This window comes from Chiroxiphia lanceolata, chromosome 15 (genome assembly GCF_009829145.1).
Source record: "Chiroxiphia lanceolata isolate bChiLan1 chromosome 15, bChiLan1.pri, whole genome shotgun sequence".
Lineage (NCBI taxonomy): Eukaryota > Metazoa > Chordata > Aves > Passeriformes > Pipridae > Chiroxiphia > Chiroxiphia lanceolata.
The window spans coordinates 3,879,429-3,949,459 of NC_045651.1; the positions used below are offsets into that span (position 1 = coordinate 3,879,429).

A 70,031-nucleotide genomic window follows, 5' to 3' on the forward strand; every position below is an offset into this window, starting at 1 on the left:
TCCAAGGCCAGGTTGGACGGGGCTTGGAGCCACCTGGGCTAGTGGAAGGTGTCCCTGCCCATGGCAGGGGGTTGGAACAAGATGGTCTATAAGGTCCCTTCCAACCTAAATTATTCTAGGATTTTATTATATGGTTCTGTGAAGCCAGTTCTGGTGATCCATGGCCTTAGCCTGGCCCAGCCACCTACTTCCAGCCTTCAGGAACCCGAATAGCTGCTTGCTGGAGTTCATCATGGGAGAAGGTGGAGCAGTCCTGCAGTGTTGCCATTCCTCTGAGCCCACCCATGTTGACCTCATCATAGTGTGCCAGAATACTTCAGGTCAGAGGGGACCCCAGCAGGCCTCTTGTTCAACCTTCTGCTCAAAGCAAGGTCCACTGTAAGATCTCATTGTCCAGTAGGGGCTTGAAAACCTCAGAGGATGGAAATGGCACAGCTTCTCTGGGCAAGCTGCCCATGCTTGGCTGCCTTCATGGAAAAAAGTGTGTCTTTATCATCAGTCTGAACTTCTCTTTACTTACCTAATACCTGTTGTGTCTCTTCCTCTCACCATACACTGCTCTGAAGAGTCTGGCTGTCTTCTCAATAACCTCCTTGTAGGTACTGCACAGCTGCTGTTGGATCCCCCTGCATCCTCCCCTCCTCAAGGATAAATCTCTCACTGCTGCTGTTCTTGCCACCCTGAAAAGGTGAAGAACTGCCTTCAGAAAGAAGAGAAAAGAAAAAAGAAAGGAAAAAAAAAAAGGATTACAAGGAAATAAAAAAGAGAACTACTTCAAACTCTTGTGATCCTCTTCATTCCAATCCCACTAAAAGCAAAGGCAGCTGAGAAGATCCCATCCCATCATACTCTGGACTGCTCTAAGAATCAGGAATGATAAATCAGCTGACTTACCTCAGTCCAATGTGTTCCCATCCCTCTGCTGACACTGGATAACACAGGACTGTGAATATTCCCATCCTAGAACACCTCTGAAGGAAAAAAAGCCACTGTCTGCCAGAGTTCAACTTTCTCTAGGGAAGCAGAGATATTTAGTAGGTAAAACAAGGGGAAAGGAGTCTTGAGAAGTCTCAGGTAAATCCCTTAATCCCAGCATGCCTTCATTTTCCATTCTGCTCCTGAGGAACCAGTGGCTGAATGCACAAAACACCTGCACAGAAAGGCAAGTGCTGCCTGATCAACCTCTTCCCCTGGGTGAATCATCTGTTCTGTGCTGATTCCACAGTTGCTCACAGCACGAGACAAACCCAAAAACCAGTGCTCACATAGTCAAGGTGAGCTCTCCAAAAGGTGAGCTATGTTTTTTTCCTGGTGGAAGACAGGATTAAGAGGGGCTGGAGATACAGGGTTTAGCTCCATCCATCAGAAGCAGATCTGGATATCACCATCGTCAACAACCATCAACCATCTTCCCTCTGCCTACAACAGTGTCCCTACAATGTCTCCTCAACCAGCACTGACTGAGGCCAGCCCTGGTCACAGAGGCAGCAGTTCTAGACATGTTAGCTGTGGGCAGGCAGGTTGGAGACCACAAGTGAGTGGGGACGTAGAAGGTGTGATGGAAATGTGGTTGAGAGAAGTGTGGAGAGCAGGCACTGTGAGGGGGGACAGGGGATAACCAGATCTGACCAAGCAAGAGCTGACCATGAGCTTTGGATCTGCTGGAGAGAACCAGCTTCCATGACTGAAGGCCATTTGTGAGCCAGCATAAAGGTGAGAGCAATCCAGGAAGCCTTTGGAAGCCACCAGCAAGACTTAAAGAGGGTCAGGAGGTTGTAGGTCTCATCTCAAGCTACTCATTAGCCACAAGGACTCTGGCCTTTCAACCAGACTAATTACTGATTGCTCAAAGGATGGCACTTCCCACAGCTGCCAAACTTGCTGACGCTGGGCCCTGGGTGTCTTCTATTCTGGGAAGGGGGAGTGGAGTCTCCTAGTGTGAACTTGTGGAGCTGGGCAAAGCCACACTGGAGCAGAGATAAAGTCAAGGACAGCTGCAGCTGCTTGGCAATCGTTCAAAATGAGCCACGAGTCAGTGACTTGGCTATTCTGGGACGAGCTGAGGAGCCAGTGCTGGGGAGAGCGGACTCACAGCCTGCTCACACGTACATGGACTGCAGCAAGCCCGGACCTGAGCGACACCCAGCACACAGGCACGTTTGTCAGGGACTGCAAAGCCCTGTCCTGGTCACCAGGGAGGAGCCATGGCTGTGGATCTGCCTTTGGGTTGATCTACCAGACCTCACATGGATACAGCAGGGCAGAGCCACACAGGGTCCCCCAAAGGCACAGAGAGAAACAGCTGCTCCGAGGACTTTTCAACCCTCCAAGTTGCTTGAAATTGGGTCAAAGCCTTCGCCTGAGGCTGGTGTATCCAAGCCCAACTGCTGCTGAAGATTGTAGTGAGCCCAGCGGAGGTTTCCCAAGTCAGAATTTGTTGGGGATGGGGTGGATGAAGCCTGTGATATTCCCTGAATTCGAAACCAGTGACCAGAGAAATCCTCTCAAATCTTGGCCTGAAGCTGGAGCCTGAGTTGTTTATGTGCTGCATTTGCCAGCTTTTGGGTGGGAGCACTGGGGTGGGATGCTCTGATGTGCCCCAAAAAAGGTCTGTTCCCTGCCTCCATTATTCCCAGCATGGCTGGGACTGACCTGACCCCACCACACACCCCAGTACAGGTCACCTCCAGAGCTGCAAGACTCAGAGAGACAATTAAGCTCGTTGGGAGCTCACCCAAAGGACACCAGGCCTTTTGAGGTCACCCACTGCATATGCTGGAAAGCAGATATGATCTCATTAGGCAAATATTTATGATCAATATTGTCCACTCCCTGGCAATGAACAGCATCACTTGGAGCAAGAAGCTCTCCAGGGATGGATGTGGGTTGACACAAGAGCCTGGGTTGACTCTGAACCTCTGCTCACCTGGCTTGAAAACACCTACAATTATCCTAAATACTTTTTTCACGATTCACCAGGAGATTAATTAACTGCTTGGAAACCCCAGACATTAATTATTGATTATGCAAAAGATTTTGTTCATCACAGTTGCTGAGCTTGTCAGAGTGCTGTGGGACAGAATGGCCGAGGACATCAGGATGGAAGGGGAGTCTGGATGAGCCCTGGAGAGTGGATTTGGCACTTGCTTCCCACAGTGGGGCCTCTCTGCAAGGTACAACAGCTCAGAAACAGGGGCTGAGCGTGGCAGCCCAACTCAAACACAGCCTGCCCTGAGGGGCAGGGAACTGAGGCAGAGGACGGCGTGACCCGTCCAGGGAGCAGATCCAGGACTCCCTGCACCCTGGGGCTGATGGATGGGGCTGCCTCCGGGGCGTGCGGAGGGGAGATAACCCAGCATCGCCTCCCCCTCGCCGGCTCCACCGCGGCACCCGAGGCTCTCCGGGAGGAGAGGGGTCCCAGCGGCCCCTCCTCGCCCCGGCTCCCCGGGCAGAGCGAGCCGGCAGCCGCGGGTGGCAGTGATAAACCTCCTGCAACGCCCGGCAATTAATCTTGTGCAGCGGTGAGTCAGAGTCACCCGGAGCTTCCTCCCCTCACCCAGAACCAGCCACGGCCGTCTCCAGAAGCTCTCGGCTCCGGGGAACCTGCAGATGCCACTGGGCTCAGAGAGAGGGAATTTTTTTTTTTGTGCTGTGCCATCACTGAGAGGTACCAATCCCCCTCTGGATCTCTCAGCTGTGCCTGAGGGAGATGAGACCCACCGATATCCACATGCGCTGGTGTATCTCCGCAGAGGAGTGGGGTGCTTTAGCCTCAGCCATCGAGATAGCGAGAGGGAAATGCCATCCTCATGATAAAGCTTCAAATAAAGAGGTGTCAAAAGCCAGAGGGGGTGGAGGTGGCAGGAAGGACCTAAATAAAGCCCCCGAGAAGGACTCGGCATGTTTAATTCCCACCAGGAAAATGCCCCCGCACATTTCCCTCCGCCCCGTTCTGCCCCCCCCCCCCCCCCCCCGATCCGCGGTGCTCCCCAAAGTTTGCCGAGCTTTCCCGGGGAAAAAGCCTCTTCCCGCCTTGCCCTAGGCATGAATGCAGTTTGCAGTTTTTAACAGCAGATGTCTCTCCTATTATGATTTATAAAAATGCTTAAAATAAATAATGCAAACATATTTACAGGAATGAATTCCTGCTCCCGAGCGCGTTTGTCACTCGGAGGCTCCCGAGCAGGAGCGACTCGCCGCCTGAGCGCCTCCCGCACAGCCTCCCCGCTCCCCCCCGCCGGCGCTGCGGCGGCTGCCAGGAGCCCAGGGCAGGGTGGCCAAATCCCAAATCCCAAATCCACCCCCCCCGACTCACACACACCCTTCCCCGAACGCCGGGTCCGGGCCCACACCAGCGCTCCCATACAAACACGTTGTATAATCAACGCGTTAAATATTTAAAATGGTCGTGCAGGAGAGCTGGCCCGGCGGTGCCTGATTTCACACATCCTGACAATTTCACGGACCTCTGGGCTTACGTTTCTTGGCAAATAATGAAAGGCGGTGGGAGCCCCCTTCCGCGCGAAGGGCACGTTGGGGAGGTTTTGCCCTGGCCGCAACTCCTTCAAACGCGATGCGACTTGTGCAGCGCCTCTCCCACCTCCGCGCCCAGCCATGTCCAATGCTTTTAAGCGTGACCTTCGCGCGGGGCGGATGCAGCCGTCACGCCGCCGAGGTGACTCAAAGGCAGAGCGGGGGGCCGGGGAAGGGGGGGGGGGGGTGTGTGGGAGGGGTGGGCACGGCCGGGGGGCAGCTGCTGCTTCCAGCGGAGCAACTTTTCCATGGCCGTTTTCCCGCAGCCCCGCTCTTTTCCGGCGTGGCGCACACAAAGAGCCGGGCGTACCTGCGGTGATGCGAGTGGCCCAATTACCGCTCCCGCACCCAGCCTGGCCGTTTCCATAGCTTCGCAGCACAGCGCCTTCCTCTCTCCCGAGGCCACCGGAGCAGGACCCGGCGTCTTATCAGCGATCATCCTGCCACGCAGCGCTCCTCCGGGCCCTACCTGCCGACGGCCAGTCTCGCTGGCAACGCAGGATAATATCTTTTTCCCACCAGAGCCGTGCAACGATTTCTTCCCGCTGTAATTTTGTCTGGCTTCCAAAGCCGCTTGCATAACCGGGGCCGAGGGAGCAGAGCACAAAGCAGGGCAGCTGCGGGAGCTCCCCGGAGCAGGGGTTGGGGTGAGAGGCTGTCCCAGCCACGAGGGGCTCTGGTGCTCTGGTCCTGCCTAAAGAAGGGCAAGAGGAGACATATAAAAGGGCTGTTGGGTCTCCCTGGCCAAACCTCACCTGCTACCTGTGAAGCTGAGCAGGGAGTACAAGGAGATGGAAGGCAGGATTTCCTCCCCCACGATGGGCCAGATCCTGCCTGGGTGAGAGCTCTATGGGAGCCCAGAACCACACCCTCTCGAAATTGGCACAGATTTTGGGCTAAAAAGCCTGCTTCAGAAGGAGAAGGGGTGTTTGTGGCCTCCTGAAGGGGTGACATGCTCAGTGTTCTGTCTTCTCTGAGGTTGCCTTGGCAAGGAGCAGGAGCACTGGGCATGCAAAGGCATGGGGTGCCTCTACTGGGACCTGTGTCATGGTGGAGGGACCCATTCCAGCTGGGGCAAGCAGGAAAATCAAGAACTGAATACCCTGACATTTTCCCAGTGAGGTTCCTGCATCCTTCCCCACCTCAACCAGAGCCACGGCCAGTGCTGCACATCCCATCCACCCTGCCTCCACTTCTCAGCTCCAGAGCTGGATCCATGGGCAAAGCCAGCAGGGACAATTACCTGGCACAAGCAGGTTGAGCCCATATCCTGGCCAGAGGACCACGGCTGCACTGCCAGCCATCCCCCCCAGCACAGCCCAGCAGGGTGGTGGCAGCACACACAGAAAAGGTTGCTCAGCACTCGGCAACCTCTGGGTGATGACGTAGGAAGGGCAGACCCCATCATGGATCCATCCACAACTTCCCAGCCAGGCTGGAATTGTTCACACTAATAGTTTATCCACCAAAATCTCTATTTTCAGAGAGACTCTAATTATTTCTCTCTGGTGACCAGCAGTGGGACCCAAGGGAACAGCGTGAAGCTGTGTCAAGGGAGGTTTAGTTTAGATGTGAGGAAAAGGTTCTTCCCTCAGAGGATAGTCAGGCACTGAACAGGCTCCCCAGGGAAGTGGTTGTGGTCCCAAGCCTGGCAGATCTCAAAATGTGATTAGACAACACTCTCAGGCACAGAGTGGGATTGTTGGGGTGTCCTGTGCAGGGCCAGGAGTTGGACTCGATGATCCTTGTAGATCCCTTCCAACTCAGGATACTCTGTGATTCCATGATTCTCTGATTTGCAAATTTGGGCTCTATCTGAAAGGACAAGGAACATCTGTTATCTTGGGATAGGCAAAGTGTTTATTTTTTACTTCTGTGGTATTAGAGGAACTTTGCAACTTTTCACTTGCCATCTAGAAAAGTCATTTATATCAACAGTGGGTAAAACCAAGGGTCTCCTGCTGTTGAAGCAACACTTTTTTTTTTTGTTTCAGAAAGAATATCTAGAACAGTTCATTTTGGGTCGACCCAAAGTGATTTCTTTCCCCTGGGTTTTTGATTTAACAGCCCAAACAATACAACCCCACTCATTCTCCCAGTCCAAGGATACTTTTTGCCACAGATCAGCTGCCTGCTTGAAATTTTCCACGCTTTGTGGCTGAGTCAGACTACATTTTTCTCTCCAAAATTTAAGCAAAAACTCATTTCTGAGAAGACAGTTTTGCCCACCAAACAGGACCACGAAGCTTTCCCATTGCCTTGCCTGGAATCAAGAATGAGGTGGTTGTGCTGGGCCCTGCTCCGTTTCCCAAGGAGCTGCACACACACTTGGGGGAATTACCAGCCTCTGGAAATGGTGGTTTGCAGAGTAGTTTGCACACTGGCAGTGCCACAGAATATGCTCAACTTTTGGAAAACAGGGATCTCCCAAGGAGCAGAGGGCAGCCCAGCAGCTGATGCCCAGGGAAGGGACTCAGGCAGGGTCTGTAGGGGTGAGATGCTCCAAGTCCTGGTGCTGTGGCTCAAGGGCTTTGTAAGATGGGGGTGGGATATTTGTGTTTTCTGTTCTTTCTTGGGTTTTTTGCCCTAATCTCCCTGTGCCAGGTTTGAAAGCTGCACCTGCAGGACAGTTCAAACTCTGGTGTGAACTCACCTGCTTCACACCTCGCCACCGGAGCATCCTCCTGGATCCCACCGGGGGGAAATGGAGGTGATGATGGCCCATCATACGTGGAGATTGCAGGCAGAACAGCTTCCTCCAGGACCTTCCACCATCAGAAGGGATTCACTTCCCACCAGAGCTCCAGAGGCAGGTGGAGAGGGAGGCAGGGGCTACCTGTTGAAGCAAGCAATGGCTCACCGAGGCCAAACACATCCATAGGACCCTGAAGGAGGAAGAGGACAAGGCCGACAAACTCAAGAGTGCTCATGTCCCAATACAGCCATGTTTTATAAGCTATATTCCCAAATTGTCCCATGTGCCCATCCCAGGAGCACCTGGGTGCAGGCAGGGCTTGCTGGCTCTGCCAGATGTGCCAGCCCTGTGCCTGCCCTCCAGGAGGGCTGCAGAGGGCAAGCCCCAGGGCAGGTCTGCAGCCTCCTGGGCTGACACCCATCTGTGCTGGGCAGCAAAAGCACATCCACCCCTGCCTCCACCCACAGCAGCTGCCTCACCGAGAAGGGACAGGCTGTGACCTGATTGTGGGAGGAACAAAAAGGCTCCCGGGCAGCAAATGCACCAGCCCAGGTTGTGCTGGGTGTCAGCTCAGCTCTGCTCGGCCCAGACATGACTCAGGACACCCAGCACGCTCCTCGGAGACAGCTGGAGCAGCAGAGACATGGCAACTTAGGTCCATTTCCCTCTTATCCCTGCCCTCCTGGAGCTCTGCCATGGCCAAGAAGGGAAGAGATGCCCCAAAAATGTGACTAGAATACAAATGTGATGTTCAGACTGTGGCAGCGGCTGTAACCCAGTTTGAACTCTCCAGCCACAGAGGTCCATCCTGTGCTGCAGGCAGCAGGGATGAGACCAGCCTGGCTGACAAACCTTCCCTGCAGCCCCAGCTCTCCACCACCAGCCCACTGGGAAGCTCCTACCAGTTGCTGCCTGTACCCTTTTGCTTGCCCACAGAGCTTTCCTGCCTGTGCCACAGCCCGCAGCCCTTGGCATCCCTATGGCACGGCAGAGGTTGCTGGCAGTGCCTGTCTGAGCAGATGCTGAAGGAGAGGGAGTAGCCCACATGTGGTCATGCCTGGGAGAGATCCAGGCCACTGGGTTTGGTCACGTTGAAGAGCAGAGTCAGGGATGTGGATGTGAGAAATCCAACGGCTCTGAGGACAGGGTGGCTGCATCCCCAGGCAGTGAGAGGGTGCCAGGGCTGGACACCCCTGCCCTTGAGGGGGCTGTGTCTTGGGATGTCCCCACCTGCCTCCAGCACTTTGGCTCTGAAAAGGGCCAGAAACCCCAGGAAAGGCTTCTGTGTATCCCGTGGAGCAGGGCCACCTGGCCCTCTTCACCCTTGGCCCCCTTTCCATAGAAATTACCACCCTGCACTCACTCAGCTCCAGCACCACAGAGCTCAGCTGGAGAGTTTCCTCTGGTTTTCCAAACTCAACACACCTGAGCAGTGATTTGGGATGAGGCAGAAGAGCTGCACATGGACTGTTGGTATCCATGGGGCAGGACTGAGGTCCCTGGGATGCAGCATCCACGTGCCAGCACCCACATGTGAGCCAGACCTTTCTCACAGGAGTTGTATCTATTCCAGTCATGGTTTTGGGGGCATCTTGTCCTGCTTCAGAGGTGGGACTTGTCCATGGCTAGAAGGATGCTCCATGGTGCTGTGGGCAGCAGAGGCTTTGCCCAGGTCTATAAGGTGCCTATTCCTGGGCTGGGAGAGGGGCCTGAGCAGGGCTTTGCTCTCCAGCCTGGGCAACCCATTGAGAGGGAAAGGGGAAGAGGAGAAAACTGGTTGTAAAGAGAGGCTGCTGCAGATCTGCTCGACCAGGGCTGTGCTAGCACTGGGGTGTGTGTTAAGAACTGGCTTCCCCAAGTTTAGGAGGCTGAGAGATGCGTGGAATAAATTACTTGTGACACCGACTCCTACACTTCCAGACTCACGCGGGATTTAGCCACCAGACTCCCAGTTAAGTCAGCACCAGTTATTAAGGTCAGGAGAAGTCGGGTGGCTAAATCCTATCTGGGGCTGCGGCACAGGGCTGTGCCAGTCTGAGGAGGCATTCTGGGGATGTGCCCCCCAGCACCACTCCCCAGCACCCAGAGCAGCCTGAGAGTGCTCCCATCGCAGGCTGGCAGTCAAATAAACAAATTGTCCATTATTGCATCCAGTTCCTTCGTGGGGATATTTGGGAGAGGAGAGAGAAGGGAGGAGAGAGGAAAGAGAGGAGAAAGCAAAGAGGAGAGAGAAGAGAGAGGAAAGGCAGATCTTGCCCTGATCCAGGAACAGCCTGGTTTGTTTTGCTGCTGGTTTCTGAGTGGTTTCACTTATTCCTTTCCTCCTCTGCTACCTGAGGTTTCAAATGCTCCAGGGAGATGTCTCCATTAACCACAGTTTTCTTTGGCAGTTATATTTCATTATAGTCTCTCTTCCCGCTAATCTTTCCCAGCTTTTGTTGTTGTTGTTTTTATTGTGATGATTTTTTCACAACCCCCTTTGTTTCCAGCTGTACTTAACCTGGCCATGTCCCTTTAAATACCACAGCCTGGGCAGAATAGGGGATCAGTCCTTTGACAGGAGCTAAAGTCCTGTTTGATCTGGATTAGATGCTGATTTTGCTTACCAGACTAAAGACCGAGGGGGACCACGCAGTGCCTGTGTTTGCACAAACCTGCCTGGTCGCATTCCTCTTCCTCCCCGTGTCCAGCCGAAGGGGTGAGCGCGGGGCTGTGCACACAGCTTGAAATCCAAGCGGATAAACGGTCACTTTGTCTGGAGACGTAAGAAAATGGAGGTGGGAGGACGGAGGCGGCAGCGCTGTGCTGTGCTGGAGAGGTGGCTCGGGGTGCAGAGCCTGCCCAGGGTGGGAGCAGCTCAGCACCCATCGCTGGGATGCCCCTGGGCATCCCACAGCCCTCAGCACTGCTCACCCTGGAGGGCCAAACTCTGTCTTACTGCCCATCTTTGCCACTTGAGGCTTAAATGTGGGTGCCTAATGGCCCATCTCATGGTGGGACTGGCAGGATGTGAGGGCACCAAGACCTCAGCTGCTCCCCCCACCCAACAGATTGTGTTTTCTTCAAGGACTCCCATTCCTGCTCTGCCCTTTCCCACTCTCATCTCCTGCCTCTTCTCCTGCCCTTTTGTCTCATTCTTCCACCCTAAGGACAAGTGTTCTCCCTTTCCCCCTGCACTCCTCATCCCCTCATGTCTAGCCCTGCCCTGACCCCTTCCCCCAGCTCGGTGTCCCCCAAGCCCCCAGAGGCACCACTGCCCCTGCAGCATCGTCCCCTGCCACGCTCCTGCTTCTTCTGGAAGGGACCACAGCCAAGCCCTGCTCCAGGAGAGGTGACGGGGCACCAGGCAGCTCAGGCGCTCCCCAGGCCGGAGCCGGGGGGGCCGGGAGCCCCCTTCACGCGCACGTACTTGCAGCAAAGCCAATTCCTACCTCCCCCTGCGGCTGTCTCGGTGGAGAAATGTCAGGACTCACGGCAGGGCAGTGAACCGTGCTGCCGGTGGGAGCCCTCCCAGCCCACACAGAGGCAGGAGCTGGGGCTCAGGGCAAGGCCAGTGCCTGCACCCCATCCCTCGCTGCATAGAGTGGGGAGCACACAGGCCAGATCTGTGTTTCACCCCGCCTGCCCCAGTTAAAAGCACCGGGAAAAACCTGGAGCAAAGCCCCTGCGTGGCAACAAGGAGAAGGGTGTCTCTTGCTTAGGGAGGCAGAGTCTTGCTGGAGGAGCATCTCCCACGGGGCTGGTGCCCTGGTTGCCTGGCAGTGGGAGATGTGTGCCCGTGATGGCAAGGCAGAGGGTTGCTCCCACGTGAGTGGGAGCTTCCAGAGGGTGACAGGGCACAGCTGAGAGGTGCTGAGCTGTGCTGAGCACTCCTGCTCACTGTCCAGCATGGTCCAGCTCTGCCAGAGGGAGGTGCAGGACCTGTGAGGCCTTCACAGGCATCACTCTCCTTCCTGGTCCACTCCCAGGGCTGGAAAACTAATTCTGCTAGAGGTGGGGAGGGTCATGGCCGTGCCACTGCTGGAGGTATCACTGCCCACAGCAGATGGAGCTTTAAAAAGCACAGGGCCAGCACGTCAGGTAAAATGCAGAAATTAATGACTGTAAAGGTCAAGTGGGATGTGCTGACGGAGGCGTCGGCCCTCGGCTCCCAGGGGTGGGCTTGGCTGGCTCTCACTGCTGCTGTCTCAGCCTGCAAGGACAGAAGGCAGGTGGGCACCTGCCCCCACCCAAACCCCCCAAGACACCTCAGTGGCAAGGGCAGGTGAGGAGATGCAGAAACCCAGGGTCACCCAGGGCTCTGCCAGGGCAAAACAGTGCTGTAATGTGGCACGTGCAGGGATGAGAGGGGAAGATTGTCCTGCTGTGTCTTTTTGTCCACAAGGAACCTTCATGGCAGGAGGTGAGCTTGTGGAACACTCTGGTCATGATTTCCCTTCAATCAAGAGAAAGAGAACAGGCAAAGCCAGAAAGCAGGTGGGACCAGATGGACCATCAAGGAACTTAATGAACTGGGAGGTCTCATCCATGCTTGCCCTGTTCCTACACCCTTCCTGGGTTTAGTATAACCTGCTCTAAGCACTTGTTGGCTCATGGGTTTGCCTACAACACAAAGAAACAGCTCCTTCACTCCTGGTAGGCCTGCCCCAGGCCCCCTTGGGCTCAGGGAGAGGGGCTGTGTGATGGGGCAGGCTTAGGGTAGAGTGTCCAGCCAGCCCAGCTGCAGGATAATCCAGCCTAAGGTTCTCAGAGGCAAGGCAGGAGAGGGCAGGGCATCCTTCCTGCCCCATGGCATCTCATCCTCCAGCCCTCGCTCGGAGCTACAAGGGAGACTGCAGGACTGGCTGAGGGGACAAGGATAGGGCATCCTGGTCCTGTGTTCCCACTACCCATAAAACCATCTGGACACCTCCACGAGCCCCACATCCACTTGCAGCACTTTGTGGGGGGGGAGACACCACTCCCCTGACTGATGCTTCTCCAGGGCTGTCGGCTCCAAAGCCTGGCTGAGGGCGAGGCAGGCTGCAGGCTACAAACCCCCAGCTCAGCCTGGTGGTACCTGTCAGCTCTGCTAAGCCCCTGCTCAGCCGCTGTCGTCCACCCACCGCCAGCCGAGGGCTGAAGGCTCGCGCCGCGCCAGCCGCTGCCTCCCCGCCCGGTAACGCCGCGTCTTGCACCGAGTAGCCTCCTTCTGCTGTCACAGGCCGACCTATTTCTCACAAATCCTGACTGCTCTGGCCTTAAAACATCTTGACGCAGTGCTGAAACCGGCCTTGGCACAGCAGCCAGTCCCTGATTAGGCGGGAGCCGCCGTGGCTTGGCGTGGGCTGTGAGAGCAGCACGGACAGGGGAGCACCTGCGTGATCACCAGGAACAATCAGGCATTGATCGTGGTTGAAAAGAGGGATACTGTGGCTCAACCAGGCCAAACGGCTCTTGCTGCTCACAGCTGTGGGGTGCTGGAGGTTGGGGTTCTCTGCTGGGGCTGAAGGAGCTGGGAGTGGAAGGGCTGTCCTCCTTCGTGCAAGCACAGCCAGCACATCCCAAGCAGTCATTCCCTCTGCGGGCTGCAGGGGTGGGAGTTGACTCCAGACCAAGACAGCTTCTCCATGGACACAGCACAGGCAGGATTCCAGCTCTGGTGCACTCTGGTCCCCCGGGCAGGAGGACCTTGGGCAGTTTCTGTGCAGAAACCACCCTGTGACAGCTGCAGTGACATCCCCAGCCTCCTGCAGCACCACAGCAGGGCAGCCAGCCAAGGCACTTGGCCAGCTGGAGCCACAGCTCTGCCTTGCCTGGGACACCTTGGTTGGTGGGATGCAGGAATGGGTGTCAGCTCCCACCTACAGGGTCCTTTCAAAGGATGCTGTTGGATAAACATCCTTCTGCCCCAGCTCAGGCACAGGGAGATCTCAGTGTGATGTTAGGTCGGGAATTCTAGAAGCCTCAGAGGTGATGTGGATGTCAAGCCTTCATGGATAAAGTATCTCACACGGTTCCTTTTCCATGAGAAAAGCCCTTTTCAGGCTTTGGTACAGAGACAACGACAAGCACAGCATCCCAGAGACCTGGTAGGACCCTGCTCTCCTGCCTCACACCTCGGCATGGGCACTTTTGGGGGGAAGAAGCCAACACCCATTCCCAGTGGAGAATCTGCAAAGAGATGAGGGATCCTTAGCCTGAATTTGAAAACTCTACAACTTTTCAGAAGAACTTTAACCAAGGCTGGAAACTGGCCCGGAAAGCTCCCATGATGTGTGTGACACAGGGAAGGTCACCTGGCCAGCTGTGGGGAGCAGAACTTGGTTTATTTAGATTAATATTCCCAACTGAGTTGTCCCAGCAGCTCCAGGCTCAAGCCTTGGAGATATTCAGACAACCTGACCCAAGCCAGGTGTGCAGTAGGGAGCATCCCCCTTGGCTGGCCATGCCTGGGGACCCCCAGCAGACCTCTGTGGGTCCTGTCTGGCTGCTGTGGGGCTGCCAAAACCCCCAACCAAGCTGGTGTCAGCTTAGCCCAGGGAGCCCTCACTGATGGCCCAGCTGTGCAGGAGATGCTGGATGGCTCTGACACCTCCTGTGGGTCTGGCTTGTCCTTGCAGCCCGCTGGGATGTGCAGTGTCCCTGCCAAGGAAGCCTGAGCAGATCCCACCACCCCAACCCACTCTTGGGGTGAACAGGAATGTGCTGGGTCCCCTCTCATCAACCAGCATTCGACGCTCATGGACATTCCCATCCCACCAGCAAGGTCCTCGCAGCCTCCCTTGCCCAGCCCTCGGCCCCTGGCTGCCCCAGCAGCCCCCGAGCCCCGGCAGTGGGATCAGGCAGTGGGATCAGGCAGCCGGGAGGTCACGGCTGGCCGGCGGCGCTCGCGGCGAGCCCGCCATCCGGCTCAGCTGAAGCACATTTTGTTCGGCGCTTCCTGCATCCTGCCCCATCCCCACGCCGGGGGGGCGGGTCAGCCCGAGGTCAGGCTGCTAATTGCAGCCCGGGGGATGGAGGGGCGAGGCGGCCGCCAGCCCACGGCATCAGGCTGAGACCCAGCGTGGGGGACTCGGGGTGGGTGACACCCCACAGCCAGGCCCGGCACCCCACGAAGCGCTGGGGTGCCCCCGTGACAGAACGGGGTGTGTTTCTGGCACCAGCGTGCACGTTCCAGCTCCTGCTGCAGCTCACCCCGGAATCCATCCTCGCCAAGCCAGGCCTCCCCACGTGGAAACCACCACTGGACCAGCCCCACACCAGAGTCCGGCCTCACCTGGCGTCACTCACTGGCACCTTCCCACGCCACCAAGGCCAAGTGGGGATTGGGACACGGCTGTGCCCTCTGTGACAGCACGCCCGAGGGCCACAGGCAGGTTTGGTTGCCCTTCTGCTAACTCTGTTTAATGAGGATGTTAATTAAGAGCGACTCGAGGCCAGCCCTTGTGATAGCGCCCAGGGTTGTCCCTCAGTGCCGTGCCGAGCTCGTTATCATCGTCCCAGGCACCCTGTGTCACCTGGCTGCCAGCAGGCACCCTGGGGACAGCAGCCCTGGGTGGGGACAGCTGGGCACAGGGCTGTGCCTGGCAGTGGCTGAGCATGGAGGAGAGGATGGGTTCACCCTCAGGGGATGCCTGAGGTCCTGCCTGGACAGGAGCTCGTTAGGCAGGGCTCCAGGCCATCCAGCACAGGGCCATCCACCTACACACACACCTGGGAGGCAAAGGGGTGTAGCCCAGCACAGGGGTGAGCTGGAAGTGGGGTGGAGGGCACCCAGCACCTCATCTCCCAACTTCCTCATATCTCACCTTCCCATTTCCCACCTCCCCACCATCCCATCCAACTACCAGGAAGAGCTTGAATCCCACCCTATCTCCACCTCCTTCCTTTCTCCCAGACCTGTTTTCCCACGTGGGGAAGCCTCTGCTCTCTTTGTCCTCTGCTAATGTCCACATCCTCCCTGCCAGCACCACATGCCTGCTATGGCTGCCCTCCCCAGCCAGTGCTCATCTCCCCTCCTAATACCCATGGTCCCTGCCATGCACTTCCCCATCCACTGCTCCGTGCCAATGACAGCCCCAGGCACAGCCCTGTTGGGGGTGACACAGCCAGGCCAGGGTGACATTCCCAGCAGTCCCCAGCCCCAGCTGTGGGTGGGATGAAGCAGCACTCCCCATGCAGCCCCCCAGGGGATTGGGGCTGGGGGGGGGGGCTCTCCGTGCTGCTCCCCAGGACACTCTCCCAGCACGGGGTAGGGGCTGGCTCCTCCCCGGTGCCAGGGCTGTGCCTTCACACAGCCCCAACCCTTAGCCACAGTCGTAAAAGGAACAGCCAGACTCCTTTTTCCCATAACACCCCCCACCACATTCCTGCTAAGTGATTTCGGCTGTTGACCAAGCAGCACGAACTGGGAACCAGCTCACAGCAGCCCCTTGCCAGTGCCACCCTGGTCGGAGCCGAGCTGGGAATGCCACTGCTGGGGCACAGGCAGGCTCAGTCTGTCCCCGCAGGCCTGGAGCTTTGTCCCTCCCCACGCTGGCCCAGCAACATCGCTGTCACCACGTGCTCCAGTTGTTCCCACAGGCACCCCTGGGCTCAGGCACTGGTGTGACTGGGGTGCCTGGGTCTGGGCTTCAAACCATCTGGGTGGAATGCTGCTGGAGGGGGCTTTTGGGGCAGTTTTCCCCAAGAACTTTCTGCTCCATCCCGGCAGGTCTCTGCCAGGCAGGGACAGAGTTTATGCACCGCTGTCACCCCCCTCTGCCGAGTGCACATCTGGCCAACAGATGCCGGTCCAAACGCTGGCTGGAGCTGGGGACAAAGGCTCTTGCTACCTCCTCCCGGCAAGGCAGAGCTGGGTCCAGCCGGATCTACCTCCTGCCAGGCTGGGATGACCCTGGAGAACCTCCTGGGGGTTGAAAGGAGGCACCCAGCCCACCTCCACAGCACCCAAAGCACCAACAGTGAGCATGATGGATTGTCCGTGGTCGAGCCCGTCTGGTTGTCCCAGACAGTTCCTGCTGACCCAGTGCCAGCACAAGGCCAAGTCTGGAAAACCACCCAGAGCCCACTCACCTTTGGCAGCTCGTTTTAGACTTGTCCCAACAAAACGAGCCTCGCCGAGGTTCTCTGTGACCCACTAATAACATTATTTCACCAAAACAAATGGCATTGGCGCTGCTGGGTAAAACTCTGGGCAGGTCAAGCTGGGAAATATCCCCGGGAGGAGCCAGGCTGGCTTAGCCCAGCCACTGCTGGGATTAACTGTGGGGATTTAGCAGCCGGGGCGACTCCAGCTCGGCTCATCACACCGTCCCACCGCGCTCCGGCAGGACCGCGGCGCGTGGGCAGGTGGGGGCACAGGGCCCTCGGCTGGACAGAGGGGTGGGAGAGAAATAACCAAGCTGGAAATCATGACACAAAACATGCATTCATTTTATTCACAAAAACAGCCTGGATCGCTAAAACATTACAAACAGCATTTCAATTTAATGATGGAGAGAGAGCTGGAGAGACGGGGGGGGGGTGAACAGAAGAGAAATATCACTTTGCGTAACTGCTTCAGCACAGGTCCTGCAATATTCTGGTTTATTTTGATTTGAACTTCCGTAAGTTTACAAAAATTACTTCTAGGAGTAAACCGTTGCAATTAGGAGGATTTTCTGTACGCAGCATTTCTGGTTCTATATTAATAAACTAACAATGACTTTTTTTTTTGACTTTTTTTTACTCTTTTTTTTTTTCCTTTTTTTTTTTTTTTGAATTCCGCCGGTTGTGTAGCAATTGTTTTCTTCAACCTTTTATACCAACCCTCTTGTGGGTTAAACTTTCCAGAGGTGAATGGCGAGGAGAAGGGATACTACATCGCTTTAAACATATTCTCATTTATAAACATGAAGTTGAGGCATTCTAGAAACTATCCACTCTATTGTATGATGGGAAAGAATCAAATAAAAAGTATAAATGAGGGTGCAATTAAACAACTGTGCTAAATTACAGTAGTGCTTATTAGTAACTAGATTTTAAAAGGTTACTGTAAATTTACATTCCCTACACAAGTACTGCATCTTTCACACATAAACAACATCAACACCAAAACACAGAAAGAAACTGATTGTCCATACTCTGTCTATTAAGTCTTGGTACTTTACAGATCCATTGTTTTTTTCTTTTAATTATTTTTTTTTTGTTTTTTATTTGAAAAGCAGTTAAATGTCTGACTAGGACTCGAAGATGTTAAAACGAACGCAAAAAAAAAAAAAAGAAAAAAAAAGAAGAAAAAAAAATTATAAAAACAGGAATGAGATTTGCGAGAAAATATTTTTGGTTCTAAAGAGACACAGGTGCATCCATTCATTTCAGCCAAAAATCCCTTGCCTGAGACAACACAAGCAAGCAGTGACATTGCACTTGGATGACAGAGCTTTGGGATTCCCGTTCCTACTGGAACCATCTGAACGCGGCTCCTGTAGGAAGCATCACCTTCTGGAAAGGAAGAGAGACAGGGAGGGGGGACAGAAGAAGAAGGGACAAGGCGTTAGGTCGGGTCCAGCAGGGCTGGGCAACCACCCCTCACCCCCCAGCCCAGCACCCTGGCCAGCTGCCTCGGGACAGATTCACCCCGGGCTCAGCACCTCCCAGTGCAGCTGTGTATCCCAAGATTTCCAACCCAGGATGTCAGCTGGAGGGAATCTTGAGGTCCCCCGACTGCCAGCCTCCCACCCTGGCAGGGCACAGGCACAGCAGCTTGGCCAATGTTCCCACACTCCCATGGTCCCAGGAGAGTGGCACAGCCCCCAACTTCCCCTCCCGTGAGCACAGTGGTCAGGCCGTGGGGAGCTGGCACAACAGCCCCCTTGGTGCCAGCCCCCACTGTCCCTGCTATGGATGGACAGACAGACACCCACAGGACGGGACCCAAGCCAACAGATGAGTTTAGGAGTGCATTTAGGTGCAAACTGAGGCAGGGAGTGAGCTGGACAGGCTTGGGGACACCAGGCAGGGAGCTGCTCGGGACACAGGGAACATCACCCCCGGCCCCAGTGAAGAACCCTGACCCCAACACAGTAGCCCCGGGCACCAGCAGGGAACTCTCAGCATCTCACAGGGAAGAGGGATGAGTCCCACCAGGCTCAACTTCACACCCAACAACGTGCCCAACAACGGATGAGACCTCTCTGAAGCCACCTCCAGGCAATGCCCCAATGCACTGTGGTCCTCTGGAAGGAGAACCAGGGATGTTTCCCAGCTGCACGGGGTGGAAAACCTGCTCAATGTTCATGGGAACATGGGTGGAGTATGCAAGGACCACAACATCTCTCAGTGCCAACAGCCTCCAAGCGAGGCCAAGCCCTGCTAGACAGACACACAGTCCCCTCAGAGGGCCCTGCATTCAGCTCCTGCATCTCCAAACAAGCAAGGGACACCAACGGGAAGCAGGACACAGGCTGTGGTGATGGGCTAGGGACAGCACGCTGGGCTGCCATGGGGTGGGGGGGACACGGCCCCAGCTCCTGGCATTGAACCCATGTGCAGGCCTAGGACACCTCATGCAGCATCCCAAGAGTCAAACCCATGCCACATTCCGGTCTCCAACCCCACACAGGAGTCAGACTGAGCTCACTGGGTTCTCCTCTTGGATCAAGACACCCACCAAGCCTCAGTGAGTAACCAGGGCAGCATCCCTGGGGGACCTGACATGCTCACTTCCATGGGCACCACAACCCACACGAGGGGCTTGGGCAAGGGGAGGGGGGCGAAGGGTTGGAATGGGCAAGAGTTGGTGGTGCCACCAGGCTGCTGACAGACCACTCCTGCTCCTGCTCCCAGCCCCTGTCAGGTGCTCTGGGCAAACTGAGCTGGGGCAGCCACAAGTTGCAGGAATCACTCCTTCCCCAAAAGTCTCTGTGACACAAAATCAGGCATCTGGGGAAGGCCCAAGTGCCTCTGCCTGGCCCTGGCACAGGGCTGTGGCACAGCACACCACCCACACTGGATCCCACCCAAGGCACTGGGTGCAGAGCAGGCAGGGCACAGCATGGTGGACTATCCAGCAAAGGCCACCAGCCCAGATCCATCATCCCAGGAGAAAGGAACAAGGGGTGAGGGGGCTCCTTATGGGTCTGAAAGGAGATGTCTGATAAACACCTCTGCTCCTTCATTATTAAAGGAAGCTGGACAACCAGCTCTAATGTGGATGCCCAGGATTGATCCCCCTCATCATCACAATCACAGGCTCACAGAATGGTTCAGGTTAGAGGAGACCTTGAAGATCATCTCATTCCACTCCATGCCTTGGGCAGGGACACCTTCCACAAGACCAGGTTGCTCCAAGCCCTGTCCAGCCTTGCCTTTAACACTTCCAGGGATCCAGGGGCAGCCACAGCTTCTCTGGGCAACCCGTGCCAGGGCCTTACCACCCTCAGCACATTTCTACCTAAATCTAAACCTAAATCTACCTTTAGTCCAACCTAAATCTACCTTCTTTCAGTTTAAAACCCTCACCCCTTGCCCTCTGTGGTGAGGGTCTCTCTGTGAGGCCGATGTGAGGGTGGCAATGACCCTCACCAGCGCTATCTGGGGCCTCAAGGCACTTCATCACAGTTTCTCTGGATGGAGAATAGCTCTGTTGAGCCAAATCCCAACTATTCGTGGCCTTTGTGCGACCTACAGCTGTGCAGACAAGCCCAGGGTGACCCGGCCAGCAGTCCCCACGGCATTAGCTGGGGTTGCTGGGGCTGGAAGAGCCCAGAGGAGCCTGGTCAGTGCAGGGACGTGCTGCTGCCTGCTCTGAGTACCCAACCTGCCTCACTGGTCTCAGAGCCCCAGGCAGCCACCACCAGAGTGGGACACCAGCAGTAACTGGTTATTCAGGCTCTGTAGATGTGCAGATAAAGCTTAACGGCGGCTGAGGGATTTAGCCCGTTTTTTTATGCCACCATAAAGGTTTAATTCTATTTTTTTTTTTACTGCTTGATTTTAGATCAATGCTTAATCACAGCTGCAGCCCCCGTCGGCTCTCCGAGGACGTTCCTCTGGATGCACAGGGCTGGCAGGACAGAGTCACTGTCCTTCTCCCAGGCAATGCTACCACTCCCCACAGAGGGGGATGATGCTTCACAAAGGCCTGTGAATGTTTCAGCTCCATATAAAGGGCCACTGAGTGGCCCCTTCTGTCCCAGTATCAAGTACAACGGTGTGATAGCACCCCACCAGGACCAGTAGTCCATGGACATCTGCATCCTGGCCTTCTCCAGACTGGTCTCCACCACAAGGCAGGTGCTGGTGGTTGCCCTGCACTGGCCCAACACAACATATGACCAAGGCTGGTTGACATAGGGTTAGGTTTAACAACCGAGCCATTGACCCAGGTGACCCTGGGACATAAGCTGGGGTCACGGTGTCCCTGACCCAGCCACAGTCTTGCTCAACTCTATCAAGGTCAACACATGGTACCAGTGGATATTGTGAGAGAGGGAAGGATCTGTCCTGAAAAAGGGTTGGTGATGCCCTGGAGTGACCCACACCTACCCAGGCTTCCACTCCCACCAGCACAACATCTCTCTTCAGCCTCAACACACCAAAGGTGTGCCCAGGAGGGATGGGGACTCATCTCTGGTGAGGCCCAACTCCACCACACGAAGAGCCCTATTTCAGTGGCCCCAGTTTCTCAGCCAGTCGTGAGATGGAGAAGCCAATCACAGGGGTGACTGTTTCACGGGCTCCTGGTGCTATTCATCACCCCTGGACCCAGCACAGCACTGGGAGATGGGAGCGTCTCCTCCGGCTGCTGCGAGCTCCGAGTCTATTGACCCGCTTTAGGACTCTTTGGAAGAAATGAACTTTTTTTTTTTTCCCTTTCTCCCTTTTTCCAGATCACTGACTCAGCAAATTAGAACAAGAATATAATTTAGCAATACAGCGGTTTTTGAAAGACACAGTCCCCCTCTCCTCATCCCCACCGCCCAAATGGATTTTTTTTTTCCCCTTCAGTATTCATTCAGAGCTGATGCTAATTGAAAAACGTAGAACGTGGCTAAGGGAGCGGCGGGTTTTGGTTGCGTTGGGACCACCAGAGGATGGGCAATGCCCTCACGCCAGGATGCACGATCCAGCTCTGATGTCCAGGTGACTTTTTAGCCTCTGCCAGCTCTGGGGATGCGCTCAACAGAAGGACAAAGGACAGCTGACGGTGGGATCGGCTCACAGAAAAACCAAACCTGGCTTAAGCACAACATGTTGGGGACCCTGCAGACAGGCCCGGAGCACCCATGGGTGTGCAGCACCATGGGACATCCCTGCATGGGCACCCAGCCCTCACCCACACCACACCACATCACCAGCAGATGCCCATGGCCCCAAGCTGAATTTCAGACCCACACAATAACTGGACTTTCCCTGTGGTCCCCACATGAATGGCACACGTCCCTGCTGGATTTGGCAATGTGACACCCCAACCCAACAGCTCCTCCAAATCCAAGGGCAACATCCACACTGGGCCATGGTGGGCAGTGACAATCCAAGCACCATCCCAGAACCTCACCCCAGGGCACCTGGGCATCCCCAGCAGGAGCAGGGGTGCTCCCAGCTCTGCTGGGTGCCAAAGCAGGTGCACTGCCAGAGGGGATTGCAGCACTGCTACCACTGGTAAATCCAGCTGGTGCCTTATGGCCTCATCCTGACCACCCCAAATGGATGCTGGCCCATGGATGGGACACCTGGCACAGCCACACCACAGGAGATGCTGCCCAGTGCACACTGTAGCAGTTTACTCCCAAAACCAGGGACCACTGTGCTCCTGCTCAGAGCAGAGTGAGCTGAGGGGCTGGGCTCTGGTTGCACCCCAGCCACGGGTTTCACCATCACCAGTTACTCTGAGCTTTGCCCCAAAAAGCCACCCTCTGCTTCCCCACCCCCTGGGGTTAGACGCTGTTCCCCAGCTCAGGGAGCTGCCATCCGCTCAGGACAAGGGATACCACCACCAAAACCCCAGCAGAGTCCCCACTCCTGCAAAGGGGAGAGTGGAGCTCAGCGTGCCCAGGTGCCCCAGGAAGAGACCCCAGCCCTCCTCCCCACACCAGTCAACCCCAGTATGCAAGGGGGGACAGGGTCTGGGGGCACTGGGCAGAGCACACATCTCACTGCGAGAGCTGTTAATGGAAAAGGGAAAAATAAAAAAAAAGTAAGAAGTACCAGGTATTTTATTATCTAGGGCAAGATCCGAACCCAGGAGCGCAGCCCGAGGAGGGGTTAGGGTGCCTGAGAGGGGCCGGTTACCTCCAGTGCTGCAGAAGGCTTCTTTTTGAGTTCTTCACATTTTCGGAATTTGCAAATCTGGTGGCCAGTTTTGCGATTCCTACAACTGCTGCACTGCTCGCAGTTTATCCGTCTTCGGCAGGGCGGGCACATGCCGCATCTTTTCCGTTTCTTTTTCCCCGAATTGATGGCAGATGCCAACTCATTCTGCATGGGATACTCTGCCAAGCCAGCCATATGGAGCGCGCTCTCTGCCAGAAACACGCCGGCAGGGGTCATAATGAAAAGGCCTGGGTTGATGGGAAAAGCCCCCAGGTAAGGAAAATCAGAGGGGCCGTTCATTGTCTCTGCAGCTGAGACTGCCTCCATGTCAGAGATACCAGTCCCGTGCTCGCCTGCTAGAGGAAGATGCTCCTGTACCACTCTTTTGAGCATTTCTGTCGACTGAGCAAACTGTTGGAGGGCGGTCTGTCCTTCTGAGGAGAGCTCCGACATCCGGTCTAATTTGCTCAGCATACTAGAGATGTTTTTGTGCTTTGAGGTAGAATGACTTTTATCCACAATCGCATCGTTGCCATTAGCTAAGGGGTTGCCTTTCTCTGAATGTTCGCTTACCGAGCTGCTGCTACCAAAGGTGGAATAGTGGGAGAGTGGACGGGACTTCTTAAGACTTTTGTTCAAAGGTTCACTTATTATTCCACTTTTGTTCCTCCTCTCGGAGTTGACGGGGGGTTGAGAGTCATCCTGGTTATTTTTTTCCGTCTCTGGCTTGTTCCCAGTGTCTTGGTGGGAGCCCGAATTTGACATGGTGCTCGGAGCACAACAGCGAAACCAACCCCAAAATTTAAAAAAAAAAAAAAAAAAAAAAAAAAAAAAAAGGATGAAAAAAACCCCAAAAAAACCCCACCCCCAATGCCACAGCAAAAGACCCCCAAAGCCCTTCTGGTAGCACCAGCCCGCCGGGCACCGGGGACGCTCAGACGGGAACGCGCATCAACGGGGCGTCTCCTCCCGCGCCGGCTGCGGAGGACTCAGGGCACTCTCAGTGCACAGACATACTCTGCGGCTCTGGGACACACCACGCGGCTCTGGAAGGAGAAAAGAAAAGAGAGTTAGCGCTGGCAAGAGCCAAGGGGCTTTTCAAAGTGGCTCTTCCTCCCCCTGCCATGAAAGTCTCAGCGCCGCGAACAAAGGAACTCCAGGGAACGGACCTCGGTGGAGATCCGTTCCGCTGCTCTCTAAAAGGGTCGCCATCCAGACAGAAGTGGGGGGTCACAGGGGAAGTCCTGGCCTGGTAGCAGTGGCACCGCGATGCTTAAAGACTCTCTGTGCCTGGCTCTCCTCCCCCAGGGACGGCAGCCCCAGGGAAGTCACGGGGCTCATCTCCTGCTCCGCTCCAGCGGCATGCGGCCCCACAATGGATGGGACCACAGGCGCCGGCGGGATGCTCCTGAGCTGGGAGCTGGAGCTCATGAAAGGGGTGCCTGGTTCCCACCCTGCAGCCGCCAGTGTCCCCCCAGCCGGGTGCCACGGAGGCAGCTCCCAGCTCCCATGGCCTCCAGTGATGCTGCTCACCCAGCTCAGGCTAGGCTGCACCCCTCACCCTCCTCCTGCTCCTCATCCTCCTTCTCCTCCTGGATCATGTCCCTGGGCCAGCACTGGGCTGGGGAAGGAAGCCACATGGAAAGTGACAGAGTCCACCTCCAAGCCCCACAGGGATCCACAACACCCTCCTCCAAACCCCACCACCAAGAGCTGCAGTGTCCACCTCCAAATTCCATTGGGCAGCCACGGTGTCCATCTCCACATTCCATGGGCAGCCATGGTGTCCAGCTCCAAACCCCACCAAGAGCTGCAGTGTCCACCTCCAAACCCCGTGGGCAGCAATGGTATCCACCTCCCAACTCCCCCAAGAGCTGCAATATCCACCTCCAAACCCCATGGGCAGTCATAGTGTCCACCTCCAAACCCCACCAAGACGCTGCAGCCCCAAACCAAACACGGAGCTGCAGCATCCACCTCCAAGCCCCATGAGGAGACACAGCATCCACCTTCAACCCCATAGGGAGCCACAGCATCCACCTCCAAGCCCCATGAAAAGCCACAGCATCCACCTCCAAGCTCCAGTGCTGACCTCCTGCCATGCCCCGGTGTGCCCAGCCCACATGCCCTGGCCACTCCGGAGGCGCCCCGGGCTCTGCGGTGACAGGCAAAGCCTTCCCGGAACGGACGCTATGCCACTGTCCCCGGGGCAACTCCCGGGCAGCTGGGCCCAGTGTGGCTGCAAACACTTGTTGTTGTGAAATTCCTCCTCCTCCTCCCTCCCGAGCACACACGCACGCACAGGCACCGCCAAGTAATCAGGCTTTAGAGGAGAAAAGCTGCAGGGCTTAGTGGAGCAGGAACCCGCGTCCCCACCCCGGCGGCAGCTGGGGGAGGGCAGCACTGGGAGGAGGCCCCTCCGCTACCCCGTCCCTCCATCCTGGCTATCCCGGCAGCCTCCTCTCTGGAGTCCAGGCAGGGATGTGGCCATGTGTGGAGGGCTCTGCTGCGACCCTCGCTCCTGCGCAGGGGTGATGCAGGAGAGCGAGGAGGATCCCTGCGCCCCCTACACCCCACTCCCGCCCATCCATCACCCTTCGGGTCCCCATCTCCAGTACAACCCCAGGAACTCCGTGACAGCCCAGGACCTTTTCCCACGGACCCAGCTCGTTAAAACGCTGATGGGGGCAAGGTCCCTGCGCCAACCACCGCGGTACCGGCTGCGGAAGCAGCCCTGGTGTCTCACTCCGGTGCCAGAGCCGGCTCGCCCACGGAGAAACCCCCCCCGCCCTGGCGCTGAAAACCGCTTGCTTCAGCTGCTGCGGGATTTAAGATGCAGGGCGGATCGATGCAGGGCTTGGGCTCCAGCCGGGAGCTCGCCAGGCCACGTGGGGAGGGAGGGCTGCGGCGGCAGGACGGGCTGCCCTTCCCCAGCCCCACTCCAGGCAGGGCGATGCTGAGTGGCAGCGAGATGGGGTGCGCCCCAAATGGGTGAAGGGGGCTGGGAGCGTGGGCGGGCTCCTGCCGTGCAGCTGAATCACCCGTCCCCTGTGCCAGGGAGGTGGGGGACCCGCCCCTGGAGACCTTAGGACGGGTCACACCTCAGTGCCGAAAGCAAGGGGCGCTGGGGCCGGAGCGGGGAGCGCAGCAGGAAAAGCACCGGACGGGAGGATGTGAGATAAAGCGCCCGGGGGTGTTATCTCACGCCTGCCCGCGGCCGCCTTTCCTGCGGCCCTGCGCCTCTTCCGCCCGGCTCCGCGCCCAGCTGGGAGCCAAGCGCCCGGCAGGACCGGCCCCGGATCTGCCACCCTGCCTGCTCGCCCTGTGGCTGCCGGGGGGCTGCGGGGGGTCTCCAGCCACAACCAGGAGCGCGCTTTGCATCACCCTGGCAAAGAGCCGAGTTGTGCCGATGTAGGGCTCGGTGCCACACCGAGGCGTCCCCACAGCCCCACGGGGTGGGGTCCAGGTGCCAAAGGTGGGGAGGACACCAGCTGAAGCCACGGCATGGTCACCGTCTCCACCAGCTCCCATCTTCCTCTGCAGCCAGCCAGACCTGCCAGCCTTCCCACCGTGCCACTCGGATCGGGTGCCAGCAGCTCTGAGCCCCTCACTCACAGCTCCCCCAGCCGGGGCGATGGACGCAGAGCCTGGCGCAGGGCTCCCCTGAGCACCCACGGCTGCAGTGGGTGGCACTGCGGGACAAAGGGACCCCAGCCTACCTGGTGCAGCCCCCCAGCACTCCCGGAGACGCCGGGCACACAGCGCCGTGGCCCCGCTCAGCCCCAGAGGCGCGAGGCAGTGCCCGCTGTTGGCACGGGGTGCCGCACCGAGCCGTGCCGAGCTGTGCCAGCGGCACCACTGCACAATCCCGCCATTGTCCCGGCCGCCGCTTTGCCTGCGCCAGCTCCCACCATCTGCAACCAGCCGGCGTTGCCCTCCGGCCCCCGGGGCCACCGCGGCGGCAGGCGCCGGACACCGCGGCTGTGCCAGCTGGGATGGGGCTGTCCCCACACTGTCCCCCCCAGGGACCCCAGGACCCGCGCGCTGGGGGGTGCCCGCCTAGTTTGCACAAAAGGGGGGTCCCCCCCCGACTCTGACACCGCGGGACCACCCAGCACAGCAGACATCTCTGCTCCTCGCCAGCCGCTGCCCGGCCCCGTCGTTAATTGCAGCGGGGGGAGGAATTAATGATCTTAATCCCTTCTTTATGATTGACCCGAGTAAAGAGAGCGAGGCCCCCCCCCCCCTTCCCGTTCCTGCCCCTTTTCCGGCCCCCATCCCAGGGGAAGGCGCCGGGCAGCGTCATCTGGGTCCCTGTCAGAAGGTGCTTAGTCCCGGTCGCGGCATTAAAGGGGCACGTGATGGGCTCCCTCGCCCGGGTCTTTGCACGGGGCAGCTTAGCAGCCTGGAGGGACGCCAGGGTTCAAGGGGACACCACCAAGGTCAGGAGGCCCCAACCCACACCCAGGGGGTTCCCAGCCCTTCGCAGGACGCTGCTCCTCCCCTGCAATGAAACACCCTGCCAGGTCCAGGCTGAGCCCACAGGGTCTGAAAGCCAGGTGTCCCGGGGTGAGGGACAGCACCCATGGCACAGGCTGCCCAGAGAAAGCTGTGGCTGCCCCATCCCTGGAAGTGTCAAAGGCCAGGCTGGATGGGGCTTGAAACAACCTGATCTAGTGGAAGGTGTCCCTGCCCATGGCAGGGGGTTGGAACAAGATGGTCTTTAAGGCCCATTCAAACCCAAACCATTCCATGACTCCAAGGGTCACCCCAAAGACCTGCCTTTCACCAGCCTGGGGTGCTTAGATGGGGCAGGGCAGCCATGCTCTCCCATGGTCCTGGGGGGGAAAAATGGGATTCTTCTCTCCCTGGATCTTCCCCCAGCGCTCAGCACCACACCAGCCTGCATCCCCCTTCCTCTGCCGTGGGGCTCCCCTGCACACTGCACACAGGGGACTGTGCTGCAATAGTCCTAACAACTCCAAAACAAATAAAGGTTGCAAAAGGATCATCTCTGGTGGTCCAGCACCCGGAGAAACCCCTGCCAGCCAATGGACTGAGAGTCCCCCCAGATGCAGGCACCATTCACTGTCAGTGGGGAGCAGGAGAGAAGCTTCGCTTCTCCTAAAAAAAATGACAAGCTGCAAATTCCAGCCGGCTCCCCAGTGTTTTCGCTGCATGGCTGGAAAGCCATCAGCTCCCGCCGACCTAAAAAGTCTCATCTTCAAGAGAGAACTTCTGCTTTCCTTTAATTTTGAATAAATCACGCTCCTCCCAGAAAAAACGCCGGTTGGTCAGCCGTGCACAGACACGGCACGGCGTAAAGGGAGAAGAAAGCAGCAAAAGCTGAAGCCGAGCTGCTCCCGGGCTCCGGAAACAAAGGGAGAAAATCAAAATTCGCCTTTTTTCTAATCCCTGGGCGCTGGGTGGGCACCGGGGGCGGTGGCTTTGTCCGCCCTCAGCAGACGGAGGACGAGGACGGAAGGGACCCCAGCGTCTTTTCAGCCTGGAGAAAGGCTGTAATCGTCCCCTCCGCCGGGTTTTTGTCCCCACTTCCTCCCCCTCGCCATGCAGCCGCCAGCCCAGCATGGCCCCCACCTCTCTCCACCATCACCATCGCTCCCTGGTGATGGAGGGATGGACAGATGGATGCACAGACTCAGCCATGCCATGGATAGACTGAAGCAGGGTGCCCACCACCAGCATGTGTCCCTCTCCAAAGCATCCCAAGGGAAGGTCTAGGGAGGCTGCAGTGGGAGGTTCCTTCCCCTCGCAGCGCTGGAGGTGGTTCCTGTGCTCCTCAGCCACCCTGGTCAACACCTGACAGGACCTTGGGATGGCCAGGAGCACGGGACCATGGTGGGAGCAATGCATGGGGAGACAAGACACCCTGGAGGCATCATGGTGTCTGAAACACACCCTGGGATGAGACACCCAGCGAGTAGAGCAGGACCACGGCCCTGTAGCAGCATCACGAGTCAGATGGTCCAGCTGCAACCCAGGTCAAAGGCTCGGGAAAACAAGCACCACCAGAACAAGGTTCAAAGCAGCTCCGACCCCAGCACCACAACACCCGACCCAGCTCCCACGTGCCCCATTTCCACAGCACAGTCAAACCTGCTGCTCCCTCCACCAGGTGACACAGGTCAACTGAAACAGGCCCTGATCGCAGGCTCACCGGCCACATGGTCACCAGCAGCAGCAGAACCAAGTGAGAAATCAATCTGTGATCTCCCAAGGCTGAATATCCCTGTGGGACACCCATCCAGGGAGAACACGGTGCCTGATAACCAGGAACACCCGGAGGCAAAGACAAGGATGTTGTTTGCAAGCCATCACCTCTGTCAACCCAAAAGCCCCCGAGCTCTGCTCTTTGAGTTCATCCTTCTGAAAACTGGTCCAGCTGGATAATCCACTGCTGGATGTGCCATGGAAGTTACCATCACCCACCACCTTTTCTCCAGACATCAAGAGAGGACTCCCAGGCCTGGGGGAGGTTTGGGCAGTGCTGTGAATGCTCAGGCTCACCCTGGACAGCTTAAGGAGTCGGAGGTATGACGGGTCGAGGTATGACAGGTCGCCAGATGGGCAACTCACACGGAGATAGTTCATCTCCCGTGCTCCAGAACATCCTTCGGAGGGCCAGTTGTGGCAGCCGCTCTGCTCGTCTCTGCTGCCGAGGTGGCACTGAGGGACGTTAAGAAGCCAACTCCTGAATTAAAAAGGCTATGGAAGATTAAATCCAGCATCTGGAGTTCGCCCTGGAAGCAGATGGCGAGTCATCATGGTGCACAGAGTGGCTTTCACCCGTCTCCTCCTTGCAGGCAGCCGCTCAGCCCCGGTGATGCCCCGCAGGAGCGGCTCCGGACGCACACACAGCGAGGGCCAGGATGTGTCCTGCCAGGTGCATCCTTAGGGACAGCGTGGTGAGGCCATGCTGCATCCTGCTGAGCAGGCAGGAGGTGATGCCACCTCCCCAGGTAGGCTCCCTACGCCTGGGATCCAGTAAGGGCATATTCTTCCCCGTGGATTTTGGCTTTTCCCATGTAACCCCATGGCTGCAGCGACCTTCTCAATCCACCAGCACGGCAAACACCCCAGAGCCTATCCCCAACGTGCCCTGGACTTCCAAGGAGGTTACCACTGAGGGGAGGACGAGGATGTCCCCAGGGACACCGCTGCCTCCATGCACATCCTTGAACCTCACCCTGTCGCCCTGGCACAGCTGGAGCCACCACTGTGGGGACCAACCTGTGCCTGGGGCTGCCCCGGGCGGGAAACGTGGCTGCGTCCTGCCTCCGCAGGGTGGTGGTTACGGATTAAGGAGTCTTAAATGTCAGACGACCAGGCGCTCCCTGGAAATCCACTTATCTCCGCTGCCACTCGGAGCGGCCAGAGCCGGGCGGTTATGGAGATAACGCGATTTGAAGCGTCCACCCGAGCATTGCAGGGCTGCGGGTGCCCTGCGGACAACGCCAGGCACCTCCTCCCCTCCTCCGCTCGCCCAGCTGCTGCCCAGAGAGCCGGGTGACGGCTCAGCCCGGGGGCTGCGCCCACCTGCGCGACCCCCCCCTTCCCCAATTCCGGGGGATGAGGGAGCCTTGGCAGCCTCGGTGCTCATCCATCCCCCCCTGTGCCAAAGCTGCACCAATTCGCTGCCCAAATCCTAAAACGACTGTAACTAAAACCTACCAGATTGAGCCTGGGGAAGGGCCCCCCCCCACCACCACCACCTCCCCGCCTCTCCCCCCCTCTCCAAATGGGATTGAACAGATCTGCTCTCGCACGAGCCCAGCTCGCAGCCAAGCAGCATCTGACATTCACGCGCCGTGGCACGGCTCTGCCGCTCGCCCACTCCCCCCGGCTTGGCATCGCCCCGGAGATGCGCCATCAGTCCCAGCCCAGCAGAACCCCCCCTGTCCTCTGCAAAGCCCCCCCCCAGACCCTCCTGGAGGGACTCCAGCTCTTTGATCCAAAGAGTTCCCGGTGTTCTCCCCACCACCTTGGTGATTCAGGGCTGTGAGGTTTAGGGGACCAGGTGGGATGACCCCAGGGCTTTGGGGACAGGTGGGTGGGGCAGGCTCTGCCCGGTGGCAGATGCCAGGAACAACGGGCATCCCGGCAGGACCCCCAGGGAGCTGGGGTGGGCCCAGGGATGCCTTTGCCCTGGGGAGACCCACACACAGCCTGCCCAGGCCAAGCTAAGATGTGTGAATTGCTCCTTTAACAGATGGGGCGATTACAGCATCAATTACTGGGGGTCTGACCGACAACCAGGTCATGGAGAGACCCACTGGCAGGTGCAGAGCAACGAGGAGTTAATTAAAAATAAGGAAAAGAGTTGTAGGCACAGTCACATGGCAATACTGGATGGCAAAAAGCCCCAAAGGCATTAGTGCCACCTCCAAGTGCCACCTCCGATGGTGCTCCAATCTATTCCTGCCACCTCCAAGTGCCAGCTCCAATGGTGCCCAAATCTATTTGTGCCACCTCCAATCGTGCCCAAATACATTAGTGCCATCCCCAAGTGCCACCTCCAGCGGTGCTCAAATCTATTCATGCCACCTCCAAGTGTCACCTCTGGTAGTGCCCAAATCCATCAGTGCCACCTCCAAGAACAGATCCAGCCTGGAGCTGTCCCCTTGTGCTCCCAGCTCCCTCAAAACCTCATCCCTCCACATGCCACCAGGCAGCTCCATGGTGGCAGAGCACACACCAAGGGGGCTGCTTCAGATCCCAGGAAAGCCAGCAGTGGGAAGGGCCAGTGCACCCATGGCAGCGCCTGTGTCAGGGTCACCACTTGAGAACACCAGGGCCAGCTCAGTGCATTTGAGCTTGGCCATTAATGGGTGGTGAGGACCTCGTGGTGCTTAGCAGTGAGATCCCGAGCCACCACGATCCCCACTTTGGAAGTCAACCACTTTGGAAGAACCACTTTTCCCACCGGGAAGGCGACGGCCCCGTCGGGAAGCCGCCGGGGTCCACAGCCGGCAGCTATTGACAGATGTCTGAGAGGACGGCGAATAATCCCGTCTTCCTCTGGGAGGATTCGGGTCGCCCTCGCCCTCACCGGGGGTTTATCCATTGTCTGGATCTGCCGGCGGTTGTTATTTTTGGTCAGCTCCACGTTTTGCTTGGCCTCTCTGGCAGGAGGGAAGCGGGAGGAAGAAGAGAAAGGGGAGGAGGAAGGCTGCTTGGCCAGGGCTTGGCAGGGGGAAGAACCAGCTCAGCTCTGGGAGAGGGCAGTCGGGCACCCTGCAGCCCTCAGGGAGCCTGGGTGGGTCTCCTGCCAGCCCCACAGCCTTGCTGAGCACAGCCAAAACTCACCACAGCGATGGGGCTGGCCAGCCCAGGAATCCCATTCCCCCTGATGCCCAGGGGAATCACTTCTAGTGAGCCCAGTGGGCCAGAGAGGCTTGAGAGGTTTTGGGGGGTGGGCTTTGGGGGTCAGGCAGTGATTAGGGTTCTTTCCATCACCAAAATCAAGCACAGGGGAGCTCTGTGAGGGACAGGCAGACCCTGTCTGGGACCAGCACCACGTCAAGCCCTGCCTGCAGACCCACAGGTGTCTCAGGTCCATCCAGACAGGCCAAAAAAAAGCTGGGGAGCCTCAGGAAGGCAGATCCCCATCCTGCCCTCACCCACCCAGGCTGTGGACCCCCCTCCCTCACGCTTCATTGCCAGCACTGCAGAATCCCAGTAGCAGGCCAGCCCTGCCAGCAGGTCCCATCCTCCCCAGTGGTTTGGGCTCACCAACACTGTAGGATGCAGCTCAGTCAGCCACTGGGATCTGCACCTGGATCGCTCTGGAGGCACTGCTGAGGCCCTGGCACAGGTTACCCAGAGAAGCTGTGGCTGCCCCATCCCGGAAGTGTCCAAGGCCAGGCTGGATGGGGCATGGAGCAACCTGGTCTGTTGAAAGGTGTCCCTGCCCATGGCAGAGGGGTGGAACAAGGTCAGCTTTAAGGTCCCTTCCAACCCAAACTATTCCATGATTCCATGATTCTGTCCTTCCGAATTGGGTACGAGGGGAGGCACAGGCAGAGCTGGGTTAAGAGCATCCAAGAGGATGCTCCTGGGGAGAAGACACAAGCCTTGCCTCAAGACTGTGTGCCTCTCCCCATCTCCCTGGCAGCGACACAGGGAGCACCCCCACAAGGCAGGGCTCGCCATCCTTCTCCATGTTGTCTTTCCACCACCCCCCAGTTTGCCTGCGGAGCGGGAAGACAACATAAAGCTGCCTCCCCTGCCTCTGTGGGTTCTCGCTCCTGCAAGAGATGGAGGGCACGAGCACAGAAGTGCCTCTCCCGAGCTTTCCCCGTGCTCGGCACCGCTTGTCATTCAAGCAAACCCCGTGGCCTTTAAGCTGCCAAGGTACCAGAGCTGCTCTGGAATCGGAGTTCGCTCGGCTCCTGCCCTGGAGCAAGGAATCTGAAACGCTGCCACTGGAAACGAAACAGAGCATCCGTCATTTTACTTGCCAGAAATATATCCAGCCCCCAAAAAAAGAAATCCTGCCTGCGAAAGAGCCAGCAACAAAGCCCTCGGTTCCACCGGCGAGGCAGAGCCCGGCGTCGGGCATTTCCACCGGGATCCTGATTCCCTGCCCAGTTCACTGGTCAGATTAGGGCTGGGGAGGCCAGGAGGAGGGTGCCAGGTCAGGATCAGGATGGCTGGTGGGGACCAGCAGCTCTCGCCTAGGATGCTACAAGGAAAACCCGTGGGTTTGGGAAGAAAAGAGGCAGGTGGTAGAAGCAGGGCTGGGGGGGATGAAAGGTGCAAACCAGCGTAGTGAAGCCCAGCCAGCCCTGCCACAGGAGTGTCCAAGGGACCCCACCCTGCCCGCGGCTGCTGCCAGCATCCTGCCTGCAATTCCCCCCCCCCCTTCGGCCATGCAGGTCGTCACCGCCCCCCCCCGCCCCCGGCCATTCCCAGTCGCATCCCCAGGAAAAGCAGCAGCGCGTTCCCAGCCAGCCCAGCCCCCAGCCCAGGCACGCCAACCCAAATATCTGCGAGAGGCGCTCCCCTCCCTGGGAACGGCGACTCGCCGCAGAGTTCACATGCCCCAGCAATGCCTGATTAAACTCCCAAACTCCAAGGGAATACCCCTGAGGCTGTCTGAAGATAAGCTAGGAGCTAGGCTGCTCTCAGGAAATGCAGGAACTGGGAAAGAGCAAACCCTTTTTTTTTTTTTTTCCCTTTTAAATCCAGAATAACACAGAGCAAACCCTGGTGGCTCTCTAGCTCAGACACAAGCATTGCCCAAGCTCACTGCTGTGCACCCCAAGAGCTTCCCCTTTCCCTGAGACATCGCAGGTGACCCCAGCTCCGAGACAGCTCCTGCTGGAGGCAGTGGGGATGGAATCAGAGAGCCCAGGACAACTCCAGGCAGCACAGGAGGGCGGACTGGAAGATGCCAAGCAAGAGGACGGAGCTGGAGCCCTGGGCAGAGGGAAGGGTGCTGCCCAGGCCAGCAGGTGCCAGAGGACAGGGACACTTGCTGCCGACACCTCCAGCACTGGTGACTCTTGGCAGGTGTTCCACTATTTTCCTTCATCCTAGGGAACACTTCAGACACCGATTTCACTGGTCCCTGGGATTCCTGCACTCCTGTCTTTTTCCCCTCCTTGAGCTTTTCCATGAGGGACAGTTATAGCACTTGACCTGGATCTTCCAAACCAAGCTCAGGGGCAAGGCGGTCAAGGAAACCATTTAATGCAGAACCCAAAGCAATGGGCAAACTGGATCATCCCAGGATCAAGAGGAAGACGGTGCTCCTCCCTTCGGATCCTACTGGATCCCAGGGAGCAAACAGCAGCTCATCTTCCAGGAGAGCGGAGCCACAGGGAGGGTTTGCACCACATCTTGGGGATCAGGGAGCCTTGGCACTGCCCCATCCCGGCTGATGGGGTGGGGGGGACACTGTGACATCGGCTTCAGTGGTGACCAACTGTCATAGGGGAGAAGGCCTGCCTTCTACCAGGAGCACAGCTGGGAAGGGACCTGCACCAACACACACCATGCTCTTGGATGGGCCAACGTGCCCGAGGCCTGAGGCCACAGGTGATGGACTGACCCAAGCCAAGCTCTCCTTCGGAGATGTCCTCTTGGATATCTTTCTTGGTTCTTAATGCCTCTTCAGGAATCGGCCCAAGAGGAAGGGCATCTTCCTTTCCTGTACATGGCAGGATGGAAAAACAGCACTCCTGGGCAGTCTTCTCCTGGGAAGAGTCTTTAGGAAAACTGTTCCTGGAAAACTGTTCCCAGAAAACCGATGGGGTGGCAGAGCAAGGAGGTGTTGTACCAACAAGGCCAAGCTTCTCTCTTTGGTCAGATCCCAGTTTGGCTGCAGCAGACATCGGGACTGCTACAGAACACTTGGATTGTCCCTTCCCTGGGGTTCTGACGCAGCCACGAGACCTCAGTGTGGCCTTTCCATGCATGAAGGGGGTGTGGAAGAAAGATGGAGACTTCTCACCACGGTCTGTTGTGACAGGACAAGGGGCGAGGGGTTTAAACTGACACAGGGCAGGGTTAGATGGGGGAAAAAATTCCCCTCTGTGAGGATGGTGGGGCATGGGTTGCCCAGAGAAGCTGTGATTGCCCCATCCCTGGAAGTGCTCAAGCCCATGTTGGATTGGGCTTGGAAACCCTGGTCCAGTGGAAGATGTCCCTGCCCATGGCAGGGGGGTGGAACGAGATGAGCTTCAAGGTCCTTCCAACCCAAAGCGTGATTCTACAACAATTTAACTCCCAGCACTGTGCCTTACCCAAAAAGCACAAGTGACACAGGTGAAGTTGGCAGATCTGAAAGAACCAACCCCAGGACAGCTGGAAAGTAGAGCTGGAGCCCTGGGAAGGAGGAAAGGGTCACCATCACCAGCCACAGCATGAATCAGGATGGGGGGACCCTCAGCTGAGGGAGCTACAGGACTCACAGTAAGAAACACAGGGGTTCACTCTATGACCTCGAGGAGAGGAGCCATGGAAAAACCCGTCTACAAGCTGTCACAACACAGAGGAAGATAGAGAAGAGCCACAGGACTGATCCTGGGGGAGCTGGAGCATGAAGGAAACACCACATGGTGGGGGCTGGAAAGGGCTTATCAAACTGGAGATGTGGTTTGAGGGGGACTGACTGCAGGGTGTCACCATCTGTCTGGGCTTACTGGTCCTTCCTGGCCCCAAGCTTTCAGGGGCTACACTAAAACTGGAGTTACATGTCAATACTTCTGCCTTTCCTCACTTCACAGAAAGCTGAGGAACAAGGTGGTGAGCTGGAATGACAAGGAACAAGCTGGATGTGGTTGGTGCCTGCCACATGTTGGTCCATTCCTTCCCCAGCCAGCCCAGGCTGGGCTCAGATCCTTCGGCCTCCTTCCAGGGACCTTCCTGCTGGATTGGTGCCCCCTGGAAGGGAACCATCTTCCCTCAGCCATGCAGAAGGGGTTGATCCCATCAGGGTTTTCACCCCTCCTGAAAATCAAAACCCACATCCCCATCTCTGGGCAGGTCCTTCCATGGCACTGGCAAGCCCCTGGGATGGGAGGGAAGCTCCAGAGCACAGGGCACCCATCCAAAGGGGTGATATTCCCACTGACTGCTCTCAGCTTTCATGATGGACATTCTTCTCCACCTGCTGCTTCCTCCAACCCATCTTCCTCCCTCTTCCCCATGCCAGGGGGTCCTGCACCTTGCCCTCGGTGACGTGATCTGTGGAAGATGAGCCTGAGCAAGGCAGGGGCTGTGGGACAAGTTGGGCAGGAATCCCTCACAGATTCCATCCCCCATCGAGATGGAACACCAGGGGATGTGGTCTTGTAGGTGGTGGATTGGTCAAAAGGAAGATCATCCTTGTGGCTGGGATGAGCCACTGGAATTTTAGGGACTGTCCACAACGTCTCCCTCAGTGTTCTGACACAGCTGTTTCCATCCCACAGGTTTCACAAAGACCTATCCATGGGGAGTTTTTTCCTCCTTTCAGTTTCTGGCACTTTTGACATAAGGCACGTCCAAGTTAAGGGTAGAAAAATTCCCCAGCTATTCCTGACAAGGTTTCCCTCGACCAGCGTGGCTTCCCCATCCTCGTGCACCCTGGATGGACCCACCTGCCCTCCCTGCACCTTTCTCCTACACACTGTGGCTCTGAACAGCAGCACCCAGAGGGGGAACATCCTCCCCTGAGGATTTTTCAGAGGAAAAATGTACTTTTTCACCCCGATGCTGCATTTTAACAATGCAACAAAGCCAAAGCCCGGTGCCAGGGCTGCAGCCCTCACTATCCCGAGAGAAGCAGCTGGCACCCACAAAGGATTCAGGATGGGTGCCTCCAGAGAAGACCCGCGGGCGTCCTCATGTCCCCACAGCGGGCACCCCCGCTTGGGCTCAAGGGGTTTAAGCCGAAGCAGTGCAAGTCCCTGCTGCAGCCCCCCGAGGTGTAAGGCTCCCTGAGCTCTTAATGGGCTTATTACGGAGCTGCCGGGACCAGAGCAGCGCCCGGGGGGACTTACAGGCATCCCCAGCCCGCAGCCCCCCGCGGCACCGCCCGTCCCTGGCACCGCGGGGGCCGCCCCCGCCCGCCCCTTCCCGGACGGGCCATCGCTGACGGCGCCGAGCGCTCAGCCCGTCCCAAATCCCACACGCCTCCTCCTGCCCGCCTCCAGGACAAAGGTGGATGCGTGTCCCCCCCCCCAGCCCTGCACAGATCTAATCTCTCCACAGGCCGTGGCATCGGTGTGGCACCTGCATCCCCGTGCCTGCACCCCACAGCTGTGCCCTGTGCCTGCAGCCCCACTCTGGCACCCTGCGCCCACCCTCTGCTGCTCACCCCCATCATCACTGTGTACCCCACGTCCTGCCCTACACCTGCACCCCACATCTCACCCCACATCCTCCCCCAGGGCCACGCTGAGCCCACGCAGCAGGATGTGGTGGGGCTGTCGCTGCGGCAAGACCAGATGCAGGTCCCCCCAGCCGGCCTCAAAATCAGGCTGAGGGTGACAGGAGTGTGTGCCACTTGGCCCAGTGAGGCTGGAGGGGCCAGCACACCATCCCACGCCATCCCCGGGAAATCCTGTTTTTTCTGGGCTTGGATCAAGCACAGGGGACTGGGAACAACGGCCATCCAGGGAAAACCCTACTGGAAAGCTGTAAAACCCCACTCAGTAAATCCATGCTCTCAACCAGCACAAGTTTTGGGGAGGCAGCCCCTGGCAGCAATGGCTCTGCCCTCCTTTTCATCCTATTTTGGGGATCTGGACTTTGTGCCTTCGGGTTTTTCCAGAGGGGAAATATATTAAAAAAAAAAAAAAAACAGCAAAAAAACCCCCAAAACCTAAGCACGCCACTGAGCTCCTGTGAATTCCCTATCAGCTGCTGTACACGCACATGGCACAGAAAAATCCTTAGCAAATTCCTGCTGAAAAATAAGAAAAAGACCAGGAAAACCCACCAAAGGCTGAGCTCGCCGGACACAGCGCGCCAGGAGGGGCTGACAGAGCTGTTACGGTCTATTGGGCCAATAATCCACAAACTAAGACAGATTTATTGTACATGGCAGATCCTAACAGCTCCAAAGAAACCATCACTGTCTCCCGGTGCTTAAAATTCACTTTCTTGGGGGGGGGAGAAAAAAAGGGCCAAAATATGGCTTTATGAGATAAGATGCGTGGTTGGACCACTCTGTGACAGGCAGAAGCCTGTGCAAACACATATATGGCTATTTTTTTTTTACCTTGGTATATAAATATATAAAATATCTCGTCTTCCAAGGCGAGTGTGACTGCATTACCCATCGGAGAGCTGTCCTTACCACCGGATTACCCGGCTTGGTTTCACCTCCCTTAGCAAGATGGATTTGCAGGGATGTTGTTTCCGCCTCAGTATTACAGACCAGAAAAAAAAAAAAAGGGGGGGGGGAAGATAAAAAATTAAATTAATTAAAGCCAACTCGAGCCCCTGCATCCATCTGGCTTGCTGGGATGGATGAGTTTGGGAAGGTGCAATGATCTGAGGAGGGAGATGCTGGAGAGGAGAGCAGGCTCTTCCCACCGGCACCACACCGTGATGGCAAGCCCGGGATGGGGGGATATTTCGATGATAATAATAATAAAAATAGTAATATTAAAAAGGGCAGAGCTGGTGCTTTCCCCGTTTCTGGCACACAGGACACCAGGCAGTGCAGAGCAGCGGGACCGGGAGCGGGATCAGCCCAATCCCATCAGTAATTGCGGCGTCTGTTCGAATCTCCCCGACGCTGGAAATCACGCTGGGCCCGGCTCAGAGCTCCCCGGCGGCTGATCGTATCGGACGGGGATCAGAGAGGCTCAGCTAACGGGTTTAGTGCGCGGCTCGTCCCAGCCGGCGCTGCCGCCGAGGGGGGGCCGGGCTCCCGCTCGCCCCGGGGGGCCGCGGGGCCGGGATGCTCCTGGGAAGAGCTCGGAGGGAGCGCATGGGAGCGGAGCATCCCTCAGCAGGGCCATGCCCGGGGGAATGCCCGGTGGGACAGCCAGCCCTGAGCCCCTCTGGCATCGTGTGTGCGTGGTGGGTCGGGTACACCTTGTGTTCGCCCTGCCAGCACCCACCACCCCCTGGCTGCACCCCAAAACCATCCGGGGGGGTGTGAGCAGTGGGAAGCTGGAGCAGGCGACCAGGAGAGAATGACACGGGCAGGGATGGATGCAGGGAGGGGGGGTTGCATGGATGCCCCAGCTCCAGCCCCGCGGATGCACCCTAAAACCATCCCAAGGGGTGCGAGCAGTGGGAAGCTGGACCAGACGACCGGGACAGCCGCTTTCAGCTGAACCCGGAGCCTCGGAGCGATGCTCGTGGGTAGGGATGGGTGCAGGGAGGAGGTTTGCATGGATGCCCCGGCTCCAGCCCCCTGGCTGGCAGTGCAGCAGCGGGAAGGGATGTGCTGGGACTGGCCGGGTGGCTCCAGGGAGGGAGTCGAACGAGTAATTAGAGCAGGAGGCTGTGAGTCAGCAAACGATGCGTAACCTCGGCGAGGCTGACAATGAGGCAAAAGATGGCAGTTTCGACCGAGAGCGCCGGCTGAAAGGGCACATTTAGATATGCAAGAAGCAGCGACTCCTGACAATCCCAGGGCTGGGACCTGCCCAGCAAACCGTGCTGCTCCGGAGCCACCGTCTGCACCAAGCACTCGACTCCTTCCTCCAAGATCATTGTGAATAGAGACATGGGTGGGCAGAGCAAGGCAGCAGGGACCACTCCCAAAAAAACCAGCGTTCAGGGGAAGACGCCAGGCAGCCTCTGCTCCAGCACCCCATGCTGCCTGGGAAGTGGGATACAACCAGAGTGGGCAGCTGACCTTGCTCCGGATGCCCCGGAGAGAAGTGCAGCCACGGTGGGGCCGATCCTCCTGGCACACCCGCTGCACTCCAGGGTGGATATTAAGGTTTGGCTTGGGAGCAAACCCCCAGCTCCAGCCACAGGCTCGTCCCCCCCCCGTTTTGGGGGGGTCCATCAGGGCTGTAGGCAGGTAGGGCCCCGCTGCCCAGCCGCCCTCGGCGAGGAGAGTTTAATTAACCCCGGAAAGCGATCGTTAAACGGCCGGCCCGGGTAATCGATGCGGAAGGGGCAGCTTTGCTGCCGAGGGACCATCTGCTCCGGGGAGCGACGGCGGCTCCTCATCCCCCCCGTCACCCCTCGCCCTGCGCCTGCCGGGAAGCCACGGCCACGGGGCAGCTGGTTTGGGGGCCTGATCCAGAGCTGAACCCCGGCCGAGCCATCCCGGGGGGATGGGAGCTGCCCCTCGCCTCAACCCTCGCTTCCCGTAAAGCCCCAAGTCCCTGAGCCACGTGATTTCCGACACGGCACAGCCCCCCCGGCACAAAGCCCACCGGAGGGTCCCTTCAGAGCAAGGCATTCCCCCCTTCCCCCCAGCCAGGATGTGGCTGAAGTAAAGCTGGGCAGGGATGTGGCCAAGCATCCTCCACGCCCCACAGCTATTTTCACCCATGAGATGAGTTTGGGGCGGTCTCAGCCTCGAGGGCACAGACGGTTTGTGTCTTTTTGGAGTGCCTGGCCCTCCCCCCGCACACACAGATTCCCAGGAGATTACTCAGAGGGATGCTCTCGGCATCGCCCAGGATACCAGCCATCCTACCATGGGGCACTGCGTCCCTGCCCACCTCCCCCAGCACTCACTCACACCCTGAAACTCTGCTGGCAGCTCCCGACCCTTCTCCAACCCTGAATTTCCAAGTTTCTCCTTATTTCCACCCAGTACATGGTGCTGAGTGCTCAGGAACAGAAGGGCTGGATGGGGGGCACCCACTCCCAAGGGACCCAGGAGCTGCTTCCCCCTATGGGGCACTGACTGCAGCTCTGGGATGGGGTTCCTGGACAAGTCTGGGATGGACACAGGGAGACCCCTGGTCCCTCACCCTGTGGTCACCCCCCAGGAGAACTTTGGGGGGCAGCTGGGGGGTAGCACCCCATGGCAAAGCCAGAGAGCAGATGGAAGAGCGGGATTTGGCCTCTCCAGGATGTGATTCAGAGAGGCCAGTCTCCCAAGTGCTGTCCCTCTCCTATGAGGGGACACTCCACTATCATCACACCCTGCCCAGCTCCCAGTGCCAACCCATCCCAGGAAGCCTGTGAGGACATGGCACTGGCATGACCCTGCTGGGGTGATGCAGAACCTCCTGGTCTGGGTCTGACCCCACCCACTGGGAGGAGAGGGGCCTGGGATTCTCCCTGCTCCGATGGCAGCAGCTCAGCTGGCAGGGAAAAGTGGCCCCTGCACCCACCCACACCCACCCTCCCACACTGGCACCACGATGTGGGCACCAGCTTTAGGGCCACCTCTGCCCCGGGAAAAGGTCCTGGTAAATTCGATTCCTGGTTGCCAGGACCACCAGTCAGGCTCTGGCATGGAGTTGGCTGGGCAAGGGTTTGCCAGGACACCCACCACATCTGAGCCCCTGGGGAACACCCAGAGGGATGCCAAGGTACCAGCACCCAACCACTGGGCATGGGGGTGAGGTGACCCTTCCCATCCCTGCATGTCCAGGAAGGGATGCCCACGGCAGTGGAAGAGCAGCTGGAATGCTGTGGGCAGGAGGCAGCAGGGGCAGCTGAAGAGCTTCACTGCAGGAGGGAAACTGAGGCAGGGAAGGGCTGGGATGGGCCCACACACTTGGGTGGAGTGAACAGACCCAGAGCCAGCTTTTCAGCTACTCTCCATCCTGAGGCCACCCTGTGATGAGGACAGGGAGCAAAGACAGAGCAGGAACGACCCCCACACTGGCCCCACTAGCCCCCAGCACGGGATGTGAGACAGGAGCACACCCTCAGTGGGGTGCTTGCCCCTCAGCCCTCTGAGGAAGGATCCAGCCCCTCAAACTGGGGCTCAGCCCCAGAACCAGTGCTTAGCCCCCCCAAACCACTGCTCAACCTGAAATGGTGCTCAGCCACCCAAACTGGTGCTCGGTGCCCAAACTGGTGCTTGCCTTCCCAAAACAGTGCTCAGCCCCCCCAAGCCAGCTCTGAACACCTGAACACCCTGGACTGGTGCTTGACCCCTGAGATGGTACCAGCTCAGCCCCCCAAAATGGTGCTCAACTCCCAGGCTGGTGCTCAGCCCCTGAACCAGCGCTCAGCCCATGAGACAGTGCTCAGCCCCAAACCAGTCTTCAGCCCCCAAACCAGTGCTCAACCCCTGAGGGGGTGCTCAGCCCCCCAAAACAGCAAAACCCCCCAGGTTGGTGCTCAGCGCCCTGAACCAATGCTCGGCCACTGAGCTGCTGCTCAGCCTCCCAGAACGGTGCATGACTCCCAAATCAAAGCTCAGACCCCAAACTGGGGCTCAGGCCCCCAATACAATGCTTGATCCTCAAGCTGGCTCAGTCCCCCAAAATGGTGCTCAACCCTCATGCTAATGCTCAGCCTCCCAAAACAGTGCATGACCCTCAAGTTGGTGCTCAACCCCCCAAAACAGCACTCAACCCCCCAAAACAGCACTTGACCTCCAAGCCAGAATGACGCTTGACCCCCAAGCCGGTTCTCAGCTCCCCAAAATGGTGCTCAGCCCCTCAAGCTCAACACCCCAAAATGACCTCCAAACCGGTGCTCAGCCCCCCAAAACAGTGCTCACCCCCCCCAAAACAGTGTTTTACCCCCAAGCCAGTGCTCAGCCCCCCAGAAAGCCTCATCCCCAATGGCAGGGTCAGCCACTCCATGGTCCACCCCAGGGGTGCCACTCCAGTCTCCTCCCAGCACATACTGGTCCCGTGGTCCTTAGGACAGCCAGACAGCCCAGAGGGGTCTCCCCAGTTTCCTTTGCCCCTGGTCTCAGCATCTCCCCCCTCCCTTACCAAGGGGACACAGGAGCACCATGGCAGGGAAGTCAGTCCCTTCCCACTCCCTTGGCTGTGGGAGTGAACATGTCCCCCACTCCGTGTCCTACAGGGGAGCCCCTTGTCCCCCTTCCCAGCACTTCCCAGGGGAGCGTCACCACCAGGAAAGACAAGATTCTCAGGGCTCTGTTAGAAGCCCCTCGAGCCCCAGGGCTGTGAAGGGTAGAGGGCTCAGAAAAAGGTGAGGTCCCTGTTATCCTTGGAGGTGGCCACGTGCTGGGATGGTTTCTGGGATGCAGACCAGTGACCTCAAATGGGATAAGAGAACATCCCACTTCTAACAGGGGTGGGGGACTTATTCGTGCTGCTGGGGTGTTTTCCAGCCCTATCCATAAACCTATTGGCCTTTGGGATGAGCTGCTGAAGCCGCCCACACACAGCCCAGTGCCAGCTATTTCCAGGATTAGGCTGTCAGTGGTTATGGATATGGTTGTCCCCCCAAAAAATCCCCTCCCCAGCAGCAGCCACAGGCAGCCTGGGAACCCCCAGGGACTGGCCACTGGCCTTCCAGGTCCCCCATTCCCCTACAGCTCCCCTGTTTTTCTCCAGCTCTCCCTTTTTCCCCCAGCTGTGGCATCTCCAGACCCCCAGACACAGCCCCCTTCCCTGCCCCATCCTCACATCCCTCCCTGCCGTCCCCCACCCCCTAATGGAACCGGCTGCCACAGGGATTCATCCCAGTTTAATCTTCACGGTGCATCAGCACGGGGGAGAAAACACAACGTTTTTCCTTTTTTTTTTTTTGGGTCTTAATCTTTACCTGGGGTCAGATTTACCAATCCTCCCACTAATCCCCCCACGCCTTCGCAAAGCAAAGGGCCCCCTCCTCCTCCACCCCGGGGAGCACCCATAGCCCCAGGGTGCCTCGGGATTAACACTCCAGGTGACTCCAATTCTTCCCAGCGAGGTGGCAATGCATGTTTTTAAAGGCTTCTTTTATTTAACTTGAATGTGAGGATGGGGAGGAGGGAGGTGATGCAGCAGCGGGGAGATGGGGGCAAAGCCTGGGGGTCCTGGCACGATGGATGGGCTCAGATATTTGGGAAATATTCAGGGAAAGGATGAGAAACTGCTTCTTAGAAAGGATTCAGTGGCATTCCCTGCCTCAGTTTCCCTGTTTGTAGAGATGACAGGTCACCTTCTCTCCTGGGATTCAGATGGCTGTCCCTGAACAACCTCCAGGTCATCCCTGGTGCTGGGGGGACAGGACTGGGAATCACCCCAGGGCTCTGCAGAGGGAGGCCTGGGAAGGGGGCAAGGGTTCCTGTGGGTTCCAGGGAACAGGGATCCCTGTGGATGGGAGGACACAGAGCTCTGCAGAAGGGGGGACAGGGGATCTGCATAAGGGGGACAGGGGTTCCTGTAGATGGGGAGAGACACAGGGCTCTGAAGATGAAGGGTCAGGGTTCTCAACAGAAGGGGGAAACAGGGATACCTGAAGATGGGGAGAAGCAAGGGGCTTTGAAGATGGGGGGACAGGGGCCCCTACAGAAGATGGAACAGAGGGCTCTGTAGAAGGGGGACAGGGGGCTTTGCAGACAAGGACAGGACAAAGTGGACAGGGTTCCCCGCAGAAGGAGGGGACAAGGGCCTTTGCAGACGGGGGAGGACAGAGGGGAGAGGTCAGAGATCCTTGCAGGAGGGTTTTGCAGACAGGAGGGGGACAGAGGGGACGGGGTCCCTGCATTTGTGGGGACAGGAGCAACAGAGCTCCCTGCAGATGGTGAGATGGGGTCCCTGCAGATGCCGAGGGGGACAGAGGTCCCTACAAACCTGCCCTTCCCGCGCCAACCTCCCGCTGTACCCCCACCATACCCCACCTCTGCTGCAGCGGGGGGGCTGCGCAGACCCCCCCGGCAGGGTGGGAGGCAGGGGCTGCCCGCAGCCCTGCCCTGACCCCCGTCCCCCCGCGGCGGCGGGTGAGATAAGGGAGCTAACCGGGTCTGGCAGCGCGGCCCCCGCCGCGACAGCGCGCACGCTCGGCCGCGGCCGGCACTTCGCCTCGCCAGCCTGGAATTTGCAAGCTGTCCTGATGCATTAAAGCGCAAACGCCTGGCGACCAGCTCCCAGCCCCGTGCCCGGCTGTGCCAGGCCACGGCATCCCCTCCCCGGGGACGCCGACGCGGGGCCAGCTGTCCCCAAGGGCGGTCAGAGCCACCATCATCATCATCATCATCTTCGTCCTCCGCGTTTATTTTTCTGCCCCCAGCCCCAGATTTAAATAGTGGGATGGGGAGGTGGTGCCAGGCTCGCGCTGTCACCGGGACACTGGGGACATCAAGAGCTGGTGCTGGGGTCAGGCAGAAGCACAGCAGTGCTGGTGCAACAGAGCCCCTTCCAGCGGGCAGCCCCCTGTGCCAACCAGGGCATGGAGGGGATGGGGAGACACAGATGGACATGGATGGAGAGATGGATGGGATGCCCCAAGGATAAAGGCATGGGACCCCGAGGTGGGTACCTCAACACCCTCATGGGCACAGCACTGCAAGGACCACCCCAGAGAGCCAGAGAGAGATGGGCTGCAGTCCTCTTGGACAGCACCCATTCCCTGGGGATCTCAGGGTCCCCCTTTCCCTGTGCCCACACTTGCACTGTGCCCCCCAGTTTCACTCCCTACACTGGGTGCTTCCCACAGATGCCAGAGGGGAAGGTGGGGAAGGACAGCCCCTTCACAGTTCAGTGTCCAGCCAGCACCCACCCCACATCCCCCACCCTGATGCCTATCAGATTCCCTGGGAGCCCCAAGGCCACGAATGCCATGGGATCCCCTCCAGGTCCTTCCAGGGGGCTGGGTGTGCTGAGGGGGGGCTGGGCACCCAAGGCTGCAGGCAGAGGGGACACCCTGCTCCCCATCACCAGAGGGGACACCCTGCTCCCCAGCACCAGAGGGGACACCCTGCTCCCTGGCACCAGAGGGGAAACCCTGCTCCCCAGCACCATCGCATGCTCGCTCCTCGCCCACGCGCCCAACAAGGCCCTCAAATCACCCCAGGACCCAACAGCCACCAGGACACATCCAGGACACACAGGGAACGGGCAGGATGGGCTCAACCAGTTGTGCCCATCCCAGCGGTGGCAGCGGGATGCCCGTGGGAGGAGGGAACGGCAACAGCCGGCTGGAATAGGAGTGTGAAGAAACGGCTCTTGCGTGCTCTGTCCGGAGCCAGCTAACGAGGCCATATTTGAAATGCTTCGCATACCTCCGGTCATCAGATTAGTGAGATGCAGAAGGTAAAGCAGAGGGCAGGAGGAGCACTCCCAGCCAGCGATCCCCGGCCAGCGCTCCCACCCGCTGCGGGAACTGGGGGAAAAGTCTCCAGCTGGCAGCAGGGAGCAGGGCAGGGAGCAGCCATGGGGACCCTGGGAGTGATGGGGGCCTGGGATCTACCTCTCCACTGTGATCCCAGTGGTCACAGGGACACCAGGAGCAATGGCTGCCTGGGATCTACTTCCCTGATGTGATCCCAGTGGTCACAGGGACACCAGGAGCAATGGGTGCCTGGGATCTACCTTCCTGCTGTGATCCCAGTGGCCATAGGTAAAACAGGAGCAATGGGTGCCTGGGATCTACCTCCCTGTTGTGATCCCAGTGGGGACACCAGGAGCAATATGTACCTGGGATGTACCTCCCTGCTGTGATCCCAGTGGCCATGGGGACCCTGGGTGCCATGGGTGCCTGGGATGTACCTCTCTGCTGTGATCCCAGCAGGACAGGGCAGGCATGCAGGAGAGGAAAGTGGAGAAGGACAACCCAACCCACTGCCACATCCTAGTCACCAGCCACTGCCACCCCTCACCTCACCAGGGCCCAGGTGAGATTTGGACCTGCTGAAAGACCTCTCAACACATAACAGGGGCTGTTATGTCAGAGAGAGACTTTTCACCAGGGCCTGCTGTGATAGGACAAGGAGCAAGGGTTTTAAACTGACAGAGGGCAGGGTTAGATGGGATATTGGGGGAAGTTCTTCCCTGGGAGGGTGGTGAGACCCCAGAGAAACTGTGGCTGCTCCAGCCCTGGAAGTGTCCAAGGCCAGGTTGGACAGGACTTGGAGCAACCTGGGCTAGTGGGAGGTGTCCCTGTCCATGGCAGGGGGTTGGAATAAGATGACCTTTCAGGTCCCTTCCAACCCAGGCCATTCTGTGAGTCCCACACACCCTCCAAGTATCGTCTGTGGGCACAACTCATTTCCCATCCCCCAGGCATCAACACTCCTTGGGCATGAATGGTCCTCCCTGCTCCTGCTCCAGGTCCAGAAGAGGCTGGAGAGCAGGAATCTGCCTCTGAGCAGAAAGTGGGCACAGAGGAGGAAAAGCAAACACTTGGCACCCTTCAGGGTCGGGATGTTCAAGTGAGAACTCAGTCTTCAGGACATTCAAGCAAGGACAGGACTCAAGACTCAGATGTGGGCCCCAGAATCCAGTCTCTGAAGGCAATAAGGAGGCACAAAGACCACAAGGGCAAGTCCCAGCAAAAAGAAGTGAAAACCAATGACACCAAGACCCTTGGGGACACCAGGAGACAACCTGGGGGTTTAGTGGATGGAGCTGCATTGCTTGTTCGGGCACAGCTGAAGACTCCATAAGGAACACTGTGGGAGACAGATATTGCCCAGATATTCCTATGAAGAGCTGGAGCATGAACTCAAGGCAGGTTTGCAAAGGCGAGGCCAGGGCCACCTCCAACCACGGGCAACCACCCACAAACCAAGAGGTGGCCAGGGACAGCAGCACCAGAGGAAGCCAAAGGGGAACATACCCAATCTCATCACATCAGAGCACAAACCCAACCCTGGCTCCAGCCCAGGCCATCCCCAGGTTGCTCAGCACCTGCTGACCAAACCCATGCCAGGGTCAACTGGGGGTTTCATGGGTGGCAACAGCCACCCAGACCCCACTAGAGTCACTAATGAGGCCAGGACAGCACTGTTCCCAGCCCTGCCACCACCCAGGTGACAATCAGACCCTGGGGATGAAGCCCATCTTAGGAGTGACACAGAAATGACAGGGTAGGTCCCATCACATCAAGCCCTCAGTGAAGTATCACAGGGCTGCCACAGGGCAGAGCCAGTGACCTGAGCCCTTTTCCAGCTCCCACCTCTCTGAGCTGGGAGGGTGGGGATGGAAAAGCACATCCTGCTTGGAAAATCAGAAAACAGCTTTTTTTGTTTTTTGTTCTTAGCCACCAGTTCCAGGGTCACGGCTGACACACACCCTCCCATTCCCAGGCCACCACACTGTCACCATCACTGTGGGGAGGTGACAGGCCTTCATCATCCTCCTGGCACAAAGGATGTCCAAGCTCAGGTGATGGAAGATACTTTGGTACAAGCAATACAAGACAAGGACATCAAGCCAGACCCACACATCCCAAGGCGAGCCCACAGCCTGGGAGCCGTCAGTCCAGTCCCTTTTCCATGCCATAACGATGGATGGTGGAAACCAGGGACACCAAGGCAGCCTCTGGAAAACCTTCTGACCTCAAAAATCCTTTTATCCACATAATCACAGGCTGCCACCCATGTGCAGCAAGGGCTGTCATCTCGGACCATCAGTACACTCCACCTGCCTGAAAGCCAAGGGACAACACAAGCAGGGATGAAATCACTCCAAAGATGTAAGGGATGCACCCCCCAGCTCTCCAGCCCCCCAGAAGGAGAGGCTGTGGGGCAGGGCACACCATCAGCACTGAGATGTTGACAGACACAAAGGCTTTGTGACTGTGGATGTCAGGCACCCGAGGGCCAGTGCCAGGGTAAACGTGCCCTTTGGACTTTCCCAAAGGCAATGGGACCCACGGGTCGCCCTCAGCCACTCACTGGGGTCACACTGTCCTGCTGCCTGGCTTTCCTTGGAGCTCTCCCAGGGCTCCAGCCCCACAGGTGTCCCAAGGGACACAGGACACGGATAGGGATGCAGACTGCTCCTTGCCCACATGCCCTAATGCTGCCCCAATGGGTTCCCTATGAGTCACAGCCTCCCCACCAGGACATGTCCCTCTGCTGAAGGCAAAGGCTGCTGCAGATCTGATCCCCACAGCAGGGCCACTGCTGAGCAGGAGCAAACCCACAGTTTCCTTCCCACTGGACTGGGATTTCCCACTGTCCACCTCTGGAGGTGGTTCTTCCTCCAGTCACCCCTTTGCTCCAACACCCCTTCTGCCCCTCCTACCCCACTGCCCCTGCATCAAGTCACAGAATGGGTTAGGTTGGAAGGGACCTTAAAGTTCATCTCATTCCATGCCCTGCCATGGGCAGGGACACCTTCCAGGGACCAGGTTACTCCAAGCCCCAGCCTTGAATACTTCCAGGGATGGGGCAGCCACAGCTTCTTTGAGCAACCTGTGCCAGGGCCTCACCACCCTCAGCATAAGACATTTTTTTCCTTGCTATGTCCAAGTTAACTCTGACCTGTTGCAGTTTAAAACCCTCACCCCTTGCCCTGTCCCCCCATCCCTTGTCCAAAGTCCCTCTCCAGCTCTCTTGGAGCACCTTAAGGGACTGGAAGGGGCTCTAAGATCTCCCCAGAGCCTTCTCTTCTCCAGGCTGATGACCCCCAGCTCTCTCAGCCTGTCTCCAGAGCAGAGGTGTCCCAGCCCTCAGACCATTCCCAGAAGTCCTCTGGACTCACTCCAACAGGCCCAGGTCTGTCTGTGCTGGGGACCCCAGAGCTGGACGTGGTGCCCCAGGGGGTGTCACCAGAGCAGAGCAGAGGGGCAGCACCCCCTCCTCACCCTGCTGCCCACACTGCCACGGTGCAGCCCGGGATACACTCTGCTCTCTGGGCTGTGAGCACACAGTGCCGGCTGATGTCCCATCTGTCACCCACCAGCATCCCCCAGCCCTTCTCCCCAGGGCAGCTCCCAGCCCACCCACCCCCTGGCTCTGCCAGGACTGGGTGCTGCCCCCACCCAGGTGCAGGTCCTTGCACTTGGCATGGTTGAACCTCCCACCTTCCTCCTGCCCCATCACCTGCCTGGCAGGAAAACAGCCGCTCCCACACACCAGCTGCTGCCAGCATCTCCAGCCCTTCCCAAGCCACCACAGCCCATCCATTCCCATGTCCCCAACTGGGTGGGGGGCCACCCTCTTCCTGGGATGGTGTTTCCCATGCTCCTCCCCAGCCTGGATGAGTTCCAAGAGCACCACTCACTTTGGGGACACCTGGCCCCCCATCTCCATTCCTGGGCTCTGTGCTGAGGGCTCTGGCTGCAAGGGGCAGCTATGGCAACTGGGGGTCCCACAGGACCCCCCATGCTCCCAGGAGTCAAAGTCGAGTCAGGGGAAAAGGAAGGGGAAAGAAAAAAAACTAAGCCTTTTGAGTGCAATATTTTAGTTGAGCACCAGAGCATGAGTAAAGGAGGGAGCTTTTCGTGGTCTGGTGAGTTTAAGCTATGAGCTGAAAGTTTAACTATTAATACACTTAATCAAGAGGTTGTTCCTACGGCTGGGATTTGGGAAAACAAACCAGGGAGGCAGGGGAACGGCGGCACCCACTGTGGCCACCCCAGGGAATGTCCCTGCTGGGGGAGGTGGAGGGTCCAGGACCAGACAGGGCCGGATCCAGCCTCAGCCAAGCCTTGCACGGACACACCAGGTGCCAGGTGCTGGCTGTGAGGGCCAAGCGTCCTGGATCTGGCCCTCCTCCCAGCGCCTCACACAGATGTGTCAGAGGGGGCAGTTTTGGGGAGAGGATGCCTCCCCCAAGCCCTGCAGCATCCCCAGGTCACAGACAAGCAGCACCTGCACTGCTGCCACCTGCCTGGAATAGCCCTGGTGACAACAGGAGATGCCAGTGGGTGAGTGAGCCCCAGGGTGAGAGATCCCCAAAACACCCCCCAAACACACCCACAGCATCTCCCCTCGCACCCACCTCTGCCAAGGAGGAAGAGGCTGAATTCTGGGGTGCAGCACCCAGAGCCACTTTCCCCTTCCCGCCCACCTCGTGTCACGGGCAGGAGGCACAGGCAGGAGTGCAGGCAGGACAGGCAGGGGTGCGGGCAGGGGTGCGGGCAGGAGTGCGGGCAGGCGCCTGGCAGCGCGGCGCCGGCTGCCCGCATCCCCGCCACAAAATCCATGTCAAGGACGCCTCGGCCGTCTCCTGCCTCTTCCCACCGAGCGTGGGGGGGGACACGGGGATATTCGTGGCGCCCGCACAGCAACCCCCCGCCCCCTGCCCGCACATCCCGCCAGGCAAACAGCCCCCCCCGCCCCTGCCCCCGGGGCCACCGAGCCCCGAATGGCGCCGGCACCAACTTCTGAGCGGCACCGGCGGGTCCTTTGTTACTTTGCTTTTGTTGTCACACGCCGGCGCGTCCCCGTCCCCATCGTCCCGTCCCCGTGTCCCCCCACACACCCCTCCCACACCCCCCCTCCCCCGGCGGCGGCCCCGAGGTCAGGGCGCGACATCTGCCAGCGCGACGGGGCGACGCCGGTACCGGCACCGGGGAGGGGGGGGCGCCCCGCCGGGGGCACCTCCGGGGGCACCTGCGGGGGTATCCCGCGCGGGGACACTTTTAGGGTGACACCGCCACCGACGGGGATGCGCTGCGGCGGCCCCGCGGGTGCCGCTGGAGGAGCCGGTTCTCCAAAGCTCTTCCCGGTGGGAATGCGAAGGACGGACGGACAGAGGGAGCGGGGTTTCCATGCCTACAAGCGCTCCCGCTGAGCGGGACCTCGTGGGGGGGGGGGGGTCACCCCCCTCGTTCCCATGCGACCCCCCCCTCGGCTCGGCCCCGCCGGGGGATGCAGCGCAGCCCGAGGGGAGCAGCGGGGGCAGGGGCACAGGGGGGCCGAGGTGCGGGGGGGGGGCGAGGGGGTCCCCGTTCCCCCGCAGCCCCAGGTGCGGCCCCGCCGCCGGGCTGGGGGCCGGGGGGCGCGGACAAAGCGGCACAAAGGGGCCGCTGACACAGCAGGGCCCGTTTCCAGAGAAACAAAACTTCCGCCGGCCACGGCTCCGCGCCCCAGGTAGCCGGGATGGGCATCCCCTCCACCCCTCCCCAAAACCCGGCCTCACCCGCCCTCCCGCAGCACGGCACCCCCCGTCATCCCCCCCGTGCCCCCCCCGGCAGGGAGCGGCGGGGGGTGAAGGTTGCCTGGCCGGGTCAGCGCACACGCGGGGCCGTTACCGCAGGATGTGTGCGCAGCTTTGTTTGTGCGTGGGATGGCCCCCCCCGCAATCCCCATCCCATCTCCCACCCCCCCATTCCACCCCCTATCCTCCTCTCCCCAATCAATCATCCCAGCAAAGAATAACCCGACCCGAAGCAGCCCCGGCCCCGCAGGAAGGACGCTGCCGGCTGCGGGATGCGGTGGAAAAAAAACTAGGAATAATAAAATTAAAATAAAAGGGGAAAAAAACCGCAAAACACCCCACACCCCCACGGGGCGCGTGGGGCCGCGGCTCGGCGGAGTTCGGGGACGTAATTCCCGAATTCGGGCACAATCCACAGCCCCCACGGTGGCTCTGGGGCTGGCGGCACCCACGCCGGTGCGGAAGAGGGATGTTCCACGGCGCGACCGCGGTGGCTCGAGGGGTGTCGGGGTGCGTGGGGGGCGCGGGGTGCCCTCCCCGCCGCGGGTGGGGGGGAGCGGGGTGTTTGGGAATCCCGTTTGACGGCGAAGCGGGGCGGGGTGGGGGGTTAGTTGGGAACGGGAAGGGGGGGGGATGATAAAGTTGGGTGAGTTGTCGCACATGGCTGGGCGATGGCGAGCGGCGCCGCTCCCACGGCCACCCCGCGCCCGGGCACCGGCGGCGGAGCCAAACTGCGGCCGGAGCCCGGCGCACCCCGGGCAGGCGGCAGCGACCCACGCGCGGAGACCGAGCACGGAGGGGCCGCCACCAGCGCCGGGTTGGGGGTCCCCCCCCCGGCGCCCCCCACGCGATCCCCGTCGCGGGTGGCAGTGCCGGCCCCGCTGCCCACCGCCTCCCCCCGCCGCCGCCGCCCCCGCCGCCCCCCGGCCCCGCCGCCACCATTGTCACCCGGGAAACCACCGGGCGCTGCCGCGGCGGCCCCGGGGCGGCGGGGGGGAGACGTGGGGGGCTCACCCCATCCCTCCCCGCGGCTCCCAGCGCATCCCCGCCGGGCTGCGGGTACCGGCAGCGGGGTTCGGCGGCGCCGAGAAAAACTTTGCTCGTTACCCCCGCCGTCCCCCCGCCATCCCTCCCCATCCCCGGGAAGCGGCGGGGCCGCTCGGGCGCCGCGCAGGCAGCACCGGCCGGGCCCGACGCGGGCAGGCGGGCAGGCGGCCAGCTCCGGCCCCGCCGCCGCCGCGGGCAGCCCGGGCACGGCGCCGGGCAGCGGGGCGAGCCGAGAATCCCCCCGCCAAACTTTTTCTTCTCCACCACCCCCGCTTTACCCACCACCCCCTCAACACCCCCCACCCCAACTCCGCCGCCCGGAGCGCCCCGGGGGCCGGCACCGACCGGCGGTCCGGGAGCCACCGCGCTGCGGGCAGCGCTGCCGGGGAGCGGGGGGCGCCGGGGAAAGGGGGGCAGGAGGGGAGGGAAAGGAGGGGGAAAAGGGGGTGGTCAGCACCTGCCCGGGGGCCGGGGCCGGGGCCGGGGGGAGCCGAGGCGGGCTCGGTGCCTCGCCGCCGCCGCACACCCACCTCCACATCGCCGCTCGCTCTGGGAGTGCGCAGCCCCCGCTCCGCGCTGCACGGCGCTGCCGCCGCCGCCGCCGCCGCTGCCCGCGGCTGCCGGCAAAACCCGGACCGGACCGGGCCGAGCGCAGCGCCCCAGCGCCGCCGGACACCGCGACCGCGACACGCCGCGACCGCGACAGCGACACGCCGCGCGCGCCCCCCGCCGCCCCGCGCGCGCGCCGCCCGCCCGGCACACACTCACACACACACACACACACACGGACACACAGACACACACACACACGGACACACAGACACACGGACACACAGACACACAGACACACGGACACACAGACACACACACACGGACACACAGACACACACGGACACACAGACACACACACACGGACACACAGACACACACACACACGGACACACAGACACACACACACACGGACACACAGACACACACGGACACACAGACACACACACACGGACACACAGACACACACACACACGGACACACAGACACACGCACACACACCCGGCACCGACCGACCCCCCTCGCCGTGTGCGCACACACCCACCCCCCCAGGGTCCCCGCAGCCCCCCACGGGTGTCACCCCGCTGCGTTCCAGCTGCCCCCGCGGGTGGCACCGGAGTGTGTCCCTCGTGCCCCATCCAACCCCCCAAAGGGGTTCACCCCGCTGGGACCCCCCCCCCCCTCCTCTCCGGCTTATCTACCCACACAGGCACACGCGGGGGTAGCCACGGTGTGCCCACCCCCTCCCCTGTGTCCCAGCCGCCCCCACGAGTGTCACTGTGCTGTGCCTTCCATGGGTTGTCCACTCACCACGGGTGTTGCTGGGCTGTGTCCCCCTCCATGTCTCAGCCACCTCCCATTGGGTGTCACCGTGGTGTGTCCCCCCGTTTCCCAGCTGCCCCCCCGGGTGTCACCGTGGTGTGTCCCCCCGTTTTCCAGCCACCCCTCTGGGTGTCACCATGGTGTCCCAGCCACCCACACGGATGGGATTGGACTCTGTACCCCATATCCCATCCACCCCCACGGGTGTCACCCTGTTTGTACCCCCTCCATGTCCTACCTGTCCCCTACGGGTTTCATCCCACTGTGCACCCCATCTCCCAGCCACATCCATGGGTGTCACCCCATTGTGCCCCCCCACTCCCCACATGTCCCCTGTGGGGTGTCACCATCCTCCCTGTGGGGTGTCACCCTGTTGTGCCTCCCTCCATCCTTCTGTGTCCTGAGCAGTGACATCCCTGTGTGCACCCCCCTACCCCAGAGTGGTTCCTCTCCTTTTGTCCCACTGCGGGGTGCCCATCCCTCTGTCCATCCCCCCCATGGGGTACCCCCTCAATGTTCTCCATCCCTCTGTCCCCACTGTGGGGTGTCCCCCTGCACGTACCACATCTCTCTATGTCCCTTGTGGGGTGTCAATCCCTCTGTCCCTCCCCTCCATGGGGTGACCCCAGAGTGTTCCCCATCCATCTGGGTGAAGCCCCACTCCTCTGTTCCCCCCGTGGGGTTCAGTTGGCAGCAGGTCCCAAAAGCAAGAGGTAGGCGAGGTGCAGGGGGGGGATTCTGGGATTCACAGCCCCCCCATCCCACCACCACACCTGGGTACACATTGTGTTGGTCCAGGGGTCAGCAACCCCAATTCCAGAGCCCCGGAGCCCTGGGCTTGCCGCTGCCACCAGGAGAGACCTCGTGGTCCCACGGCGGGACATCGCTGAAATCCCCCTGAATAAACAGCAAATAATCGATGGCCCGATAAGTCACCGGGAGGGAGGGGACAAATCCCGAGGTTTGGCCCCGCGGGGGGGTGGGGGGGAACATGCTTGGCCCAGAAGTTTCCTGCTCAACTTTTTTGACAGGATTTTTTGCTGCTGAGGGGGAGAGCTGTTGTTGGCTCTTTTTTTTTTTTTTTCCCCTTTGAGTGGTGGGCACTGAAAAATTGGAAGTTTAAAAAAAAATCGCTTCAATCCCCACTCCTCAGCCGAGAGCAGCTTTCCAGGGACAAACAGCCCAAAAAAAACCCACCACCCCCAATTCCCGCAGCCTTTTCGGTTGCCAGCAAAATACCCAAACCCTCTCAAAAGCAGAAACCCTGACAAAAATGAAACTGGGTTTGTGTTGCCGTTGATTTTTTTTTTTTTTTCACAGGAATGCGAAATCTCTTCCCACCCCGCTCCCGCCTCGAAAGGAAACAAAAAAATCTGCGATGGGGCGGGAGGGGAGGGAGGGGGGGGCCGAGGAGCTCGGATGCGCTGTTTGTATTTGATCCACGTCTCGTTAATTATGTGCCTCTCGCATATTTAGCCACTGGGATTTGCAACCGCGGGTGCTGTGACGATGCTCTGCCTTCCCAAAAAAAAATCTCCCTCCTGGGCGGCAGCGATGGGGGGGCACTGCCCCCTCCTCCTGGGCACCCCTTCAGCTCCTCTGCTCGCCATCCCAGCGCCCTCCCCTCCTGCCTCCCTCCACAATTCAGCCTCTCAGCCCTCCCCAAAAAAAGGAGCAGAGGAGCCTCGTGCCAGGCACGTGGGGTGAGGGTGACACACGGGAGAAGGGACATCATCCCACCAGCACCACAGCTGGTGACAGTGCCCAGCACACAACACCATCTCACCCAGGTGGGCTTCACCAAGGGCGTTTCCTTCGCCTGTTTTTGGCTGGTTTTAAGGACCTGACCCACTCCCCGATGCCACCGGGAGCCACAGGGTGTTGGTGTCGGCTTCGCCAAGGGCACGGCCTGTGGTGGTGGCACCTGGAGTTTGCCACCCTCTGAAGATCTCCAAATGCAGCAGCATTTCACTTCTCAGAGTGTCTGGAAAACTTCCATGAGCACAAATCACCTTTATCGAGGACAAGGATCCCTGAAGAGAGGGGAAACTGAGGCATGGGGCCAAGTGGGGACTTGCAGACAGTGGCAGCAGCAAAGCTGGGGCTCCAACCCAGTGCTCCCCAGCAAACCTCCAGACTGCCCAGCACTCCCACAGCCCAGCCACCGGTGCTCCAGCCCCAGGGAGCCCCCCAGATCCAGAGAAGGGTCCCCCAGTGCCTCCAGACTGGCAGGTCCCCACGGCACAGGGCAGATCCTGCCAGGGATGCAGCCCATGAGCCTCCGTCCTGCTACTGGAGCCTTTTCCCGGGATGTGCTGGGGGCTGTGGGGGACAGGAGGATGAGGATGGAGGGCAAATGGGACAGGAAAGGAGGGTGAGGGAACAGGGATAGAGGATGACAGGGCCAAGGATGGAAGGGAAGGGAGACAAGGTTGAAGAGGGAAATGGGGATAGGGATGAAGGGCAAATGGGACAGGGCTGGAGGGACAGAGAGACAGGACTAGAGAATAACAGTGGTGGAGATGGAGGATCCAGGGTACAGGGATAGAGGGGACAGGGGATGGGGACAGATGGCAAAGGGGACAGGGAGGAAGCATGTCAACAAACAGCAGAGCTGGCCCTGCCCTCTGCCTACCAGAGCCATGAGGTTCCACCAGTGGGGTCTGCACTGCCTCCTCCCCAGTCAGGGAGCAAATCCAGGACCTCTGCCTGCCTCCAGATAGGGAGCCAGGAATAACTGGGGAGGGACATGGGACATGAAGGTGATGCTGGGCAGCCTGACCCTGCAACAGTGAGGGGGGTCACAGAGGTCCATGTCCCCCCCCAGGTGGCAGTGGGACACAGTGGGACAGCAGCTGGAGGGCTGCCAAGGCTGCATGAGCGGGAGACATGTCCCAACAACCTCCAGAGCACAAACACACCTCCAAAATTCTCAACCCCAAGTTCCCCCGGCCTGGTCGCTGCCATCCAAGTGGCTTACACTCTCTTGTCACCTCCTCCAGACAGACTGTAGGGTGCCTCCTGGCAGAGGGGACCCAAATCCAGCCAGATGCTGCGCTGGGAGCCCCAGGCCTTGGTGACATTCCTGATTTTGGGGAGGAGGCTGGATGGGGGAACCTGGTGGGACCCAGCAGTGAGAAGCTGGACAAGGTCCTCCAGATGCTCTGCTGGGAGACACCCCTTCCCTACCCTGGCAAGCTGGGGGCAGACTGGTACAAACCCCTTGGCCCTGATGGTGCTGGAAAGCAGAGCTGGAGCTCACGGCATGTTTTGGGTGCCGACCTCCAAGAGCTCGGGTCGGAGTGACCCACCATCATGCTCTGCTGGCTGCCTCGGCAGCACAGGGCTCTGTCTGTGCCCAGACAAGCCCAGGGGACACAGCAGCCCCTTGTCCCCTGCCTGGGGGGCCATGGGAGTCCCCACCTTCCCGGCTGCACAAGCCTTGAGTCCCAGGACGGGGGTCCCCGGGCAGCACATACCCCTCCGCCGGCCCCCGCTGCCCCTTAATTGAGGTCTGTCTGTGTTAATTTTTAACCCCAGCTGTCTCCCACATGGCGGACGCTGGACGTGCTGGCCCCGCTTCCCGGGGACATGCCACAGCGGCGCAGGGACCGGCCACCCCTTCCTGGAAAGGGCTGGGGGCGGGGGGACAAAAGCCCCTGCTGCCCACGGGGTCACTGGATGGTTCACATCCCTCGTGGGAGCCCAGCGTGGGTTCCTGGGGTGCCTGGGGAGGGGGGTGCGGGTGCGGGGCAGGCGTGTGGCACCGGCCTTTGTGGCCGGGGGTTCGGGCTGTCCCCCTGGCTCCTGTGCAAACGGCAGCGGCTGCTGCCCGGGAATGTCCTGGCAGGAGGGACCCGGGCCTCAAAGCAAACAGACGCCGCGCCGGCGGTTGGGAGAAGGGCAGGAAGCCGGTTTCCCTCTGCCCTCTCCCACCCAGGCACAGCGGAGCGAGGGGGGAGCACGGCGTGGGGAGCCCTGGGGGCTGGCGAGCATCCCCCCAACCTGCAGCAGGGAGGCACAGCCAGACCCTCACCCAAATCAGCCCTGACCTGGGGGCTGAGGAGCTGCTCCCGAGGTGCCCAGGGACACCCCGGCCACCCGCGTGTGGCAGGGGAAGGGCGGGCGGGCACAGGGGGTCTGTGCCGCGGGGCCGGGTGGGCTGGAGCCGCAGTCACGCCTACGTGCCAGGCAGCAGGAGAACCACGAGGACACTCGAGCTGCAGCGTTTCCACCTCCGGGGACCCTGGCAGGCGTTGGGGTGTTTTTTTTTTCTTTTTTTTCTTTTTCTTTTTTTTTTTGAGCCGGGGATTCGCCTGGAATTCAGACGCCCACGTGGTCCAAAATAGCCTGGCTCCAACATCCGGAGCGCCCTGCAAAAGCCATCTGCCTGCGCAGGCAGGGCGGGCAGCCGCGGGGCTGGGGCACGTCGGCACGATCCCATCCCATCCTTTCCCGGTGGATCCTGCTGCCTACGTCTGCTGCTGGGGGTCACGGAAGCAGTACCTGAGCCGTGCCAAGGACAGAGGGACAAGCAAGCGCCGTGGTGCGTGGCCAGGCAGGGGACACCGGTCCTGGGTCACATTAACACCAGAGCTTTCCTAGAGCCTGTGGATTTTTGGCTCACCCCGAGCTGCTGCTCAGCAGCCAGGCCTGGGGAGACACCAGTGGCACGAAAACAGCCGTTCTCAGACCAGGGTGTTGCCCTTTAGATGGGAGCTAAATGCAGAGCAAGCCAGACTCGGGGGGGGGGGGGGGGGGAATTATTCCTGCCCTGCTTGTGTCCTCATACATTTTGTCCCTTGGATAGCCCTGTGTTGTCACCTCAAATCCAGCTCCAGCCCTCTGGTGGGACAGGATCCTTCATCCTCAGCACCTGGGATAGGAGGATACCTGCTCCACGTGTCCCTCCTCGTGAGCCTTCACCAGCAGGGCTGCGGGGCTGGATGGGGCTTTCCAAACCTCTTCTGCCTGTCCACACAAACAAGGAGACGTGGAAAGGTCGAGGCAACCCCGATTTTAAAAACAGACGTGCAAGTTACATGATTTCCACTGGAAATATCAAGGTTACTTACGGCAAGAGCTAATTTGGGCAGGCTTGAGTCAGGAGCTGCAGAGAAAGGACGGTGAAAACTGTGCTGGCCTCCTCCTGGCCAGTGTAGCAGCCAGGTCATTGCCTCCTGCCCAGCACTCCGGGTGATCCTGCACCCAGGTGTTGCACGTACAGCCTCAGGAATGTGAGATCCTGAGGGTGATGGTGCCACCTGAGCACATCAGTGTTTTATGGAAGGCCATGGAAAAGCCTAGGTTGTGTAGCAGAAGGTCTGGCTCGTGGCAGCATCCCTGCGGACACGCTGGTGGAGGTGGCCAGCAGCCAGCAATGCTCAGGGACACAAAAGGAGGAGGTGGTGCCCTGTCACCTCCCAGGGTCACGAGGCCTCTCACAACAGGCACACAGTAGATCCCTCTGCTGTGAGATCCCCTCTGGATGCATTTTCCTCTCTTTCACATCCCCTCTTCCCATCAACACCGCTGCAGCTGGGCCTTGATCAAGACACAGTGGAGGTGAGCCATGCACACCCTTCCTTGCAGAAAGGACTCTGGCACTGGAACAGGCTGCTCGGGGCAGTGGTGGAGTCACCATCCCTGGAAGTGTTCAAAAGATGTGGCACTTGGGGACATGGGTTAGTGGTGAGCACAGTGATGTTGGGTTAACAGTTGGACTTGTTGTTCTTAAAGTGCTTTTCCAACCTTCAGGATTCTATGATTCTGTGATTCTATGACTCTCAAAGGCTGCTTTCTCTGCTCAGGCTGCTCTCCTTTGCCTGGTTCCATCATCTTAGACCTGAGGAGCAATCACCCCCTGGCCCTCACACTGGAGCAGCGCCCCAAACCCACCGTGCTCCCCTCTGCCCATAACAGTGTCAGCAGTGGCACGTGATCCATGGATTGAAAGGAGCTGGCAGAGCTGACTCCATGGGTGCAGGAAGCTGTGATCACCTAAACCCCATCCATCATCCCAGCTCTGCACTGATCCTCAGCCTCTAACGGACCGAGAGACGTCAAAAACACCCCTTATGTCCAGACCGCTCTTCTTCCAGATAGGAAGCTTTGGGGCCGAGCAACAACTGGATATGTCTCTATAACCACCTAAAACCTCCAAGTTCTCTCTCCTCACTTTATCATGAAGGGACCCTTCAGCACCATTGTTCAGTTACAAGAGCAGCACCTGATTCCTGGGCAAGTTGAGGTGTGCAAGGGTGCCCACAAGGTCTTCTGGGAGACACCTTGTGCAGCCACCTGAAGAGAAGGAGCACTGGGGTGCACTCCTGCTGTGGGAGAAGCCACCTTTTCTCCAGGAAGCCCTCTGTGACCTGGCTGGGAACAGGGATCCTTACTGGGGACCAATGAGCAGCCCTTCCCCCTGCCCTGTCCCACCCGGCTGCTCCCTGCTGACAGCTTCCCTGCACTCCCTGGGGGTACCTCCACAGCCCCCCAGGGATGTCTGGCATCAAAAGCCCCGGCGTGTGGAGAAGAGCTAGGCCTGAAGCTCCGACTTGCAGGCTCCATTCCTTCCGGGGCAGACACAACCCAAGAAATCGCGGCAAAGAGCCAGCCTGGAGTTGGATGGGAACAGACCACCATCTCCTTACCTAGGAAGACCAACTGGACTTGTCAAGAGGAAAGAAATTCATCTACATCTCACACATATGGTCTCATCCTAATGGATATGTATGAGCATAAGGGAAGAAGAATAACCTTCTGGTTAGGCTAAGGGCTTGGCAGTTGAGATTTCGCGATGCTATTCTCAGCGCTGTCCACACCTTGCTCCGAAGCCTTAGAAAACTCTTTATCCATCCTCAGGCCTCACGTTCCCATCTGGAAACGTGGCCGGATACCTATTTTGTGCTCGCTCTGAAGGAGAGAGGAGGGATGTTTGGGATGCGTCCCCCTCCTCGAGCTACTCTTGTTTTGAGTTAAAGAGAGCAGGCGGGAGAGAAGGGAAGAATGGAGAGCCACGAGGCATCTCTGGGAAAGCTCCAGCGCTGCTTAAGGCTGCCTGGAAAACTCAAACCTCGGTGGAAAGAGGGAAAATGGTCTTCTCCCAGCAGTCTGGGGCAGCGCAGCTCATCACCTCGGATAACCCAGAGCAAACTGGAGCTAATCAGAGCGGGTTTGCATCCTTGTCACCCAGCCCAGATGCTTCCTGGGGCCGATGTCTTCCAGGAGGGATACACAGATGTGCATTGCCCAAGCTGGGGGGACTGCCTGGGACCCCCTTCCAGGCTGCCAGCCAGGAGGCACCAGGGTGGTGGTGGAAACCTGTCACTTGTCAGCAAACATGTGCCTAAAAGTGAGCTGTTAGCTGCTCCAGGAGGATGGTGCTCACCACTGGGACCCACAGCAGCTGGTGGCCTTGCCAGAGGTGCTCTGGGGGATGAGGTGCTCCAGGAAAGGAGATGCCTCAGGAACCCTGAGATGTTCCAGGGGATGAGGTGCTCCAGGTGCCCCAAGACATCCCAGGGGATGAAGTGCTCCAGGTGTCCTGAGGTGCCCCTGGGGAGGAGGTGCTCCAAGTGCCCCAAGATGCTCCTGGGGCCTGTGGCACCTGGCCAGGCAGGAGCTGGGAGAGGCCACCAGCTTCCCAGATGTGGATGATGTGTCTCTCCACCCTTTCCCCGCTGCTGGAAGTCTCAGTATAGCCATTCTCATGCTGGACTCACCTCCAGCCCAGCATGGGAGACCCCCCCATTACCCTTCCCCAGCTCTCCCAGTCTGCCCCAGCTCTCCCAGTCTGCCCCAGCTCTCCCAGCTCCATGGTCACCATAGATCCTTGGATGAACCAAGGATGCCCCTCTTCATCCCTCTTCCTCCAGCCCCCATGCTCCTCTCATCCAGTGCTGGCTGGGACCCTGTTCCCTGGCCAGATGCCAGCACAGGCTCCCTCCTCCATCTCCTCCTCCTCCTCCCACGGGGTATTTCTGCAGGAGCCCCTGCAAGGAGAACACAGAGCAGCCAGAGCAGCCGTAAATCCTTCCCTGCAGCCCAGGGCTCTGCCAAGCTCTCCCTTCCACCCAAATTTATGGAAAAGCAGGTCCCTGCCAGCGACGCACAGCACAATTGCGAGGTGGAACAGGCAGTGCTCGCCAGCTGCAGCAAGGGCTCCTGCAGCCTTTCTCTTCCTCTTCCTCAGGCTGTCACCCTCAGTGGCCTGAGGATGGGCACATCCCTGCACAGACAAAGCAGCCCTGGCACAGTTTGCCTCCCCTCAGCCCCCTGGGAGCTCCCCAAACCTCAGGTAGGAGCATGAGACCCTCCACGGACAGGCACAGATGAGCCCAAACACCCCCTTGTGCCACCCCCTTCCTCCTTGTTCCTCTCAGTGCTGGTGGGGGGGTGAGCCCAGGCGTAGGTGGGAGAAGAGGAAGGGTTGAAGGGTTCAGGGAGGCAGGCAGAGCCAGCAGCTGAGCATCACCAGGGATTTCATCCCGGTAGCAAAGGTCAGCCACGTGCCAGCCCCTTCCTCCGCTGCCACGGCAGAGGTAGCGCTGACAGTAGACCCGAGTATTTGCATTTCCTGATGGCTGCGTGCTGAAATTTGCAGTCTTAATGGAGCATTAATGCTGGCTCCTGCATTTCATTACTTCTGAGAGCGAGAAAAGGCACAAAGAGAAAATAAAAATTCCCCTCGACTCGTCCGGGCTGGCCTGGCCACCGAGTGCCGGCTCCTGCCAGCCCCCCACTCACATGGCTGCTGAAAACCCAGCAAAAACATCATTTCTTCACTCATCCTTCATCCTGGAATGCCCCTTCCCAGATCCAGAGGTGATCAGAACCCATCCAGCCACCGACCCAGCTAGACACCCCCCAAACTCCGGGTTGCTTTGGGGAGGTGACCCCATGGCTGCTTTCCCGTTTCTTGTCCTGCCTGCACGGGTCAGGGAATTCAATCTACTTTTTTGCCCAAATCAGACTTGGCTTCTGTTTCTTTACTGCAGCCTGGACACGAATTTCTGGGCCTGAGCTTAAGCATAAAGCACTTGGAAACCTGGCCTGGAAGCACAGGGAAGAGGGAAGCCAAGGTTTGCACAGGAGAGCTGGAGGGAGCAGGCGCAGCGTTTGCACCAGGGATGGGGGTGGCTGAAAGGGGAAATCAGGCAGGAGGGAACATCTGGCATGTCCATCATGGGCCAGAGCGAAGCCTGGTGCTGGCCATGCTCTCTGCAGCAGGCTTTTTGGGGTGGCCAGCACACCCATGGCCACCACCCTCCCTGTCCCTCAGGATGTTGTTCAGTTCTGGGCCCCTCATGACAAGAAAGACATCGATGGGCTGGAGCATGTCCAGAGAAGGGAACAGAGCTGGGGAAGGGACTGGAACACCAGGAGAGGCTGAGGGAGCAGGGGGGGCTCAGCCTGGAGAAAAGGAGGCTCAGGGGGGGCCTTCTGGCTCTGCAACTCCCTGACAGGAGGGGGGAGCTGGGGGGAGAGGGGTCAGTCTCTTCTCCCTGGTAGCAAGCAATAGGACAAGAAGTCAAGTTTGTTAGGGGAGGTTTAGATTGGATATAAGGGAAAATTTCTTCACAGAAAGGGTGGTCAGGCACTGGAACATGCTGTCCAGGGAAGTGGTGGAAACACTGTCCCTGGAAGTGTTCAAAAGCCATGTGGATGTGGCACCTGGGGACGTGGGTGAGTGGTGGCCTCGTCAGTGCTGGAGGAATGGTTGGACTTGATAATCTTAAAGGGCTTTTCCAGCTTTAATGATTCCGTGTGTCCAAGCCCCACCCAAGGGCACATGGGTGAAGTCAAGTAGCCCGGGGCATGTGGAGCACTCAGACAGCATCATGGCATCTCCTGTGGCCTTCAGACCTGCAAACCTGCATCTCTACCCACTGTGCCCTTGAGGACCATCCTCAGCCAGGTGAGGTACCTCCCCATCCTCTCCCTTGTTTGAGCCCTACAAAGGTCCCAGCCATCAACACTGGCCAAGGGTGGGGGAATTAGGCTGACTGAATGTGACTCCACAATCCCCAAAACCCAATCCTTCCCACAGAGTCTCCAGACCCCCCATAACCCAAAGTGAAAGTGACCCCATCACTTCTGTCTGAGCAGCCTCACACCGTCCCCCAAGCCAGGGAGGGCTTTCATCACCCCCATGGCATCAGGGGTGCATCAATGGGGGTTCCTTCCTGCATCCATCCCCACCGTTGGGTGACTTTCCCGATGTCCAGCCTGGAATCCCTGCTTGCTTTCCCAAACCTGGTTTCCATCTGCAAGTCCATCCAGCAGCACCCCGCTGCCCAGGCGGGCCTGCCCTGCCTTTCCTGGCCATAAAACCAGTGGGGCAGTGGAAATATTTCGGAAACACCTTTTACAGTTCTCTCAGCAGGGCTGCAGTTAACCCCTGAAGGGGCTGGCTGCCATCAGGAAAAGCAATTTGAAGCCAGCCGAATTATTTCACAGGAAAAAAGCTGGCTTTGGTGCCATTTTTAACACTGATGACTTCAGCATCGTCCCCTCGGACTCTGCCACCTTTTCCTGTTCTCATGTTCTGCAGTGACCCGGAGCTCTGGCATTCTGTGGATCGGAACTTTTCCCTCTCTCCACGTCCAGCAGCTTCAGTTCCTCGGGGTGTCTGTGCCGAACCGCCCTGGTTTGTGGGACTGTGGTGCTGCTCTGTCCCGGCTCAGGTTTGGGAGTGCTGCTAAAACCCAGCCCCTGCGGCCACCCTCGGGCTATTTTCAAAGGCACCTACAGACCATGAGGTCACAGTGACTGAAATAGCAGATTCCGGTCCCAATCGGGGGTGATGAGCACACTTTGTCCAGCGTTTGCCCAGGTCCAAAGCAATTCAAGCTCCCCCCGGCCAGGAGTCCTGTCACAGCTCTCAGTGAGGACCCCGCTCACCCCACGGGTGCCAGTGGGGCAGCTCATGGAACCTCTTGCTTCCAAGACCACGAATTCCCCAGTTCAGACCCACCTGAAAAGGTCCAGCACCCTCCAGCACCCCAGGCCGACTGGGGACCTCCAGTGGTGTCCAGGCACAGCGAGGCCTCCAAAAGAGGGTTGGGGTTCAGGCACCCCTGGGGGGGGTCCTTTTGCTCTGCATGAACCACACAGACAATGTCTGAGAGGGGTGAAGTCAACGAGTTCAGCCCATCACAGCTCCTCGTGCTGAGCTCCAGCACCTCCCGGTGCCCTCGGCCGCCCCTGGAGACGGCAGCGCCAGGACGTGACATTCCCTCCGTTTTATCTTCACACATGGGCAGTTCTCAACAAGCAGCAAAGGCCAAACTCTTCCACCACCTGGCACACAAGCTGGGATAGGGGCAAAGCTGGGCTGAGAGCGGACAAGTCCCACAAGCAGCCAGGAAAAGGGTCGCCTGGTCCCCAGCACCAGGCTTGAGCCCACAGCAAAAGCCCCAGGAAGGGACATTTGCTGCCCAGAGGTGGAAATCAGGTTCCTTCAAGTAATACCCTGGCTGTGGGTCAGATCTGTGGCTCCCAGGGCAGCTGGGTCCTCATCCCAGGAGCGGTGCTTTGGTGCTGCTTTGGCCGCTGCACCTTCCTGGGCCAGTCTGGGAATGGGCACAGAGACTGGCACTACTGGGACCCTGCACATGGCACTGGCAGGTTGTACAGACTGCCCTGAGCTCTCCAGGCATGAATGACCTCCAGGAAGGGGACTGCCATGTGCCCTAGCAGATTCTCCACATGGATCCCACTGATGACACTCTCTCCAGTTCATGGATAATCCCAAATATCCATCCCCAACATGGGCCTGAGGAGGACACCGTAGAACCATAGAATGGTTTGAGGTGGAGGAGACCTTAGAAATCATCCATTTCCAACCTCTCTGCTGTGGACAAGGGCAGCTTCCACTAGACCAGGTTGCTCCAAACCCTGTCCAACCCAGCATGGAGCAATTCAAGGGCTGGGGCAGCCACAGCTTCTCTGGGCAACATGTGCCAGGGCCTCTCCACCCTCATAGGAAAGAATTTCTTCCTAACATTCTAATCTAAATCTCTCCTCTTTTAGTTTAAAAAACTGTTCCCCTTGTCCTTTCATCACCTCTGTCCCCTGCTCCCCCAGCTTGGACCATCTCCCCATTCTCTGGTTGGTGCCCTGGGATCCTTTCCCCTGGCTGCTCCCTCCTTTCCTGAGGGCTCAGCATCCTCAACGGGTGCTTCAGAGGCAATCCAAAATTGCTATTTTTTGCCTCTGGGAAAATTCAGCAGCAATTCAGGAAAGAGCCTGGGATTTGGGCCATCTGCATTCTGTCACACATGGCTTGACTGAGTCCCTAAATCATCCCATGCCTCAGTTTCCCAACTTTATAAAACAGAGAGGCCATTCCTTCAGTTGTCCCACTCTTTATCTTCCCTCTGGAAACCCTCTGGGTCTGAGGCTGCCTCCTGGTGCAGTGACTTGCAGTATCCTGGCTGCAGAAAGGAAACCTGGGGACATCCTGCTTAAGTGGGGTGATCTGTCTGCAGCTGGGAGATGCTTCTACCCTCACCCAGAGTGAGGGCTGGGATCCCCTCATTCAACTCCATGGCACTGCAATTTGCTTTCCACTTGAAAAAATGCACAGACTGTGGGTTTCCAGCAGCTGAGTGGTTGCCTGAATGCCCTGATTTGGGAAGGGGCGCAGTGAGGAGGCCAGGGATGGAGCAGAGGTTCCTCTGGATGTCAGGGGAAAGGAGGAAAAAAAGCTCCACCAGCCAGGCTGGGACCACAGGGATGGCAGGTGCCTGGAGGGACTGCTGGGACTGGTGGCCTTTGGACAGGTGGGGTTATCCCCCAGCATCCCAGTCACCCCTGGAACCAGGAGAGGGTTTGCAGGCACTGAGTGACTCCAGTCCTTAAAGAAAACCCAACAGTATTTCCCTCGGTGCCTGTGAGAAGCCTCTGTGGCTCTTCCAGTTGCATTTCCCTCCCTTTTCTCTCCAGTCTCAGTGAAAGGCATCTCCTTCACCTCCTCCCTGGCCCCTCCCCGTGCCCACCTGGAGCCCAGACCCACGGTCCCTTGGAGAGCCCCTGCATCCAGGGCAGAGCAGGGTGATGGGTGCCCAGGGTTCGTGGGCACTGGCTGAGGGGACTGACACTGCTCAGCTTCCCAAGGGACACCAGACAAGCAAGGACCTCCATGCCCAAGAGAGCAGCTCCTGTCTCTTCCCCTGCACCTCTGCAAGGCAAGGGGGAAATGCCAGGGGTCTGCATGATGGTCAACAACCCCCATCCAGAGAAGGTTCCAGATGAACACCATGGAGTTTGCACCCTGTGCCCAGGCTCATTGCTAGCTTCAGGCTCAGGAACCTCCAATCCCAATCCCATGGGACCTCATGCCACCTCCCCAAAGTTCCTCCCCTCCCCACTTTGGAAAGGGCAAAGGTCTCAACTCCAGCTGAGGCACAGGGAGGTTCAGTGTGTCCTGATGGGATGTACCAGGGAAGAAGGGAAACCACCTGCCTTCTCTGAAACTGGGAGCAAAGAGGAGAACCGCCCCCTAAATTTGGTGAATCCCAGACCTCACCTCCCATCACTGGTGGCCTCAGGCCCCACAGGGAGGGATCAGCAGCTTCCATGGCAAGGGGCTGCCCCGCTGCGAAGCTGCCCTTTCCCAGAGCCCATCTCCCAGGGCACCAGTGGCCTGTCCCCACCATGGGGACATCCCAGCTGCGTGGGGGGAGGCAGAGGCAGAGCGCCCTGTCCCCCATGGAACAGGGATGGAGGAACCGGCAGAGTTGCCATGGAGATTTTCTCCCTAGCAGATGCTCTGGGCAGGTGCAAGAAGAGGCTCTGCCCCCCTCGCTGTGCGGCACAATGCCAGCCGGATCCTGCAGAAACAGGAAGCCTCTGCAACGGCCTGCTGCCAGCCCAACGGCCACCACTGCCACCACTGCCACCACTGCCACCACTGCCACTACTGCCACCACTGCCACCAGCCTCCCGGCGAGCGGGAAGGGACAGCCAGGCCCCCTGTCCATGTCCGTGTGGGGAAACCGAGTCACCTCCTGAAGGCACCCTGAGCTCCTGGCTTCACCTCCCCCAGCCCCAGCGTGTGTGATGATGGCACATCTGGGTTGCTCCCACCCACCCTTGGGACCCTCCAGCTCCCCTCACCACCTCACAACCTCTGTCACCCATTGCCTCCTTGCTGAGCAGGCTGGTCACACACAGTGTTAGCCAGTATATGATCCATAGGGACCCCCCACACTGCCAGGGCACTGGCAGGGTCCTGCATGGACAGTCAGCCTATGCCGGCCTCCCTGGCCTGCCCCAGGACTGGAGGGGCACTGCTGGCCCTGGGGAGTGGCACAGGGCATCCGTGAGATGAGTGGTGCCAGCCCAGGTTTGTGCTCCATCAGTGGGGACTGAGCTCCACAGCTCTGAACCCGTCCTGGGAGCCCCCCATCCCCACCTTTCCTGCTGCTCCCAGAACTTCTCCCTCTCCTGGTCCCTCCAGCTACTCATAAAATCATGGAATATCCTGAACTGGAAGGAACCCACAAGGATCATAAAGTCCAGCTCTTGGCTGTGCACAGGACAGCTCCAACAATCCCACCATGTGCCTGGGAGCATTATCTCACTGCTCCTTAAAACCTTCCTCTGAAGTTCCCGGTGCCACGGCACTAGACCCTTAAAAATCCCCTTGCCCTGGCTTTTTCCACAAAGGATGCCTTGAAAACCACATCACCAGTGCTCTCTTAACGCCCATCTGGAGCGCGGCTCAGGACGTTCCCTCGGAGGGGATTTCTCCGGGCTCCGGCCAGCCCTGTTTTCCCCCTCGGTGGTTGCCGGTTGCGCAGCGGTTGGGGCGGGGGGCGGGCGGGTTCCGGGAGCGACACCCGCACAATCAAAAGCCGCTCTATCCAGCCGGGCCGAGCGTTTCCGTGGTAAGCAGAGCTGCAGGGTTGTGTACCTAACGCGAGGGCTGCGTTTCAAAACACGCTCGGGTCACTCTCCCGCTTGTGCCGGGAGCCCGGGAGGGGATAATGGAGGCAGTGTTTGGGAATATCCCGGCGCTATCGCGGAAATAACGCGAGCAGGCAACGCTCCTGCAGCTGCACCAGGGGCACTTGGGGGGACCACGGGCCTGGCTCTGCTGGGATAAAGCTGGGTGAAGCCCCCAGCTCTGTGGGTTGGTCCCCTTCCCAAAATCCCAAGGGCATTGAGGGCACTGGGGTTGTGCTCTGCCATTCCTGGCAGCCCAGGATTGGGTTGGAAGAGAACTTAGAGATCATCCAGTTCCAACCTCTCTGCCATGGGCAGGGACATCTTCCACTAGATCAAGTTGCTCCGAACCCTGTCCAGCCGGGCCTTGAATAATTCCAGGAATGGGGCACATCTGGGTTGCTCTCACCCACCCTTGGGACCCTCCAGCCCCCCTCAGTGCCTGCTCTCTGTCACCCATTGCCTCCTTGCTGAGCAGGCTGGTCTCACACAGTATTAGCCAATACATGATCCATAGGGACCCCCACACTGCCAGGGCACTGGCAGACCTGTTGCTGCTGTACCCACTTAACCATGGTGGTGGGTGGCACTTGCACCTTCGGGGACAGGGTCTCAGGGTGGCAGCGCTGGGGGGGTGTCCCTCGTGGGTGCCAAAGGGACAGAGCTGTGGTGTCGCTGTCCTGGCAGGGCACACGTGCCCCTTCCCAGGGAGCAAGCATGAAGGGCAGCAGAGCACAGGG

The 70,031-nt window shown here is 58.9% G+C and overlaps 1 protein-coding gene across 2 annotated transcripts; it reads right to left on the reverse strand.

Annotated features, from left to right (window-relative positions):
- Window positions 1-16,621: 16,621 nt before the first annotated feature.
- On the reverse strand, window positions 16,622-53,563 carry CXXC5 (CXXC finger protein 5). Of its 2 annotated transcripts, none has more exons than XR_004359812.1 (3): window positions 53,496-53,563; window positions 22,403-23,553; window positions 16,622-17,695 (listed from the first exon to the last, which is right to left on the reverse strand). XR_004359812.1 is itself a non-coding variant. In XM_032703174.1 (3 exons), exons 2-3 carry the CDS (start codon window positions 23,270-23,272, stop codon window positions 17,651-17,653), a joined length of 831 nt encoding a protein of 276 aa, XP_032559065.1. In that variant the 5' UTR covers window positions 23,273-23,553; window positions 53,496-53,563; the 3' UTR covers window positions 16,622-17,650. The 2 variants fall into 2 exon arrangements, 1 of the variants encoding a protein (XP_032559065.1); XM_032703174.1 differs by having other exon boundaries at window positions 22,487-23,553.
- Between the last annotated feature and the right edge of the window lie 16,468 nt (window positions 53,564-70,031).

Excerpts from the sequence above, each read along its gene's own strand:
- CXXC5 (XM_032703174.1), bottom strand. The coding sequence starts at position 23,272 with ATGTCAAATTCGGGCTCCCACCAAGACACTGGGAACAAGCCAGAGACG. Across the intron at positions 17,696-22,486 it reads AGCCTTCTGCAGCACTGGAG|AAGGTGATGCTTCCTACAGG; the intron begins GTAACCGGCCCC and ends CTTCCTTTCCAG.